The sequence below is a fragment of the Telopea speciosissima genome, chromosome 1, assembly GCF_018873765.1.
Source record: "Telopea speciosissima isolate NSW1024214 ecotype Mountain lineage chromosome 1, Tspe_v1, whole genome shotgun sequence".
Lineage (NCBI taxonomy): Eukaryota > Viridiplantae > Streptophyta > Magnoliopsida > Proteales > Proteaceae > Telopea > Telopea speciosissima.
In genome coordinates, this window is record NC_057916.1 from 68,835,046 (window position 1) to 68,907,134 (window position 72,089).

Below are 72,089 nucleotides of genomic sequence, written 5' to 3' on the forward strand. Positions count from 1 at the left end.
TATCTTGGCCTTCCCACTGAGTTTGGATGATTGGACGACAATCTATCCATTTCTAGTTGTCTTTCTTCTGTTTCCTTTCTACATGTTGCTTATGTAATTGTTAAGGAGGCCCATTTGTTAGCTAATCATGTCTTTGGATTTTTGTTTCTCAAATTTCGTGGCTTCGGCCACCCCTTTTTATGTGCTTTGTTCTCTGCCCGACCAAAACTTCTCTAGAGCTAGTCTCGTTTAATAAGTTTCAGTTCCTAACCAAAAAAAATCCTCTATTTCTTGGGTTAATATCTAGAAATTTTACCAATGAGTGAGATTCATTTGGGATCTTTATCCTCTCAGGAACCTGCCCGATACAGTTCGTACGGTTCCTCTTTTAGGAGAGCAAAAATGACCACCTAATCCCTTGCTCGAACACACTACCTGGGTGGGGTCCACCCCCCCCCCCCCCCCTCTTTCTTATTAGACGCACTAGGGAACTGTACCGGGCAGGAACCTGAGAGGATAATTTTCCATTTGGGATCCTCCATTGTATGGATCCACCCATATTAAAAAGTCACAAAGAAAGAGCCTAGGCACTCCCAGGTACAAGGAACAAAAAAGGATAGATAGCCCCACCTTTGGCAATGCCATCAACAGGGCGACTTCCCCAAAATAAAGCTAACTAAAATGATATCTTGTTATTCCCAAGGTATCCTTTCTAACTTTCTTTAAGACTCTCTGTGGTTATTGGTAAAAGAAAATTATCAAGTAAAATTCTACTCTCTTTTTTTATATGGAAACAACCAAAATCTTACTTTCTTGTGTTGATTTTACTTGGGAATTTCCTTCTACATGGTTTCTACTTGGAAACAAACAAAGAAAACCTATTTCAATCCATCAGACATCCTTCTTCCCCTTACCAACAAAAGAAAACTAATTCCGGACTCCGAAAGGCAATTAAAAGCCTGTTGGGCCCGAATGATATTCATATTTCTTTCTTTCCCTATAAATTTTTGTGATGGGGATTATTAGGGTTATGGGAATTTCTTTGGAAATATAGAGAGGCGTAAGGAAGACAACGTGTAATCCTTTCTCCGTTGTTAGTGAAAACTATTCTCATCTCTCTGTGGATGTAAGCACCTTGCTTAATCACATAAATCCTTTGTATTTTGTGATTGTTTCCCTTTTTTTATTATGTTTACTATATCATTGGGTGAACCTTAGACACTGTTGCGCTATTGCAACATGTTGGTTGCAGGTTCAAAACTTGAAAACAACCTCTCCCACAAAGCAGAGGATAGACTACACACATATGCCTCCCTCCAGACCCTGCATTAGTAGGAGCCTCACGCATTGGGCCGAACGCTTTCTTTTTCTTTCTTTTTTCTTTTTTTTTTTTTTTTTTTTTTTTTTTAAATGTTTTCTAGATCATGAATACGTATCAGTTTTTACACATTGTCCATTAGATCGTCAAAATACAACAAAAGAACATCAGGTGGAACATGGGAATTGGGAAACCCATATACTTGAAATTTTTTTCTTTCACCTACCAATTAAGGAAGAATAAAAAAGTTGTTATTTTACTTATAGAAAAACTATCACTTTCAATAGTTCACAAAGCATGAAATTAAGATGAATAACATATTCATGATGGAGGTTATGAGCCTGAGCAACTGACTAATTGGGGGTTCTTTAAAAATAGGGAGTGTTCCAGTGTGGTTTCTATGCCAGCGTCAGGACCAATGGGAGTATGCATGAAAGCATCAATAGGACAGAATTTCTATCTTACATGAGGAGTATGGCGGTCATTTCGCCTTGTATGTGTCTAGGCATAGGAACCATGCTGCCTTTTGGGTTTCTTTTACCGTTAAAAATATGTAAGAATTCCACTCTAACCCCAATGAAACAGTAGTTTTTCTTGGATGGTGATAAATTTAAAAATAGGGAGAATGTTTTCTGTGTGGGATGGGGCCACGCCCACAACAGGGGCTGGAATAACTGCCATGACCCCCATGTATGGCAGAAATTCCGCCCCCTTTTATGTCACTATGTGCGTTCTCATTGGTTGGCGTGTGCAGCGTGACCACTGCATCCCATCCAAAAAACAACGCTCTTTAAAAATATTATGTGTTAAGTAAGATAATCATGAATAACCAATCAAGCTAATTATCTGTCCGTGAGCATTTTCAATATAGTCCGGTTTCTCTACCCGACACCCCACAAGGTGAGGGCCAATGAAGTGGAATTTCTACCCCATATGACATAAGGGTCAGATGAGTGAAGATCCATTGGCACCCCACGTGGGTAGAGGTGCCACACCACGTGGGTAGAGGATACAGACTCCTTTCAACACACTAAATTTTCCTTTGGCATCGTCTGGTTTAAAGGGAAATAAAAGTGAGTGAATTAAATTCAATCTAAAAAATATATATGTACTAATTATCAAACACGACTGTGTCATTAACTATAATTCATTCTAGATTGTTAAATATGATAATAATTTCAAGGGAAAAATAACACTACTTATAGTCGCGTGGTTCCAACATTCAGACACCAGAAGGCTTGAAACTACTGCCCAACCCCTCCTAAAATAAAAAATTTCATTGTGGTTCCAACATTCAGACACCAGAAGGCTTGAAACTACTGCCCAACCCCTCCTAAAATAAAAAATTTCATTCATGTTGATACCCCTATGCACACTCTTATTGACTAGGGGTGTCAATGGGTCGGGTTGGGTCGGGCCTGCCTAAACCCTGACCCTGACCCTAGAGGCCTTAACCTAAACCCTGACCCTGACCCTGACCCAACCCTAGTAGGGCCAAGAAACCCTCAACCCTGACCCGACCCTGCCAGGGTTTTCCCTAACCCAACCCGACCCGACCCTAATAAGGTCGGGTAGGGTCGGGTTGTCCCTGATTGACCCTGTCCCTGATGATGTGTGGGAGAGTGGAGAGAGAGGGATGAAGTAAAACCCTCAACCTCAACAACCCTTCAAACTTCACTTCAAACCTCTCAAATCTCTCAATCCAATTTCCAAACCAGAAGAAAATCCAAGAAACAAAGTGTACAGACAGAAAAATCAGCTCCATGGAAGTGGGACGGACGGCGGAGCGGCCAGGGAGAGTGGGTGACGGAGTGGTAGACCTACTGGTTGGAGTGAGGATGAAGAGTGATGGGCATCAGGGCGGTGCCGCCAGTCAATAAAGAGATGGTCCTTGCCCAAGTCTCCCACACCGCGCTCGAAGGACACGATGTCTCCTGCATCAAGCTTCTTCTCCTTCACGAACCGGCTCCAGCCTTTAGTCATCACATAGCTCTGGCTGCTGTTCCAGTAGGAATATCGAAAGTGCCATGGTTTGCCGTTGCGATTTTTGAAGCTCAACAGAAGTCCCTTCTCTTTGATGGTGGAGTCCAGTGGAAAGTACTTCTCGGCGTACAAAGGAAAAGAGACGGGGTTTGGGGACGGCGGATGAAGGGAAAGAGAAGGGAAAGAGTTTTAAAATCTAGGGAACGAATTTTTAAATCGAGGGTTTTGAGTGTTTTTTTTTTTATATTTTTTGTTAGGATAAAGAATAATATAATATATATATATATAAATATCTATATATCTATTTATAAACAATTCAGGGTCAGGCAGGGCCGGGCCGGGCTCAACCCAAGGCCTAAACCCAATCCCGACCTGACTCTGCCAGGGTCAAGCTACTCCTAAACCCTAACCTGCCCTTCGGGCTGAAAAATCAGGGTCGGGTCGGCTCAGGGCTCAGGGCTCAGGGCGGGTTCGGACCGAGCGGGCTTTATTGACACCCCTATTATTGACCCCTGCGCTGATACATGGGCTACACAACCAAGCAGCGATCTCTTGCCCTAATTTTAAATAGGGTCCTTCTATACGTCATGACAAAGAATATAGGTAATTATATAATTTCACACCCTATCCACCCAAATCACCCCTCCTCCCCCACCTTCTCACCTCCTTTCCGGTGAATTTCACACTCCAATGTCGCTCCCCAATCACCATGAACTCACTTAGCACCCCATTTTCCCTCCTCCTCAATATTTCCTTAAGCACTCCATCATATAACATCATTAATTCCACGTTGGGGACGCCCATTCCTCAGTAAAGGTAACCATTTCTTGATTTCAGATTTTCAGGCACTCGAATTGGTTCTCTTTCTTTCAATTCTTCTGTATTTTCTCATGGAAGATGCTCTGCCACAGGTTGGGCCAGTCTTTTAAAATCCCAACCCAACCCTGAGTCCCCTTAGATATGACCCAGGCCAGGCCCGGCCCTAACTCAGGGTCAAGAAAATCCAACTCTATCCTGCCTTCAGGGTCGAGCCGAGCTGACCCTGATTGGCCCTAACCATTGGAGGGGGAAGGAAGATGTAGGCGTTTGGCTAGGCTAGGGAGAAGAAAAAGAAGAAAAAAGAACAAAAGAAGAGGAAGAAGATGGAAAGAAAAAGATTCATGGCCAACCCTGACTCATGGCTAGAATTTCATCGGGTTTTAGTCTCTAGAGCTCAAGGTTCAAAATCCAGGTATCGAAGTCGGTATCGGTCAATGCCAAAACCTTTCTGGATGGGGATCAGATCGGTACAAATCGGTAACAATACCCCCAAAATCGTTTTTTTATGGATCGGGTCATGTATCGGCCAAAATTGGTGGATGTTTTGATCTCGGGATTGGATCGACCGATATTATCCAGATCAGATCGATCAATATCGATTGGTGTCAGTCAGATAATATAAAAAAACCTAAAAACTTTGGGAAAATAAAAAAATATTCAATTGGATTGGCCGATCCAAAGAACGATCCAATCAAAACTTATTGTATCGATCTAATCTCGGGATCGGCCTCGACCAATACCGATCCGATCAGGCCAATATCGGCCGATCCGAGATTCAGAACCATGCTAGAGCTAGCTGTGATAGTTGATGGGACAAGTCTCACTGCCAGCGTTGGAAATGGAACTGTTTTATAGCGTCTCTGTTTCCTAGCCCGTAATGACTTCTTAATAATTTTCACCCCAAAATAAAAAATGATTTTTGTCAGATGCCCCTTTGAAAATGCCCATTTGTCCAAATGTCCCCTTGAAACTTTTCTAATCCTAAATTCCCCCCTATTTTCAACAAATTGTAATATTTTAGTCCTATCCGTTAATTTGAGACGTTAAACGTTAGTTTTAGGGTATGTAATGATCAAAATGCCCTTGTGATAAAAACCAACAAAATTAAAAAATAAAGTGACCAAATTGCCCTCATCTTCCCCAAATGGTTTAGGATTTGAAACTGAAAATCTAACCCTAAACGATTGTCCAAACTGCTAGTGTTGATCTCTGCTGAAAATCGAACCCTAAACAATATGTTTGATTTGGAAATCTGAGAGTTTGATTTGGAAAATTAATTTTACTTTTTTCCTTTATATATGTAGTAACCATTGAACGAGAGAGATAGATTGGAATGGAAAATAGACTTTAAAGTTGAGTTTTACCTCACGGCGTATGTACGCTGCCTTCCTCCTCTCTCTCCTAGTTCTATCTTCTTCTTTTATTTCAGTTCCTTTAAACTATACCGTTACTCTGTTTTCTGGGCGATACAAACAGCCTCACATAGTTAGTTAAATCTCCTTTCCTTCTTAGAATTTGGAAGATATATTCCTACCCTAAGGGAATCTGGTTGCAAATTCTGGAATTAAAAGACTATCTAAATTGGAAAATCCAACTCAAGTTTCAGGTCTGGTTCCTTGTTCTTTCATTGGACCAAGTTGTATTTATTCCTTGACTTTTGGTTCTGCTATTGATCTCTACTGAAAATCGAACCCTAAACTTTGTAGCTTTCATTGTTCTTTCTTTCCCTTATTTCACTGCAAACTCATTCTTTCCCTAAAATCCTGCAACAGACAAACCCACAAAGTAATTAAATCTTAAACCCAGAACAAATTTGACTAATGCAACACAGAAATAATGCTAACAGCCTAACAGGCTCAAATTCTGAAATGGTTTGCCATCAATGCAAAGAAGATTGCAAAGGATTTGGGGAAGATGGTTTCTTGAATGATTTTAGGGATTTTTTCGGTTTTCAGTTTCCTAAACTATTTGGGGAAGACGAGCAAAACTGCTGTTGCTCTGCTTATTCAATTTTCCTGCAAGTAGATCATTAGTAGTCAAATCGTTTTCTTCTTCCAGCATCTTTTCCCCTTCAATTTGGGAGTGGTAGACAAAGACTCGAGAGTGAAGACTCTAAGTCAAGTCCACAGTAGAGATTAAAGAAATGCACCATGAAATTTAACTCACTGGATTCATTCCTTAAGTTGCAAGTAAGATTTTTTGATAACAAACTATGACAACGGATTAGACTAAGCAGACGAAGAGGGAAAAAGGGTTGGATTGCAGAAACTCATAAACAATTGCAGCAAGCATTTGGAAATCAATGAAATCACTCAAATATAGATGTAAAGTTTGGATTCAATCCCATCTCTCTTTGATTTTTCGATTTGCAGAAGAAATTTACGATTGGATTGATGGGTGATTAAAGGGTTTGATTTTAGGGTTCATCTTCTCCAAATGGTTTAGGGTTTGAAAATAGATTTTAAGGTTTGGAGAAGATGAGGGCAATTTGGTCACTTTATTTTTTAATTTTTGTTGGTTCTTGTCACAAGGGCATTTTGGTCATTACATACCCTAAAACTAACGTTTAACATCTCAAGTTAACGGACAAGACCAAAATACTATAATTTATTAAAAATAGCGGGGAATTTAGGATTAAAAAAGTTTCAAAGGGGCATTTGGACAAATGGGTATTTTCAGGGGGGCATTTGAAAAAAACCCAAAAAAACAAAAACGACTTCGCAACAGTTAAGTGAGTTCTATATGTTTGAGACTTTTGAGTTCCATTTTCGCAAGAATATGTTTCTGCTGGAAATTCATTTCTGTACGTTGGTCATTGCTGTTTCGACATCTTCTCTGTGGCTTGATGCTATCAGCTACCTCTGCTGCCTTGTTTTGTTTCTGTCTGTTTCTAGTGTTTATTTCCAAATAAGGTTCTAAGAAGTGTTTTCCCTGCAACCAAAGTAGGCAATACCGTCTCCACGTATAATCCATTCTTATGCTTTCGTAATTTTATTCTCAAGCTGTTTCAAGCTTTGTTCTGTCTCTCAAGAATCATACAAAAAATAAAGGAAAAGAATTCTTTGGGCCATGTTTTATTCTAGGCAATGTGCTTTCACAAAGTGGGATAAGGAATGTGTAGTAAAACGGCAGGTATTCTATTATTTTTCCATTTTCAAGGTTTCTATTAGAAATGGAAAATAGTAGAGTAGATAAAATATCATTGTTGTAATTTGTAAAGCTCTTATGGTTCCTGGCTATTTTGCATGTTTTCCTGCAGCAGAAAGTGTCAGTCGTTTAAGTTAGATAGGCTCTCGCATAGAAGCCGGCCTTTGAACAGTGGCCAAAGCTGTGGTCCGTCAACGGATAGTCCACCAGAAGAACCAGACGGGGTGGAGGGAGGAAAAACAAGGGTGGGTGGGATGGGGCGAAGGCGCAGTGAGAAGAGGGGAATGGAACATCTTGACTTAGAAGAAGTCCAGAGAGCTCAACATAGGTCACCGGAGTGGCTCGAAGACGAATCGATGTCGCAAAATCCCTGTATTCAGGGCCAGGACCTCGAAGAACAGCAAGAATCAAATCCTCATCACTCAATGGTTGGTCAATCGCAGCCAGAGTATCCGTAATTGAACGAACGGAGAGGAGATAATCTGTAATCGAATCACTGCCGCGCTGAAGCCTATAGAGTCGATCTTTGAGATCCATGACTCTCGTGCGTGAGGAAGGTGCAAAGACATGAGCTAGAGTGTTCCAGGCATCAAGAGAGGTCTTCGCACCAACAATGTGAGAAATTATTGTCTCGGAAAGGGAGGAGATCACCCAACTAAGAATTAGCTGAACTTGCCGATCCCACAGCACCAATGCATCAAGATCATCAGACGCCGATCGTGGAAATGAGCCATCTACAAACCCTAGAAGGTCATATCCTTGGAGAAGAGGAAGAAACTGAGTCTTCCAGAGTAAATAGTTCGAGGAGTTGAGCTTGAGATGTAATTGTGGCGCAACATTTGGTGAACAAACAATGATTGAAGTACGAGAACCAGTAGCAGAATCAGAGGACGCCATTAGAGACGAAAGCGTGAGAAACCCCAAGATCAAGAAACGGAAGCAGAGGAAACTCGTAAGAAGAAGTGGCGTATGATACCATGTGGAGAATTGCTTAAGTGATTCTCGTATTTCTCATTAAATGAATAAAGGTCCAGTTACATATATATAGAGAGACATACGGTTACACATCTACATCAATCCATATACAAGTGGACTCCAGAATATTCCTATGTAACCGCTGATGAGCTGGCATCACTAATAGGTGGACTAGTATCCAACACTTGGATGGTCCGCTACATTCCGCGGAAGAAGAAGAAGAAGAAGTTTAAAAGAGAGAGAGGCAGGTGATAAGAACTTGTTAATAGGAGGGGTAATTTGGCCATTTTAAAACATTAGGGTAGAAGAAGAGGTAAGAGTTCACTTTTTGGGGGGAATCGAGGGTGAAACTTGTGACGTAAGTTTGAGTAAATAGAGTGGAAGTTCAGGGGAGCGAAAGAATTTTTCCCTCGATAGAATGGCTTTAAAGATCATTTTTTCTTTAAACAACAAAATTGAATTACAGGATCTAACATAAACTGACCAACCTAAAAACCCCCAATATACCACAAGCTAAAGAACCCAAATCCAATCTAATCAGCTGAACCATAACACCCCACATTTATGATCAACAACATTAAGCAACATGCAAAACATTGCAACTGTACTAAGTTGGCAGTGCTCACCAATGGTATTCTTATTCACCATACTGACCACCCACCTTGACGGATCTATGGACAAAGCCAGAGACAAGGCAGAAGCTTTCTGGTGGATCGACAAGCAATCAATCAGGGCATTCCAAAGGCTCCAGGAAGTAAAATGGAAAAACCACGCTTTACACACACATGGTAAAACTCAAGAAGCTATGGCTAATCCACAACCTATGAACCACAGCCAAACAAATACGAGCAGACTTTTCATGGGTGGAGAGAGAAGCTACCAATTTCCTGCCCACTTGCATTCTTATCTTCTTTTACAGCATTTCCCTTCCACAACTGTACAAGATAACCGCAGCAACCCAGACGTCAAGTCTCGTGTTAAATGAGCATTGATGAGTTTGGTCATTGCCATCCCTGGGAAGCATTACATTGCACACATTTCTGCTCATATGTAAACAGCTCTTACATCATTGGGCCCAAAACTAGTAGAACATAATTGACACTTCCGCTGGCGAGTTTCCAGGACTCTCTGGACACAAGGGTTGCAGAAGAGATGGAAGCATTTGGTGATGACAACCTGGGGGGCCAAAAACACCAACAGTAGTGAGATACACAATGAAAAGAAAATACAGACAAAATTGCATCTTTAAGATTACTAATAAAAAGAGAATAGAAAAAACAGTGCGGATGGAGCAAGGGAAGACACAAGAAATCCCCAAAAAGCCGCCAAACACAACAAAATTGCACCTAACAAATCTTAATGAGTGGTGACCTAAAGATGCCAGAATTATCTTTAGCAATATTTTCTAAACCGTAGCACTAGCAGTTTAGGAAACCTTATACTGGGCAATTATGATACAGCAGGCAGTAGAGTGTTTTAACAACACAATGACAATAGAACATTCAAACCACATGGTAGAATTCATATATCTGCCAGACGACAAATTGTCCTTATTTTACTGATTCACACACCTTGTCTATCGCCAAAGCTTGCAAAATGGAAACAGTGCCCCTAAATATATTCTATCATAGGATGCATCCTTTATTGCTAAAGCCAAATATTTAGGACCATCCAATAACATTAAAACTGAATCTATACCTCCTTGGGCCTATCATGACAGATACCACACTTGAGTATTTCCTTATATTCTCCGATTTCCTTCTGAAGCTTTTCCACCACAGATGATCCCTCATTGTGTGCACTAAGACGTGTAGCTTTCCTTGCCACAACATCCAATTCTTCTTCCACTCTTTTCTTGTCAAACCTATAATATAATGATCATATGAGCTTCACAGCATATGTCTGCAAGGAAACCACAAGGGAACCACATCATCAAATTCATACCTCTCTTTCTCTAGTTCTACCTGCAGCTCTGCAATACTGACTCGGCTTCTCTCAACCTTGGATTGTGATTCCTCCAAGGAAATCCTTAACAGCTGAGATTCTTTCCTCACATCTGTGATTCTCTTTTGGGTATTTTCAAAAGCAGCTGAGCTATGCCGCCGATCTTCTGTAAGTTTCTGAACCTGCTCTGAGGACATTTTCAGCTGCAAAGAAAATATGTTAGACAACCAGAGTACACCGACTCATATGTGGAAAAAATGCTCTAAACATCAGGAGAATCAGTCATACCTGATCTTCAATACGCAGAGTCTTCAGGTCATATAAATGCAGTGAAGCATTAGCTTGCAGCAACCTGTTTTCCATGGTTTGCTTTTCCATAAGCAGAGCATCTTGCAGTTGTCTTCCCCTTACACCCTCTAAAACAAGCTGGCCATTCCATGAGAGAAATAAACAAGAAAGTCATTGAATAGCACAAGACCTAAATGAAAAAAGCCCATATCTGAGTGTATATCATGGATATACGCCTGATGAATGATGTTTAATGGAAAAAAGGTGGCTTTTGAAGTCGATCAGATATTGTGTGGAATTATGCAGGCACAATGTGTGGAGAACATTTAGGCTCAAAGAGTGTATTTGGGAAGAAAAAATTGGATACTTACACCAAGATAGAGACAAGTGTTTCACAAATGGGTGTAAAATTTGTTGCAAAGGTTTGAGGACCAGTTACATGTATGTTTTGGGGAGTCAGATCACAACAAGAAGAAGAACAACAACATAGCCTTATCCCAACTAAATGGGGCCAGCTACATGGATCCTTGCTCTCCATACAGCTCTATTCGAAGTCATACAAGATACAAGTCCTAAGTTATGCATGTCTTTCCTCACCACTTCTCCTATGGTTAATTTAGGCCTGCCCCTGGCTTTTTTACATCATTCAATCTGAATCAAATCACTCCTCCGTATTGGAGCATCCCAAGGCCTCCGTTGCACATGGCCATGCCACCTCAAACAACAAGGGAATGTGCCCAAAATTGGACAAGGAGATATGGCTATCATGTGTCACACAGAAGGGGGTGGCAGTGGCAGGCCTGAATTACGTGTCTGAGTTTGAAAGTTAGGTGCATGTTGAATAAATGTCCCATGCCTCTACACATGTCATGTCCTGTGAAAAAAGGTACTTGGGCTACATGAAGTGTTTGGTTTACCAAGGGTGGAATATTAGAACTAGGGTTAGGATATTACAGTGTAACTCTGTAAGATGTCAAATATATACTGACTTGAAAACTAGGGAATTCGAAGAAAAAGCAATACAGCATTGAGACTTTATATTGATTATATCCAAAATATAAACTTAGATTTGAGAGTTTCTGGCGTTTTAAGGCAGATCCAGAGTTTGGGGATTTAAAAGGACAATGAAGAGGTTAAAATAAGCTAGTGGTTAGTTCAGATTGTGGGGTTGGAATATGTTTCAAACAAAGATTGAAACCACTAATACGAAGAAAAAAAAATTTGCTCACTGGATGTGGCTAGATTTCAGGATGGAAGGCAAAGGTTTATTTTGGACTGAGGGATGGCGACATAGTAGTACCTTAACGTTGAGTTTGTAACACAAGAGTACAGTGCAAGGGTTCATAAAGAAACGCAGAGACAATAGAAGGAAGAAGAAGAGTCTAGGTAACCATACTTGGAGTTTAGGGCAATCATGCCTAAAAGAAGCACTCACATTTAAAAAACCAAAGAAAGCTGTGGAAATCTCTTACAATTCATCAAGTTGTGAAATAGCTGAAACCCATAGGATGTATACCAACTGGCAACCTCCTTTTCAGTCTATTCAATAGTAAAAAAGTTTGGTTCAAGAAAGGCAAAACAGTTTGACAGTAATTAATCCCAGTTAGTATAGATTCTATATATTCTCCAAACCAGGTGGCTCTTTGATTGAAACTCCAGCTTGGCCACACGGTTCCCTATATGGCATGTCATGAAGGATGCAAAAGATTAGCATCAAGAGAACAGCTCCCCATACACAGATAACAGTTTATGTGAGCATTAGGCAGTAATCATCCTGTAATTACTACAATGCCTACATTCAAATTAATTAAAAAGTGTCAACCGAATCCCATGGACAAGGAAGAACCCTCAGGAATTTTCTCTGATCAAAATAGAAATGGAATTACTTGTTCAAACCCGAAAAACAGAATTTCAAATCCACAATTCAAAATGAGCATATTTACAGATCTGTGTATTTTGGAAATCCCTGCATTTTCAATTCCACCGATTGAAATTTGACCTTAAGTGTTTCCACCACGTTAACTTAAGGAATAAAGGGCTGTTAACATCAGAGAGTCAAAATAAGGCATGCAGGAAATGTAGCGTTTGGAGCTGTAATACCTCTATTAACTAAAACTAGTCAGACAAAACATATTAGCCAAGAACACCAGAACACATGGTCAAAGATTAACATAATTTCATCCAAAGAGGAATGGACTGCAACAAAGTCATATATGACCACAAAAAAAACACCCTAGAAGGTAGTTTGGTTGATAATGGTACTAATGTAGAATAGCTAGGCTGCAACTAATTCTACAGGAGGATCGCAAACTTGTCAATGAAAAGCAGCATCCACAGGGTATTTGAGGGTTTTTTTCAATCAGCAACTATGAAATCTTCTATTGAATTGATAAATCCCAGCAGTAGTTTGGAACCTCAGATTTGCAAGGAATTGAAATAAAAAACCAGAAGAAAGACAAAAAAGAAAATAGGAGGATAATTGGGATTGAGGCTCTGACTCTCTCCCGAGTCTCTTACCCATGGCCTCTCACTGTATACCACTGCATCTCAAAGCCATCTAAGTCTCACAGAATAAAAGAAAAGGCTAAAGCCAATATTTCATTAATCAAATTCGTGTACAAGCTTGTTACCCCTTACAAACTTATATAGAAGAGTCAAAAACATATTCAAACACTAAAGAGGAAAGGCCTAACCTAATCCTTAACTAATAAGGTAACATAAATTGACTAAGAAGTAAGAAACTGACTCATAACAGGGCTCTAACTAGACCAATGAAGCAAATCCCGTTTTCCTACTTTCTACTCATATTTTAAGGCTCATTAAACTGGCCAACTGCTAAGAAAACATATGGGATCAAAAGCCCAACACCTACATAACCCAACCCAAAGCATATTTTCAATAAAATAAGCCCTTTAGGTGACTTTGTCGGCATCAATTTTCCCCTGCTTGAAAAAAAAAACTCGTCCACGAGTTTGATAGAGATGCTCCATCTAACCAACAAAAACCTGCCACATCATCAGACCAGGATGCCTCCCACAACAATACTGGGCTGGTTTTGGAGCCTTATTCATGCGGCTATGCATGGAACTTTGATCTCCATCAGGTACAGGTTGTAAGATAACTACAAAATTTGCACTGTGGTCTATCTGAGAATTAAAACAAAGGCACTGAAGGAGAGCAAGCTAATATCCCCACAGACCATTGGAACCAGCAAGAGATCTTCAGGGTATTCAGACTGCGATTACCAATGCCTATGGTTCATATCAATGGAACGACCAGAGCTCCTCCAAACGAACAGTTGGACAGCCTGGCAGTGGGGCAGTTAGCAACTTATTTCACGTTAAATGGTTCTCTAGATACACATTGTTGTTTACAGATTTTGACTGAAGACCTCAAACACCACAAACATTCCATTAATGACCGTGCTTCTGTGTTAATGACAGCCTACGTATAAAGGCTGTGCCTGGTATGGATGCTTGGAATACGTTGTGGATTGTAAAAATACTATTTGGTAAACATTCCATTCTCAAATCCTTGGAATGCGGCCAAGAATGCACCCCATTCTGGAATGCGATTTTTTTCCATTCCACACTCTCCAACTCGAGTCTGGAGTCGTCCCTCTCAAACCAAGAAGTGGCAAAGCTCTCGTTCCCCTATCTACTGCTATCATTGAAGAAATTCCACCACATTTGTTCAGAGGACTATGGAAACAGATGAAGATGTTGAAGAAAAGAGAGAGAGGGGAGTCTACTTATATAACAACAATTGGGAATCCACCTTTACAAGAGATCTTGAGCAACCGTTAGATAATCTTTCAACTGAAATCGCATTTTTTAAAGCAACTCAAGATTCCAAAATTAGCTTTCATTCGATGTGCAAATCAAAAATGCCAATGACATCTTTACCGAATACCTAGTTCTTCGGTAGTCCTGACGGCATTGGATTCTTCATGACATCTTTGCTGAGTTCTTCAGTGGTTCTGACAACATGGTGGCAGCTGTTGGATTGTGCATTTGGGGAGAGTTTTAGTAGAAATTCTCACGACGTTTTTGCTAACCAATAAACTTGCAAGATTTGCCCAAGAGTTGTTTGATAAAATGCCGAAGAAAAGGGGAGGGGGTTTATCGCTATCTAAAATCAAGAATACATTAGCCAAAGATGTATCCAAAAAACGTTCCCATTTTTAGTTAAGAATGAATTCTGCATTTCGAGAATGCCAAAACGCATTCTCAGAATGGGAATGCATACCAAACATAGCCTAAATATGTTAACTACTAAATCATAGACACATATACCAATCAGATGTTCAAACTGTTGGGAGGGACAGACAGACCAACCACCAGGCCCAATGATCCAATGTCCAGTCAGGTTTCAAAAATTAATCTATGCTAACTTTATCCCCACAGATTCAGATAGAGATTAAAACTCCAAGTTAAATGTAATCTTATGGAGGCACCAGAAGTTATTTTGATACTATGAATTTCATATTCCCGTTACACTAACTTTATAGCACACTTATTAATCAATCAACCATCTTGAAGGGTCTAAACACACAATGTTCTACCAACACACATACATACTCATTCAAACTACATTATTTTCACCCCATACAAAGCACACACGTAACATATCAACCTTCTAATTTTCACAAGATGAAACCAGCTAATGCTGGCCTAGTCCAAACTAGGGGTGTCAATTACAAGCCCGCACCGGCAGAGCCGACCGAGCCCGACCTATCAAAAACCGAGTCCGACACGGCCGATTAATAAAAGAGTCGGGCTTAGGACCGACCGATTATTAATCGGTCGTTCCCAGTGCAGAGTTGGAGACCGCCGGTCGCCCGACCAACTTGATCAAAACCTGTATGTGAATGTGTTTTGTATATTGGTTTATAATATATTTATTTATTATATATTTAATGATTCAACTGACAGTCACAATTCCCAAAAATATTAAAGTATGACACATTAAAAGTTGTTCCCTGACAAGCCCCATTTTCGTTCCTATCTCCTCTGCAAGCAGATGCCCCAATATCTTTATTTCCCAAATAGCTCTGGTTGCCCTGTGGAAGCTGGTGTCTCCCAAGCTCTGTTCCTCTTGGATGCTCGTGACGCTTTAACTTTTCGACTTCTCCTTCTTCCCTATTCTGCGTCTGTTGCAAGGTTTGAAGAAATTTTAGTTGGAGGCTCTACCGATCCAGTGTTGGGACGAGCTAATCCAGATTTACATGAGTTCAAGAGTCCTCTTTGTTCATGACTTAGTTTCAAGGTTCAAGAGTTCGCTCTGTTATCTGGCGACTGTTGCAAGCTACAAACCCTCCTAGGCATGGGAATGGCGGTCAACATCTGCGCAATGTAGCTCATGGATGCTCTTGAAAACCATATGCGCAGATCAGATTGGATCGATTCAGCCATACTAATTACCAATCTTTTCTGTGTTCTTTGATATTGGATGGCTTTCTTGATCTGTTTTCTGTACTATTAGCCTCTCTGTTCCCTTATTAATCACCGAGAACGATCATCCATGTGAGATTGGGAGATTCAGAGGCATTGGCATCGTGACTTTCTACGATGAACAATCGATGATGGATGCCATTGAACAGACCGATAATGGCCCGATCACCGACCGACCGAAAGCTATCGTGTCCATGCCTCACCTCTCAATGCCCGATCACATAAACAGTCGGGAACGGTGCAAGGTTTTAAAATGGAGGTACCCGATTAAATTCGACCGAAACCGACCGTCACCGACCGGTTGACACCCCTAGTCCAAACATTGGTGCTATTTTAATATCTATGGACTATAGGTTTGTAGATTTTTAGGTTTTATTTGCAATGGGCTGAATTATAAGGCCCAAAAATGGAGATCTAAAGGGGTGTACAAAAATAAATATGTAACTAGTAATGGAGTCCATTAGGTAATGTAGTTAACTTTAGTTTAGTCACTAAAGAAGTAAAGAGTCCCATCAATACTTCTAATTAGTCAAGTATTTTAAAGTCCTTGTTTTAGTTAGTCTAGCTACCTAAGAGTATTAGATTTAGGAAACTTTCTTTTATTTTCTTATAAATATGTAACCCCCCCTCCCCCATGATAATGGTTAATGGAATAGGAATAGGAATATAGAATTTAGACTTGAATAGTGTAGCCAAGAAAACTTCCTCTACTCTCTCTTCTCCCCTATCCCTCTCTTCTCTCTCTTCTTTTTCTTCAGTTACTGTTCACAGTGCCATTCACATGTACTGTTCACAATCCCCCATCTCTTCTCTTTCTTCTCTTTCTTTCCCCAATGCAGGTTACTGAAATCAATAAATCAGCAAGCCTTTTCAACCTTATTTCATCAGGAAAACAGTTCAGATCTGGGCCTGTGGAGCAGACAATCCAATCTTTGATTCCTAAATCTGGGATCTAAATTGGCAGGCTGCATCACCAGCACATGTGCCCAAAGGCAAGAACAACTAAACACTGCCAGACTAAGAGAATAGAAGTTGCTGACACACATCTAGAAACAAAAATTCCTCCCTGAATTGAAAGAGATGTTATCACCTTGATGTTGTAATCATCTCTCTCTGTGATCTGTTGTAGCAAGTGTTGGTTTTGAGTTTGCATATCTTCATACGCCTGACCAATAGACTGCAAAGAATCCAAACTTACAGTTCATTTCTCTCCAAAGTTCAAAACAGACATACCAAACATTCAAAAAAGAGAAATGAGAACTAACCTCTATCTCTGATAGATATGCTTCACCTTCCTCATGCTTAGATTTCAGTATCTCCGTAAGTTTACATATATCCCTGATTGAGCAAATACAAAAAAACAGTTATTCAATTGTAGACATATTTATAGTTATCTTGTCAAAGCGAGCTACTGAAAAATGTAGTGCTTGATGTGGAACCTATAATATTTACTACATACAAGTCAAGAGAAGATGAAAAAAACCAACCTTCCAGAAGCTTCCAACTTCTGCCTCAGGTCAGCAATCTCAGCTTCTGCTGCAGCCAGCCTCTGTTGAGATATGGCTTCAGCTTCATTTGCTGCTTTGACACGCAGTTCCAAACCGTGTTCATCAAGAGAAGATTTAAGACTTTGAACACGTGCCCATGCCTTGTACTCTAGATCCCTAGCCTCTAAGATATCCCTGCATTTAAATACAAATACAGAATAATGGCATCAAGTAGAACAAGAAATCAACCAAATACGTCACAATCCTTAAGCAGCATATCTCAAGCAAATCTGCAGGAAGAATTGGCAACCCTTAGCACAGTATTCAGCATTGCCAATGGCGTATTAATACAACAGATTCATAACCAGAATTCTTTCCAAAACTACAGGACCAAAACAATGGTAAAGATTGCTCCATTGTGACCAAGTGTGTCACGGGTTTAAGTCTGGAAACAGCCTCTCTGCGAAAGCAGGGGTAAGGCTGCGTACATTATGACCCTCCCCAAACCCCGCAGTTGCGGGAGCCTTGTGCACTGGGTACACCCCTACTTCAGGACCAAAACATGTTTATGAGTATGACGTGTCCTAAAAAAATAAGTAAAAATAAACTATCTAGTTTCTTACGAAGTGGTAGAGTATAATGCACATCGTTTAATTATCTCTAATTTAGCTACAGAATTCCATAGTTTCCTCTTCTTTAGAAGGAAAGAATTTTTCCCCTTCTTGCAAAATAAGAAAGGACACAGGTTCCAGACCAGAGAAAATTATCTCATATAGATAAGTCAGCTAAAAGGTTTATTTTATTGAAAATAAGCTTTGGGTTGGGTCATATATGTATTGGGACTTTGAACCCATGGGTTTATTTTGAAATTGGTCACTTTAATGAGCCTGAAATAGGGGTAGGAAAACGGGATTTACTTCAATAGTTTAGTTATAGTCCTGTTTTGAGTCTGTTTTGTTTCTTATTTAGTTTCCTAGTTAATTTAGGTTACCTTATTAGTTTAGGATTAGGTTAGGCCTTTCCTTTTTAGTGTCTAAGTCTATTTTTTAGTCTTCTATATAAGTTTGTAAGGGAGGCCAACATCGTACACGAATTTGATTAATGAAATATTGGATTTAGCTTTTGTGAAAATCCCGAGATAGGATGGGTGAGATGCCCAACCCCACCTTTCCCCATTCCCTTCCCCCATCCCCTTCCAGTGGTTCTTGATTCCAAATCCTAATTTCAATCAAATTAAGTTCAAGAATGCTACAAGCTGCTGGGACTTCTTTCAACTGATTGTCACATCGATTTCTTGAAGATTACCACATCAAGATCATTGCTGCTTCAAAAGGTTACAAATTTGTGGGTTTATATTTATTACTTCTCTTGTGGTTACCAATTTTAGACCCCATTGTTCTGGTATTATTGGATTGATTTTTTGGTGGGAAATGTTCTTCAGTTTAGATAATGAAACCATTCCATTACTACCAGCCCAAAGAAATACGACCTCTCTGAGATATATTGTTCATGTCTCTTTCTCCTAAGACTCTGGAGGTTTTCTATTTGATCCTGCCTGGAATTAGACCTATCCTGGTTCTAGTCTTACATTACATTCGACCAGAAAGCAGGAAGAGCAACTGCTCGGCAGGAAGAAAACAAAGACATGGATTACAGTTCAATAGGAGTCTTGTGTAGGAAAATCCAAGGAACTGCAGAATTTAAATTGAGAGAGAGAGAGAGAGAGAGTCACAAATTTATTCTAACCTGGAATCAGTGGATTCACGTCTATACATTTCTAGAATTAACTTTAGCTCCTGATCACTCTCCTTCAAATCATGGACCTGAAGAATCCACAGAAGTTAGTCAAAAACTTGAAAAAGAAATTAGCACAACACTTGCAAAACAACATTAAAAGAACCAAAGTGAGACTGCAACTATGATCAGACATTCAGCAGGAATTTGACGCATGAAATAAGCGTGAAGAAGAAAATACAACTGAAGGATAAACTAACTAATGGGCAGTACTCAATTGAAAATGAAAGGAGATAATTAAAGTTGCACGCAAAAAGATTCCAAGGAATGATCAAGCAGATAATTGGATGGAAAACTAATTTAAAAGTTTTTAAGAAAGAATAAGGAATGCCATAGCAACTATGCATTAAATATATGTCATCTCAAACCATATCAACCGTACTCTTATTTGAACTTGAGTTGCATCATTCATTTCAAGTAACCAAGATTGCCTCCTAAAACCAATCACTGATATCTAGCATTGAAAATACTCACACATGCACGCATCCACACACGAACACACACAACCCAAGGAGAGGAAGGAAAACCTAAGAGTTTGTCACTAGCGTCAGAATGTCTTACTTTTCACATAAGTCTTATGGACCCTAGACAGTGAAGCAGTGTTTCAGAAGACTATCAGACTCCGACTTGTTGGAACGTTCGCACCATGGTATTTTTTCTCCGAACAACCCTATTAGAAAGCAGAATATTTAGTTTGATTCCCTTCAGATAGTTTGACAGGTCAGTCGGACCGCTCCAACCACCGGTCATTGATGCAGTCCTTCAACCTTAATTCCCAAGTCAAGACTCAAGGTCAATTAGGCAGCTGTAAGGCCCAGGTCTAAGAGAGATTACTAGTGAAACTTGGAACTGCTATATAAGTCTCAGAACTTTATAACAGAAAATAGCTGCAACAGTGAATAACAGTGTTTTGATGGAGTATACCAGAAGACGAAAACCAGGATTCAGCTTTGCAACAATTGAAGGAAATCGGAGTAGCAAGCAATCAGAATAAGAAAAATTATGAGCCATTAAAGAGAAGACAGATCGGATTATGATAACAGAACGTAGGATGAACTTAAATCTCAGATCTGAATTCAGGACGTCTAAGTACTGAAACAGAATAGTACAGTACTATTTTCAGAAACAAACCACATGCAGTTTATCTATTAATACAATATCACATAAATTTACCTGTTTCAGAGAAAATCTTGACAGTACAGAACCTTTATTCCAGTTCTTGCAGCAGTCCAACAGGTATTAGAAAACAGAAGATCGCAAGGGGAATTAGAAGAGGGATAAGGGACGATGGATTTCGGGGGGAGGGGGAACAGAAGGAAGAAGAGAAGGAGAAGTCTGCCAGCAATAGTGCCCCATGTATGAAGAAAAACAGAGAGATCACCGGTGAAAGAAAAGTAATTAAAAAAAAAAAAAGAAATGTGGACAGAGGTCACGATCTCACTTTTCAAACAAACAACAACAACAACTCAGCCTTGTCCCAACTAAATGGGGTCGGCTAAATGGATCCTTAAAAAGACAAAATATTAATATTAATAGTGACACGAAAAGAACACAACAGCAACAAAAGCCTTATCCCAACTAAATGGGATCAGGTAAATGGATCCTAGTCCTCCAATCAGCTCTATTCGAGATCATACTTGAAACAAGACCTATGCTATGCATGTCTTTCCTCACCACTTCTCCTAGGATCATTTTAGGACCCGCCTCATGATGTGCCGCCACTCCCACCCCCACCTTATGGAGTTGGCTGTTATGATGATTATGAAGCTGAAAGAGCAGCAAAGCTGGACGCTCTTGATTTTTACGGAGATAATAATCCAGAACAGTGCCTTGACCGGATTCACAGTTTGGAGAACATTTTCAATGGTACAGTTTGACTGAGACCAAGAAAGTATTATTTGCAAAGGCTAAACTGAAAGGCACAGCTCGAGTTTGGTGGATCAACCAACAACAGAATCGGACCCAAGGCATGGTTTAGTTACTACTTACTACATGGGCTGAAATGCATGAAGTCATGAACAAAAGATTCTTGCCTACCGACTACAAGCAGCGCATGCACCTCAGGTTTGCACAGTTGAAACAGGACAACCTAACAGTTGAGGAGTTTGTTGCCAAATTCTATTAGTACGACACTCGATCTGATTGGAGTGGGATGAAGAAGTATTGGTGGCACAGTTCCGCAATGGTTTGCATCCTCCAATCAGTGTTGCACTCACATTCATTCAACTGCCTACAATAGAAGATGCAATATAGGTTGCATATCAGGTAGAAGAAAATCAGAAACGACCTAACACTCGAAGGAATTTTCCAGGCACTTTTCCTAGGGGTAGCAGTTACAATCAGCAACAGTCTTTCCCCCAAGAAAAGTCATTCAGTAAACCACAGGCTATTAATTCATCTATGGCATCTTCATAGCCTAATCGGCTATATTCTCCACCTCAACGTGATTCTGACAGGGGATCTTCACGACCTACCCGAACATATTCTACGCCTCAATGTAGTTTTGACAACTCTTCTATAATGCCAAAGGCTGCCATTCAGTGATTTACATGCAAAGGATAAGAACATGTCACTATTCAGTATCCCAACCGTTTGGTGGTTTATATTGATAAAGATTCTTTTATCCCTTATGTTCGAGAAGAACAACTTTGTGTTGAGATAGTTGATTTACCACCAAAGCATGCACCAGGTAAAGTCAATGGAAATGATAGTGATGAGGAGTGACATCCTTGTTATGTTCTCCATTCTTTTCTGACCACTCACAAAGTCACTGAGGATGAAGATTGATGCCGCAGCAGTATCTTTCAGACCCGTGTCAAGTGCAATTATCAGTTATGTAGTCTAGGGATTGATGGAGGTAATTGCATTAATATCTTCTCTGAAGAAGTTGTTCGTAAGTTGGGATTGCATACAGAGCCACATCCAACTCCATACAAAGTTGCATGGGTGAACAACACTAATCTCAAGGTTACAAATATGTGTTTACTAAACTATCCTATTGGTGGATTCATGTATACAGAACAGTGTGATGTCCTGCCTCTAAAAGTATGTAAATTCTTCTTGGCCAATCGTGGTTGTTTAACAAGAAGGCACAACATTTTGGGTATGCGAATACGTACTCCTTTAAGCACGGCTACAAAACCATGAAGTTTCTTCCCGATAAGGATTTTCCTGACTCAAGAAAGTAGCAGGTTCGCTCCTCCTCCAGTGTGTTGCATCAGATGGCCTCCTTGGACCTTTTCCAAACTAGACGGAGTCGAATTCTTTTCATAGGAGAATTGACACAGTATCACTTGGCTGATTGGACCAGGATGATAAGATTTGGAAACCCAAAGCCAAACAGAACTGGTCCAACAAGGGTTGGAATTAGTTATTTTAGTAAGGTTATTTATTCAAGTCTTTTATTTGTTTGAGGTTGAGTACGTAGGAGCATAGTTGTCACGGCGTCACGGCGATCCAAGTCGGTGGAGGGGTGTCACATCGATATATCGACATGTCGCCCACCATGGCGTTGCCATGGCGAGCATGTCGACCATGTTTTGTTTTTTATAGATGTATACTCAAGCCATGTTTTATTTTTTCTCTATTGTTTCTCAAGTTTTAAGAAGAAATTTCAGAAATCGAAGAAGAAATCGAAGAGGGAAAGAAGAAATCGAAAGAAATTGAAGAGGGAAAGAAGAAATCGAAGAGGGAAGAAGAAATCGAAGAGGGAAAGAGAGACAGGAAGAAGAAATCAAAGAGGGACGCCATGGCGTAGGTCGCCATGCAACCCTCTCCAGCGCCAGGACGCCATGGCGACGCCATGACAACTATGCATAGGAGTAGAGTTAGAGTCAGTTTCAAAGTTTGATTAAAAGTCTTGATATTTTCCGTTTAAATACTTGCATGTAACCCAACAATAGGAGTGAAGTGAATTGAATAGAAGTTTGTCTACTCAGTGAGAGTGTGATTGCGATCTCTTTCCCCTTCCCCTGCAACTATTCTCTTCTCCTATCCGGCCTTCCACAACTTTGCTATTAAATTAATGTTGCCTTGACTGACGCTGATTTTTAAATGTGTACTAGCCTGTAGAATGTAAATAGTTTTTACATGCTTCCATACATAATGAAATTCTCTTGATGATCCACAGGAAAAGATAAAAGGGATGTCCCAAAACCGTAGTATTGCCAATGCCAGCTAAAGGCAAGTGAGTCAGAAAGGAGCTGCAGACAAGGATTTCTAGATATATGCAACAAATATGGTCTACATCATTTCAAAAGGCAAACATTATTGTAAAGAATCCCAGAACTTGTAACCAGTGCCTGGCAAAGAGAAGAGAGAAGCTAGAAAGAGATGGAGAAGAAGAGGGAACAATGGAAGAAAAGGGTTGTCCAATAGAATATCACTTCTACCAAACCAGCCAACATATATTTATATTAAGCCAAAACAGAATTACAAAAAGAATATAACTCTTACCTAATTAAGTCTAAAGCCTAAAACAAGAAACTTACTTAGACTAGGAAACTAACAATTAAAGACATAAACTAATAAAGGAAACCACGATAGGGGGACTCCCCTTATTGTGTTACATATCTCTTAACACTCCCCCTCAAGCTGGAGTATACACATATCAGAAGAAAGCTCTAGCTTGGACCAACAAGAACAAATATGAAAGGCAGCACCAGTCTTGAACGCATGTAGTCCTAGACACCAGTGAGCTCAAAGTAGCACTTCCAATCAATAAATCCATCAACAATAGCAACCCAAACAAATTCAATCAGCAACATGTCAACACCAAAAGCTCTTCCCAAGGAAGTCAACAAAATGCAGCACCCAACGGCTACATCAAACGTCCTTTCCAATGAAGGCAACAAAATGCAAATAGTAACCTATTCAAACAAAGACAGATAAAAGTACAACTCCAATGGCTACACAAAATCCCATAAAAAGTGCAGCTCCAGTGATTACACAAAATCCCATAAAAGAGCAGCTCCAGTGACTACACAAAAGCCCATAAAAGTGCAGCTCCAATGGCTACACAAAATCCCATAAAAGTGCAGCTCCAGTGACTACACAAAAGCCCATAAAAGTGCAGCTCCAATGGCTACACAAAAGCCCTTCTCAAGGAAGGCAATCCAACAACAATCATACTCACTCGAATCCCAAACAACAAAAAAAGTCTCAAATAAACTTGCTTGCAGTAGACATCTTCAATCTCCCCCTCACGTGTAGCATTACACATGAACAAATAATTCAAAGAATATTCCACCAATACATGGCAACAATAAATACCATCCCATAACAAATAAGATCCCAATAATCTTCAATCAAGAGCAGCCACATATAATCGCCAAAAAAGAAGCACCGCTCATGATAGCAAATAAAATCCCAAACCAATGCGATCCGGGGTCCACCAAAGCAAGATAATGGCAAATTTGTACTTAATCCATCAATCCCAATGAAATCCCATTCTTAAAACCCAACTATTGATCTACCCAAGAGAGGTAAAACATAAGTACACGGAAGTGGTTGCAATCTGGTAATTAATTAGAATTTTCAAGTGGCTCTTGGATAGATAAATAGGGGAATGGCAGAATGGTAAATAACTCAAAATTGAAAACAGGAATGGCATATCTGTAATTTAAATGAAATCTAATTACAAATACCACCCAACGCAAAAGGGTAATCTTGGAATGAAAAGTAAAATAAGGACATGAGGGACTTGGTGCTAATGAAAGGGGTATAAATGGAAAACTGAAATAAAGGACAAAGGAATATGGAAAGCAATCAAAGCACTTATCGTATTCTACCAACTTGTAGAGGAAGTCTCCTTCCTCACAAAACCATCTGGAGCGAGAACCAGGGAGATTGAGACCTTCACGCAACGAGACGGCAAATCGCAAATTGCAAGAGATCAGCAACCATAATCAACACAATGGTGACTATCTCCAACGAGTGCAAATCGATACCCAGATCAGCAAACAAAAATGCAGGAGCAGTCATCAACTACATCGACCAAACCTTCGAACCAGCAAATATCAGAAACCATAACAATGGTAGCAATAATCGAAGACAGAAGAGGTTTCAGCAACAGAAAAGCTCCAACAGCAATCGACTAGGGTTTGACAACCAAGAAAACCAGCAGTATATAAATCTTCTTCATCTTCTTTGATTGATCGATCGAAACACCAATCACCAAGGAATTTATTAACAGCAAACACACATGCCAAAAGGGGTTACCATCTTCAGTAACCTACCAAGAACAGCAACTTTCTTGAACCAGGAAATCACCAGCAATCGATTGCATCAAATAGCAGCAAAGGTAACCAACTAAGCAAATAAATCTTCGAGAACCATCAAGAACACTGGTTACCAAATAAACACCTTCAACAATGACCAAAAATAACGGCAAATAAATAAAACAACAACATACGACCGACAGTAGCACGCCAAGAGGAATCGATTCAGGTATAATCAAGGGAAACAGCGGCCACTCATCATCAAACATATCGACACAGCAGGTTTTCAATTAACACCATCAATAAACTTCGATCAACATGGATTAATCAGCAACATCAGCATACGAAACCCTAGTTCTTCTTCTTCTATGAACTAGGGTTCCCTTCTTCAAACTGGAAACCCTAGACGACTCTCAAAATGGCAATCACGAAGAGAACCAGGTATTGGTTACTGCTTTGATACCATGTAAAGAATCCCAGAACCTGTAACTAGTGCCTGGCAAAGAGAAGAGAGAAGACAGAAAGAGATGGAGAAGAAGAGAGAACAATGGGAGAAAAGGGCTGTACAATAGAATATCACTTCTACCAAACCAGCCAACATCTATTTATATTAAGCCAAAACGGAATTACAAAAAGAATATAACTCTTACCTAATTAAGCCTAAAGCCTAAAACAAGAAACTTACTTAGACTACGAAACTAACAATTAAAATCATAAACTAATAAAGGAAACCACAATAAGGAGAATCCCCTTATCGTGTTACATATCTCTTAACAATTATTAAAAACAGACATCCAAGCAATTCTCCCAACTGTAACTCAGGTACTTAATCCCAAGGTTCGAGAACTCGCGAGATCTCGCCGAGTTTCTCGGTTTTGGGCAAAACCGAGTCGAGTTCCTAGTCGGTACAAAAAACTACAATTTTTCGACCGAGATCTCGCCGAGATCTCGAGATCTCGGTGATATCTCGAAGGTGAAAATCATGGTTTTTTTAGTACAAAAAAACCAATATCTCGCAGAGATCTCGGCGAGATCTCGGTTGGGCCCAAAGATGCTACTTAGTTGTATTTAGCTCAATTTTCACCCAAAACCATTTCCAACATAAGAGAGAGCAAGAAAAGTTCTTAGGCTCTAAACCAAGGGGAAAAACCTCTCCTTCAAATTTCTTCTTCTTTCTTTCGATTGTTGGATGGAATGCAACTGTTTGGAGTTAGATTGAAGTGCCAAAGTGAAGATTCAAGTGCCAATTTGGAGCATCATCACCTATTTGCAAGATTTCAAAGGTGTTTTCTATTTCTTCCCCAAATCTATTTTTTCCAAAAAAAAATTTTGTAATCCTTGTTAGATTCATGTGGTTTTAATATATGTTGAACATCTTTGCCCGATCTATCACTTCATGGAGTCGGATTTTTTTTTCAGTTAATAAATTATTTATTATAATTTCTGAAAAAATAAATGATTTATTTGAAAAAAGAAAATGAAAAAAATAGGATGAATAGTGATTGTTTGAAAATGATTTGAATATATGTTAAACTACTTGGGATGCTCTACAGCCCCATGGATTAATTTTTTATTTTCACCCATTAAAAAAATTATTTTATTTTTCAGATTTAATAAATATATTATAAAAATTAAAAATATATATATAATATTAAGGAAAAATACTTATTGCTTATGGAAAATTATGTACAACATATGTACATAATATTCAACTTCAAATGGTGTCAAATTCATCATTACATTATATTTTTCTTATACTTTAAGGTATAAATAGTTTTAAAAAAAATTCAAAATATTATTTTTAATTAACAAATAAATACTTGGGTTAGGGGATAAATAAGATATAGTTATTTCATAGTTCTAGTAGCTTGACATTACGTTTAAGAGTTATGAATAGCATACTTTAAGTCTTGAATACCTTACTTTAAGTGATCCATGGTTATTAATACATGCTTTTTTATGTAACAGTGTCAAACATAAGACATTTTGTATTCAATGTCTGATATAGCATGGCAACATGGAGTTCCCATGTCCGCAGACAAAAAGAAGTCCAAATGCAATTATTGTGGGAAGTTGCTATCTGGAGGAGCCACCAGGTTAAAGCAACACTTGTCTGGTACAGGCAAGGATGTTTCATCATGCCCAAATGTTCCTATCCAAGTGAAAGTGGCAATGACACAACATTTGAAAGGAGGAAGATTAAAAAAATCTGAGAGGGAAAGAATGCAACAAGAGTTTAATGAGGCAATACTAGAGAGGGCTGGTGCAGAGGTTTGTGGCGAAGATGATACTGACATTGGGCCTCCACCTGGTGAGTTTCAATCAAAGGCTGAATGGAGAATTTACCAGCAGACTTTGGCTGAGAGTAGACAAAGTTTTCATTTTGATAATATAAGAGCATATGAGCAAGCAAGAGGAGCTGGTGGATCTGGCTCAGCTGCACCAGTGCAAGAAGATGAGAGGAGAAGAAGCACTGGGACAAGAAATATACCACGACCCCAAACCCGACCACGAGTACAAGGTCCAGAACCCATTTTTGAGCAGGATCCCACCACTTTTAGGCAACAAGATGCCTACCAGCCAACCATCCCACAAGTATTTGGTGGTAAACAAGAGAAAGCACGAAAAGCCTTCAGCAAATTCATGCTTTACCATGGCATTCCAGCCAATGTAGCACAAGGAGCACCGGTTCTGATTATAGTGCCTATGGTCAGTATGGGCAGTCAGCAGCTGAGTATGACAGTCAAAGCTCTAGGTCAGGTGTTGGGCATACATTCCTAGTCCCAAACCAGTCATACATGCCTCAAACTCAATATGACAGTAGCAGTGGATCTTACACCTCATACCAACAGCCTCCCATGTACCCTAAGATAGGGAGATTGGTATATGTTGATCAGAAGACTTATATGGAAGCTGTGTCACACTATTTGCAACACTATAGCAATTCCATGACATGGGAATTATATGTGGATCGATATAGGGATGAATTTCTTGTTCAATCTCATTTTATGTAACAAATTAAGTGAACATTGATGTAATGTACATTTTATTTGAATGTTTTGATTGATGTGTGCTAATTAGAATGTTTTGATTGCTAATTTGCTATGTTTTACTAAATTATATATAGATTATGTTGTTTTAGACTTTTAGTACGACTCGTCGCCTACCAACCTATGGTCCAAAGTGAAACTCATATTTGGACTTGTTTTTTGGCAAATCTGGGCATGCCATTGTGTTTAAATGGCCTGAAATAGGCTGGATACCAAGTTTCAGACCCAAAATATGTGTACAACCCACCGAGTTGGGGGTCCGAGTCCAAAAAAAAAAAATTGCACCAACTCGCCGAGATCTCGGCGAGATCTCGGCTCGACTCGGTTTCTGGCCTAGCCGAGATGCCACCGAGACCCGAGTTCTCGAACCTTGCTTAATCCCTAGTAAAAGTAAATAATATAAATATACTTCAGAGGAGGACATACCACAGCCTGCAATTTCTCAATCTCAGCATTTTGGTCAGCAGATCGACGAGACAAACTTTCCAACTCATTTACCTGCTCAGAAGGATACACATTTAGTGCCTAAACCACCAAGCAGAATATGTTTGTCTCAATAACAGGGGTACAAACCTTCCTATCAAGAATATTGGACAAAAATTGAACTTCCGCTCTCAGCAAATGAACCTCCGAAGCAGCCTCTTTATATTTATTTAGTTGGCTTTGCATGATACCCATGTCCTTGGGAAGTGAAGAAACCAAGGTTTTAAATTCAGCAATGATTTCTTTCCTTCCTGAAATACAGTAGAAGTTTCAGGGTTGTGATATGAAACAACATAGCAGAAGAGGGGGGAGAAGGTTCTCAACAATGTGTTAAGGTAGTACACCTCAGAATTTTATACCTGGTTCTCCTGAAACTTCTTTCAGCCTAGCCTCCAAAAGATTTCTTTCATCAACTCGTTTTTGCATCTCCTTCTCTAGCTCACCCATTCTAGAATCAGTAATTGTAGAAGCCCTTCGAAAAACATCAGCTAAATCAACTTTCATGTTCACTTCTTTTTCCCTCCAGGTGAAATTATCTTTCTCAACCTAAAGTTTCAGGTTTAAAGAAGTTAGTCAGCAATACCAAACAGATATGCCATCAAATGAAAGACTAACACAAGCATAAACGAAAAAAACTACCGACCAGTTACCACCTGTAGTTTCTCAAATAAGGACTGATACCGGATCACTTCTGCTTTTGATTTTTCAAGCCGATCTCTTACCACCAAATAGGCATTGGAAGAGCAGATTTGCTTCACATCCTTCAAACTATTCTGCTAATCAATGTACCCAATGAAGACGACAATGAAGAACCATATTGACAGGAGACACTTAAATCACAGAAAAAAATTGAAGACATTGACACTTGGGAATAGGTTATATTTACTGACCTGCAAATGAGACAACTGCTTCAGAATTTCTATCCTTTCTTTGTAAAGATTCTTGAGTTCTACCAATCGAGATGAAGCCAAGTCCTGTCCAGATGTTCAAACCAAGATATAAACCTGCCACATTCTAGCCTAGTTAATCCAAAGTGCACCTTCAAAAAGAAGGCATTGAAAAATTACCAACAACTCCTTGAGTATAGACTCCATATCTTGCAGATCTCTCTGCTTATCTCTGATCTTATCTCCAGCAGCATGTCTACCACCCACATTTAAGACAGGAAAGAATGCACTTTGTGCTGCATCCCTTTGGGCTTTCAGGGTTGCCAGTTTAGAGTTGCTCTCTCCCAACTCTGCAAAAGTACACTCCAACTCTCCTACAAAACACCAACAGCGATGCAAGCATCAAACTTTGTACCATGATCACCACCAGTATAATGTCATTATTTCTTGATCAATAACCTTGTGTATCATTGCAACTGTTCAGATTGGGTGCTATCGTTGATACTACCACTGTTTAACAACTGGATCTCAGCAGATGTCAAGAAATATAAGTATATAACTATCTTTTCATCGTTCAGACAGTAGAACCTCCCCAGATTGGTATCATATATGGTTTCATGGAAATAATATAAAAATTGTAAGTGATGATAATTGTCTCACTAAGGGAAGCCACCAGGAAGTAGGAAAGGAAATAGGTTAACTCAAGGACACAGACGCTTGCCTAGTAAATGCCTAGATGGGGATCCTTCACATGCCACAACAAGTCAATTGGGTTTACTATTGAGTTTTTATCCACATATCATAGTTTATTGAAAAAATGTAATTTAAATTTATTACTTTAGTTCATTCATTATTAGAGGTTGCAGCTATTCTACTATATGATAAATTTTATTAGAGTGTTAGTATCCCAGGGGAGTACAGCTATTTAATGGCAACTTTCAGTCGGAAAAACAACTACTACTCAGCCTCATCCCAACTAATGGGATTGGCTACATGGGTCCTTTCCCTCCAATCAGCTCTATTTAAGGTCATACTTGATACAAGGCCTAAGCAATGCATGTCTTTCCTCATCACTTCTCCTAACGTCATTTTAGGTCTGCCCTTGGCTCTTTTAGTTCCTTCAATCTAAATCAAATCACTCCTCTGTACTGGAGCACCAAAAGGCCTCCGTTGAACATGGCCATGCCACCTCAAAGGACTTTCTCGTAGCTTATCATGTATTAGGGCTACTCCCAAATCAGCTATAAGATGATCATTCCTTACTTTATCCTTCCTAGTTTTGCCACTCATCCATCTCAACTACACTGAGTTAATCTATTTGATGCTTCTTAACTGCCCAACATTCCGCACCATAAATCATAATCGGTTGTATGATTGTCCTATAAAATTTCCCATTAAGTTTTAAAGGAATACGCCGATCACACAATACTCCGGACGCACCTCTCCATTTCATCCATCCTATTTTAATTGTATGAGAAACATCATCCTCTATATCGCCTTCTTTATTTATGATTGAGCCAAGATACCTAAAATAATCACTTTGCGGAATCTTCCTCTCATCAATTTTCACTACCTCATTATCTGTCCTAGTGTAACCAAAGTTATACATCATATACTCTGTCTTTGTTCTACTTATCTTATTAGCTTTTGCTTCTAAGGTTGATCTCCATAACTCCAGCTTAGCATTTATACCTGTTTATGTCTCATCCACCAAAACAATATCATCAAAAAAAAGCACACACCAAGGAACCTCATCTTAAATTGTAGTTGGGAATTCACTACCTTGGCCCCCACAATTCGTACACTTGTCACCGCACCATCATACATATCTTTAATTAGGTCCACATATTTACTTGAAACACTTCTCTTCTCTAGTACTTGCCAGACTAACTCTCTAAGGACTCTGTCATAAGCTTTTTCTAGGTCAATAAAGACCATATGGAGATCCTTCTTGCAATCTCTAAATCTTTCCATGAGTCTCGTAAGTAAATAGCTTTTGTCATGGATTTTCCTGGCATAAAACCAAATTGGTTCTCTGTAATAGTAGTTTCATGTCTCAACTTGGTTTCAATAACAGTCTCCCATAATTTCATAGTATGACTCATTAATTTATCCCTTTATAGTTATTGCAGCTCTAAATATCACCTTTATTTTTGTGAATCGAAACCACGATGATTCTCCATTCATCTAGCATTTTCCTGGTGCTAATAATCTTATTAAACAGCTTGGTTAACCAAGATAACCACAGATTCCTAAGCTCTTCCACACTTCTATTGGGACCTCGCCTAGGCCTTGTGCCTTACCTACTTTTATCCTCCTTAAAGGTTCTTTTACTTCAGACACCCTAATTTTCGTATATATCTAAAACAAGTGGTGTCTTGATGGATAATGCAATCTTCCAAGACACTATTACTTGATGTGTCTTCATTTAGTAGGCTGCAAAAATAACCTTCCCATCTCTGTTTTCATCCCTTATTAGTACTTTACCATCTTCACTTTTAATACATCTAACAGGTCGAGATCTCAACTCTTCCTTTCCCTCCCTTCCTTTGTGCTCTGGTTGTTATAAAGATCTTCATATACTGCCAGTCGGAACAGTTGAGCTTAATAAATTCGGAGATACTGACTTGTGCATGTGAATGAAACCAAGGTGTTTTCACATGATTACTTTTAGAGTGTAATAATTGCCATAAGCCAACATGCTGGCGCCTAATTCTTCCTCTTCCCTCCTACTTTAGGCTCTCTTTAGCATAGTTTATATTTATATTTATGACCTATTTATGAACATGGTACAAAATTTCACGATATATCGCCAAAATTCCGGTAAATTTCGGTAATTTCGACACTACCGAGATGAGATGGGCTTCCGAAATGAAAAAAGTTCAAATTTCATAGAAATTTCGGTATATTTCGTAGAAATATTGTGTATTGAGCAGTAAATTTCGGTACATTTCGGTATATTTCAGTAAATTTCGTAGAAATACTTTGTGTATTGAGTATTGAACTATTGACTATTATGAAGTTTATGAATTATGACTTACGCACTTATGACTTTATGAGTTTATACTTTAAAATTTAAACTAAAGGCTACATTTGACTTTATTTTGGCTTCATTACTTTGTTTAAATTTCTTATTATGTCTTTTAGTACTTAAACAATATGTATTTAACTATTTTATACATCAGGGTCCGACTGTATACAGTCAATCAAGGGTGCAAACCCAAAACACCACTTTGAGTTCATTTTTTTTGCAATATGAAGGTTTAAATGTGTTTATTTAGCTTAAATAAGGGTGTACATGAAGTATCAGGCCTTAATATGGCCAAAAACCCATCGAGATGGAGTGCCGAAATATGGCAGAAAAAATACCATATTTCGGCAAAATTTCGATATATTTTGGATATCTCGATAGGCCCAAGATACCGATATAACGCAAGATATTGAACTGTGTTTATGAATAATCAATTATGATAATAGGTTATGAGCTATAAACAATAATCGTTTGGTTACTGCAAGTCTACTAGACATAATAGATTATATAATGAAAAATAGGTTTGGTATACTTAAGTGAAGAACATATTATGTATTATATTATTCATAATTAATATATTTTTTTTTCTTTATATTATAACATATAGTAGTATATATTATATTATAAGATACTATATTATATAGTACATAATATATCATATATCATATATATAATATAATAAATATTATTTAAATAATATTATATTATATATATAATATGATATATTTATATAATATAATATTATATAAGATGATATATGTTAAGAGAAGGGTGGGAGTGGGGTGGTTTGAGGTATCGGTATTGTATCACCCGTATCGAGCGATACGTAACAGTTTTAATAGTTGCCTATCCCGATACCATACTGATACCGTATTGGTAACGCAGTACGGACAGAGGGTAAAACAGTCAAAAATCATGTTTTTTAAGGGAAATCAGGGACAAATTTGTCCAATACGGTATTGTATCGGTTTTGCAGGTGACCGATGCCCGATCCGATACCACGCACTAAAACCATAGGGGGAAGAGAGAGAGAGAGAGAGAGAGAGAGAGAGAGACAAAAGAGAGTTTTGTTCTAATTTTCCATTAATTTTACCATTTTACCCCCACTTAGGTAGCAATTCTGCACATGTTCATTATGGGTACCCGCATAAACAAATATTAACAGTTTATGGTGATAAATCATAAACAACTCTTGAGCTGTTAATGACTTTATGCTTATATTGATTTATTTTAATGAGAAATAGGGGTCATAAACCATACCAAAGACATCTATTTATGTTTATGTGTTAGGTAAACATAAATTTAAACTATACCAAAGAGAGCCTTAATTTTCCATATTCACTACAAGTCCATTATTGCATTTATGTTTAAAACTAAAATTCATCAATTTTCTACCTAATGCACCCAAAAAAACATGTCATCCCCACCCAACTCTAATTTCTAATAACCACCCTAGCAATGGCCATTAGTAAGCCCAATTTCTTCCAACCATAGTCCGGGGATTTCCATCTGCATTGGTTGAAAGTTGAAACTCAGATCCAACCCAGGTAGCCAGCCTTTTTCAACCCTTTCTTCATCCATTCAAGACCTTATTAACTCAAGTGTACCAAAAATCCTAGAAACCTATATCATATCCTCGGCCTTCTATCAAGGAAATTTCAACTTTTTAATTGGTTTCTCCATCAAAAGTATTAAAAAAAATCCGGTGATTAAATATATCTCACCATACTATACTAACCAACAAAAAGTCAACCCTAAAGCCAAACTTCAATAGCCAAATCCTAGTTTCCATATTCTCACCTGCTCCAAACCCACAATTCTCTGACACAAATTTTACCATAAAAGTTTTCTCTTTTTCATCTCAAACAAAGCTGTCAAGACATCGCCTTATGTGCCGGCACCCAGACATGAGGAATACTGAGGAGAAATGATGCAATTGCATGTGCATGGCTGGACCAGTAAGAACCGACCAGGAAACCCAAACCGAGTCGAACTAGAACTAAACCAGGTTTTTGGTCCAGTAGGGTTGGTAGAGTTATCTTGTAATTTGTATTTATTTTACTTTGGGGATTAATTAGGTAAGAGAGTTTGTTTCAGTTACCTTCTTTGAGTAAACTTGAGTTTTTTAAAAGTCTATATATATTGTAGCTATCGATTAGATATGCAGATTGAAGATTGAATGAAATTTGAGTTTGAGTTTACCTCCAGCTGTGGAGCTGCATGACTGTTCTGTTCTTCCTTCTTCCCTCCCTCATCCTCCCTGGTTCCGTTACTCTTCCCTATCAGGTAGTTCTTATCTTAGTTCTTCTTCCGCTTATTCTTTTCCTTCAGTTCTGTTATATTTATCTTCTTTTCCATCTTGTTTATTCTTTTCTTTTTCCTTTTCCCTGCTCTGTTCTAACAGTATTGGCAGTCCCAAACTTTGGGATCGAACTCTCTGGGGCCCCACCAGTTTGTGCTGTAATTTGAGGTTTATTTCCCTACTCTAGGGTGACTCATGTTGCCAAGTCTGAGACCAAAAGGCTGCCTGAACTGGAAGTTCCATATCGAACTTCAGGTCTGACTCTTCCCCTTCCACTAGATTTGATTTCAGATCTATAAATTTGATTTCTTAGTTGATTTCTGGGATTAACATTAGTTGGATTCAAGAGGATTCTTGGTTGTGATTCATACCTAGAAATTTCAGCCTAATTGGATCTCTTTTGACTGCACTCTATCAATCGAAACTTGCAGAGGTCCTGCTGATTACTGTTCCTGTTAGGTTGAAGAAGATAAATTTTTCTTATTTACAAATGAGGCTGGGATTTTTGTTAATTTCATAAAACCCCTCCCCCTTTCATAGTTGTTTACATTTTACACCTCTTCTCTGAAATTCCAGATAAGTCCCTCCACTTTAAATTTATTTACAGTTTTATCCCAGATTCTGTTTACCTTTATTTCAAGAGCCCCGAACTTCGATATATTACAGAATTGCCATTACTTTATTATAATTGAATTTTATCATTTGGGTGGGGCCATAGAAACCCAAGGGGAGAGAGGGGAAAGGGAAAGAAAAATTAGAAAAAAGAACGGAAAAATAAGAAGAATTGGAGAATGCACCATAGTTATCAAGGCGTCGCCTAGCGTCCAGGCGGAAATATGGGAGCAAGGCGGTGGAGCGCCTTATGGCATGTAAGAAAGGCGACCGCCTTGGTCACCACGGCGTCTCCTAGGCGACCAAGGCGACGCCTTAGGAAGCCTTGTGACCAAGGCGGCCGCTTTTTGTTGTTAAATTTATTTTATGTATTTACTTTTTTATTCTCTTTCCAAACTTATTATTTGAAAGTGTATATGGAGTATCTACACTGAGATACATTGGATCAATACTATAAAAACCCCATTTATTTATTTTTAATGTTTTATTCTATTTACTAACTTTTCATTGGCTAGTGTATGTATTATCTAAACTGAGATACATGTTATCAAGGGTATAAAAGACTTTTTCTTCTTCTTTTTCAACTAAAGTCCAAAACTGAAACCCTCGACTTTTCATATTCGTTATTTGGGTTTGGGAGAAAAAACCTGCGGTGAAGGAACAACTCCAAGTCTCCATCAATTCCGGCATTGGTCTTCTCCTGCCAGCCGCTTTGATTCCGACGAAGCTTTCCTCCGACTACCACGTTTCCAGCAAGGTAAGTAACCTTCTACTCTTCTTCTTCTTCTCTTCAATTTTTCTTATTCTGCTGCTGCGCCTCCATGTCCCATTGTCCCCTCGATTTTTCCTTTTTTTTTCTTATGCTGTTGCTGCTGCTGCTCCTCCTCCAGCCTCCACCCCCATCGGCGATTCCTACCTTAGGGCCTACTGCCTAGACCTACTGATAATCGATTTTTTTTCTGTTTCTTCTCATCCTCCTCCTCCTCCTTCTTTACAATTTTTTTTCTTCCCTCTCCTTCCTTGTGATGCACTATGTTCTTTTCTTTCTTCTCTTTTTTATTTTTCCATCCTCATTTCTTTTGCCTATAATAAATTGAATGATATATCCTCATCCTGAGACAATGTGGACCTATGAATACATATCATAGACGTCATTTTGTTATTTTGTCGAAATCATGATATGATAGTGTGGCTTCTCCACCCCCACCAGCAATTCTTATGTTGTTGTTCCTACCTTAGGGCCTACTGCCTAGGCACTCATTTTGGCATCATAGAGGTAAGTATTAGCAACCCTTTATTCTTTATATTTAATAATTTATAATGTTGTTCCACATTTATACGCTATATTTCTATGATAACATGATGAACTTAGTTTGTTAATTTGTTTTTTTTTATGAATATCTTGCATTGGCTTGAATCATTAATATTTATTTAGCAAAGTAGAATTATATAATTTTTAATATGCTATTTGTACCAAATAAAATGGTTATATAAGAAAAAGAATACTAGAACGCCTTGTGGCCGCCCTATCGCCAAGGCGCTTAGGAAAGCCCTCAAACGCCGTGGTCGCCTTGCCGCCTTGATAACTATGGAATGCACCTAGAAATGAAGTCAGCATAAGGAATGGGGCATTTTTACTTAAAACATGGTGCTCGCCTTGGGCACCTTGGCTCGCATAGGCATCACCTGGGTGCCAATGCGCCTGGCAACTGCCATGTCTCACCTCAATGACATGACAAGTTGACAATCAGCTCAACACATCAGCCACTAATCTTTGGAACTTTTAAGTGCTAGATTCAACAAAATCTAGGTCTACACAAAGTTACAACTCCACTCTATAATTAAAGTACTTAATCTACCCTTCTCCCAAATAAACGGGGTCAGCTACACTTACACGAATCCTGTTTCACCCATAGTTGTCTAGGCGTCTAGGCAAACCAATGCGTTGGTGGGGGCCTGGATGTAAGGCAACAGCAACCAGGAGCCTAGGCAACCAAGGAGCCTGAACTCCTAAGCATCACCTAGCCTAGGCGATGCCTTGACAACTATGGTTTCACCTTTCAACTTTATTTAAAGTCATATTTGTTGTTAACCCAACAGCTCAAGTCTAGAGACCTACTACGTGATGAAAATGTCACACTAATGTGCATATAGAAGTTTTCAACAAAGATAAAAGGCACTGTCAAATGACAACTATCTAACCATGGTTCAAGAAACTTCATTTTAATGCATAATTGATCTCGAACCAATAAAGCCAACGTGAGATCAATCGCAACAGGATCGCATCAAGCGACAAATCAGTATTGATAGGAATTTTCTCACACTTTTTTTCTTTTGTTTCCTTTTTCTTTTACTTTTCATATGAAAGAAGAATTAAAAAGGATCCTACAAAAGAAGTACACAATACAAACTTGTTGATTAACCGCAATAGGGGTGGAGCTGCATTACAGAGTCCAAGGAACAACATGTCAACATCACCACTGACCCAAAGAGGCAAAAGCAAGTTTCTTCATAACTCAAATTATAGGAGGTTGAATGATGTAGTTCTCGATTGGTAGGAAACCAACTAGAAACCAAATAACCAGGATCTGATCTGATAGGTAGTTCAGTTAGGCAAAAATAGGTGAAAGTGTAAAATTAGGATTAGCGTTGAATGGTAGGGTTAGGGTACGTTGATGTAGGGGAGTCTTCCAGTGAAGGTCCTGAGATGATTTGATGGAGTTAGGTATGTAAACTTGAATGGACAGTAGATTAGGTTTAGGGTTTCTGGGTTTTTGAAAGGGGAATAACGTAGGAATCTAGGGTTTAGGATGGTCACCTAGGGCTGATACCTGAATCGAGTTTCCCTTATGATGAGAGGGAAGCTTGAACCAAGAAAACAGGATTTTGATGGCTGGTTTGGACTGAGCAGAGTTTAATTATGGTGGTGATGTTCAGAGATGGAGGAGGAGCTAGGGTTTGGTTCAGAGGATTAGAAGAAGAATGGTTTAGGTTGGGGATGATGCACTTACTTCTTGTATGAATTGCTCTTCATACTTCCAGCGAAATTCCAGCAACTGAATGTGAATCTTCAAGAGATCAGCTAGGGCAGAATTGAAGCTTGAATGAAACTTGAATGGAGATCGATGGAATGGGGTTGGGAAGGCTATCTCAGCCTGGGTAGCTCACCCATACAGCCTATCTCAGAACCGTAATGTTGCAAAACAGCAATATCTTTATTTCATAAATCGCCGGGGGGCTCAACTGGAGATCTTACATATTTATAGCCTTATGGCTGAAAGAAAACAGACTCAAACTATGACTCAAAACAGAACTAGGACTGCTAACTAGGATTCAAACTTGCACTAGGAATCTTAATTAGGATTACAACTCAATAAAAGACTAATTAAAAGATCAAATAAAAATCTAATTAAAACCCTAACTTCAACCCACTATTTAGTGCTGGTGTAGTGAATCCCTACACCTGCGGCTGTTTTGGACAACCAAGTTACACCATTGAATCCCCCTCTCCCTTTAATTATAATATCTACGAGAATACGTTCTAATTCCATAATAAGAGGTCTCAGCCATCTCATCTCGATTTCGTCAAGTTTCGAGACGAGATGGGTTCCGATACTGAATGTCGGAAAACTTGGCAAGATTTCACATCGAAGTTTCATCTTGGCAAAACTGTTACAAACCACATATAAAAGGTGCATTATTTCGGTCGAAATCTCAACCAGTCTCGATGCTCTTGGTGAGTTTCGACACTGCCTTCCCAAAAACTCTCCATTTGCTCAATTTTTTTTATCAAATACAAACCAATCTTGCTAGCATTCATTACATTTCTTGCTAAACAACAACATTTGGCTCTTGATTTGCTGCACAACATCATCATTTGGAGGAGATTGCAACTTGAAGGTGATGCACTATTTAATGTAATAATTTGATGTCTTTTCATTCCTAATGCTTATTTAGGTTTTTTTACTTGAATTATGTGTTCTAGTACCAAAGATTGTACGAGATAGGCCATATCACTGTATATATACAGCATAGACTACCAACCATAGGTCCAGAGTCAAACTACCATTTTGAGTGAGTACTTTAAAAATTAAAGGGTTCTATTAGGTTATAGGGGGCATAAAATGGCTGGACAGCAACTTTCATGGCCTAATTAGGTCATATGGCCACTGAAACCAGGGACCAGAAAAAAAAATACACCAACTCGGCCGAGATTAAGGATCTTGGCCATCTCGTCTCAGTTTCGGGCCTGACCGAAGCCAGGTCCGAAACCGAGACCTCGAACCTTGCTAATTCCACAATGCAGGTTTTATTTAGTAACCTGATAACAATAAAAACTGAAATAACAACTAAACTAAGGCCACACACGTCTACAAATTTAATGAAATCCTAAAATAGGAGTAACCAATAAATATCCCTAAGCTACCCCACCATAACTCTTCCATGAAAGAGCATATCATAAACTTCATTAAATCTTGTCAAATCTGTTTTTAACTAGGCCCACATGTGCTGTCCTCATATAATAAAACATCTACATACGTGATAATTCCCTAAAACAGCTCCCACTGTTATGACAGATCCTAAAAGATAGGATCCATATAACCTCCATATCACAAGCCATATCTTCTCCATATTGAACCCCACAGGGACTGATTTTAAGGAGCTCTAATTCCTCCATACCCAGGAAGTAACAGATGGAAATTTTAGTTTCCTAAAATATAGGAAACTTGTAGGACATAACATCCCTGGAAAAGAAGCTGTGAGATGCCAACTAGGTCCCACAAACCCTGACTTTGAGGAATCCCACACGCAGGTTCAGTTTTAGTCAAAGAACTGGTTTTTTGGGTCAATAATGAACCAAACCAACCAAGTCACAGGAAATCTGCATCAGCTTTCCACATAAATAAACTTCTTTCAGGGACGACACCTTGGGTACTTCTCTAAACAAGTGGGCACATTCAATTTGGGAGGTGTTTCCCATCTGTAGTTCCAACAAATGAGTTCAGAACTAAAACTTCCATAAAGTTTTAACCACAAGTTCCTTCCTGAAAAATCCTCAATTGTATTGGCATAGGTACTCAGCTGCCAGAAAAAAATAAAATCAAGTGCATAGTACCATCAAGCTCTAAGAACATGGATATCTTCTCATTTCTGCTTAAAACAGAATTTTAAATACAAACGGAGTTTCATTTTTTTATTACATAAATCGTGGACATGGTTATGGTTGAAAAAGAGCAATACCTGTGAGACGTCTGAGTTCAGCTTTATTCTTTGCATTGGTGCCTCGAAAGCACCGCACTTCACTAGCCAATTTCCTGTGCTTCAAGTGAAGATCACCTAGAGCCACTCTTAAGTTCTTAACCTCTGACTGTAAGTCATTAGATATCTTGTGTCTGCAGTGCTCTGGAGAATAACAAAAGAGTGCAGCCAAAACTTAGAGTGGAGACAAGAAGGGACTACTATTTGAGTAAACTACGTTCTTACAGACTCTTACCATCTTCAGGAAACGCCTCCAGAAGTGGACCAGAAAGTCCATCTTTATAATGCCACAGGTCATTAATGCCAGCTACTATATTTCGTAAGATGTTTGTAGTCTTCACGCAAGATATTTGTTTATCATCTTCAAAATGATTGAGGGAGCCATTTGGTGAACAACTATTTGTTGCACCTGTCTCCAGAAGTCTTTCCATAAAAGCATCCTCAGCAGGAGATGATGCACCACCTGCCACATAAGTTAAAACAGCTTTGTAACTTTAGATCTAACACCACATAAAAAACCAATTGTAGAAAATCTCACATAGAAATGACCAGCTATGATGAATAAAACTATCACACTTGGAATTTTAAAAAAAAAACCAGAAAATGCAAGGTAACTGGAACCTATGATGGAAAACCACAATAATTTATTTAAAAAAATCAACTCACTAGTCACTACGACACCTAGAGTACAGAACAAATAAAGAACTGCACCCCTTCTAGAGTACATCACAAACAGAGTATAAAAATCGTTAAAATAATAATATTAGGGCAAAAGGCTCCTTCACGTCCGTCAAGAGAACCTTCCATTCACAGTCACCTGTTTTGTTTGTGACATAATCAGATTGGTCCCAATTTTTGTGGACAGGTGGACCACTAGATCCCCTGTAGGCATGTCAAATTTCAGCCCAAACAGAGTTTGCCATGGCAACATAGAGCTTTAATAATCCGAGACTATGGGAGAGTACACAATAGTGGTCAGAGTACCATACGCATCCTTGAACATACATGGGGATGCATGCCAATACACTAGGGAAGTGTGGTTGAATCTGAGTCTGAAATTTGACAGGTTTCTTATTCAGATCGTCCCTTGTCTATCCAACAGTCAGAATTGCCACATCATCCTCCCACATGGCAGAATTAGGTGTCCCATGGAGAGAAGCCTCTTTATATTGGACTGTGCAAAGGCAAAATTGCCATAATAATAATAATAAAACAAGTCAATAAAAAAAGAAAAGAAAATGCAACCTAGAGTTCAGAAAACCTTTTTTTTAAGTTCACAAAAATACCTAATTAGCTTGCTGAGTGATCCCCCAAAAGACATTGTTACTGATGGCCCACTATTTATTATCAAAACATGCAAAATAAAACTATTTTTTAAACTACTGTGAACCTCAAAACTTATATTGATAAATAGTTTTCAGAATCAACAGGTCACCTTCAACCTTGGTACAGACTACAGAGAAAGAGAAGGCCACAATACTTGGTTAAAACCCACTCACACTGACATGGATCAGCCTGAATTGTTCTTTCAAACACAGTAGAGGAGACAGATTTGAAGATTTTGATTTGGTTTTGAAGAAAATCAAGGACTAAAACTATTTACGTCAATAACAATTGCAGGCTCAAAAAAAATCACTCCAATATTTTAGGCAAATATTCTTGACCAGAAACTTTGCGAGTTCAAACGACATTACAGAGTAAAAATAGAGTGAAAAAATTGATTCTCAGTCAAATTCATAACCAATTGGAGGCTCTATTTCTGAGTTACAGAAATTGTGAAAAAAGCAACTAGCAGTGTTTAATTAAGAAGTACTACTCCAGCCAGGTTGAAAACAATAAACCATATTTATAGAGAACAATGAAACCTGAAAAAAGAGTACAAGAAGAGAATGATTTACTATTCCCCTTGAACAGCTACGACATGCCAATCAAACTTTGGAACTTGGAAGAGATTCATTCTAACTCTTCCAACCATAAATCATATTCCACTCTATTCCATTAATCCTGTTTACACTGCTTAAATAGGTCATGATTTATAAGGGACCAAGCACTTGTTACCAATTTCATTCTATAATACTCCAACAATAACTAGGAAAGACCCACTATTATTTAGAACTCCTAAACATAATATACAACCCATACAACCATACTTGTTCCTTTATTCTACTTAAAACTAAATGTTGGACCTAGAAGGTTCCATTTATATGTTATTTGTTTTGGATATGAAAACCATTGTGTGATGTATGTCTGGGTGTACTAACATGTGTGATAATGTGTTAAGTGATTGATGATAGCCAGGTTGTTGAAGAAGTACAGTTGAAGAAAAAACAAAGCATGTTGATTGAATGAAGAACTGGTGAGGACGGTCTTCCACGACTTGAAAAATCAAGGAGGTGAAAGTAACATCAAGTTGAAGAAACTTTCAAGGAACAAGATTAGGATTTGATTTTTATTGGCATATCTTTGTGATCTTAATGTAGTTGATCAACAAGATTTAAAAAGCCCAAGATAGTGACATCAAAAAGGGCCTAAATGGAAAAACCAAGAAACTAGGTGATTTTACTTAGAGATTTGTCCTCAGGCAATTAACCACAGTTTTCCGTGAACAGAGACTGACGACTGAGCTTAAATGGCAAACCAAAAATATTTTGTCATAACTCACGGACAACCAAACCATAAAAGTTCTATGTACGCGGGCGACATCACGGACTTTTGTGTAATCTTCCATAAATGTCCAAGAGTTAATGAGAATAAGTCTTCTCAAACGGACAATCCCGCGGTCTTCTGTGACCAGCTTCCATCCAAGTACTAGAGTGATAGTTTTGAGTCCCTACAGCCACGGTCTTCTGTGATGGTCCAAGTTCTCAATCTGAAAAAGTGGTTTGAGTTGTGTAAAGGCTTGATTCTTGCATAGGAAAAGAATCCGATAGTGGAGAAATCCTTGGTCCGTGATCAAGGTAGTGGGCGTAGGACAATTTTCTCTCTCTCTCTCTCTCTCTCTCTCTCTCTCTGACTTGATTCTTGCATAGGAAAAGAATCAGATAGTAGAAAAATACTTGGTCCGTGATCAAGGTAATGGATGTAGGACAATTGGTTTGAATCTCTCTCTCAATTAGTTTAAGTTACTGTTTTGTCTTATACAAAAAGAAAAAGTTGTACCCCAATTGAACCCACTCTTGGGTGTTGCCATTCGATCCTAGACTATAGACAAACCCAAGACCCACCCCATGTAGAGGCCCATCACTTAAAACCTGGACCACTATAAGAATAGGTCCATGACCCAATTATTACAAAATAAAAGCCCCAAACCACAAAATTAAACAATACAAGGGCCTTAACTGCATCAAAAGTAGTCGAGCATAACCACGTATCAAAAGCAAAACATGGGTACCCAGATGCATAAGGTGACCTGCAATGTTTGGCATCCCAATGATCATTGTTCCCTTGGCAAAACTTAGACAACTATGAATGTAAGGTAAATATAATACATAAAGGAAAATACTAAGGCTCTGGTATCTTGCACCATGATTATTCCAAGTCGTCCTGGACACGCAAGCTAATCAAAATCCAATGATGAAAAAGGAAAACCTGACCCGTCCGAGGGACCAGCTTAGAGTTTACAACAATAAAAAACTCAGCCTTATCCCAGCTTAGAGTTTACTTAAATGATATTAGGCATAAATAAGTGTCTATCCTGGTTTCTAGCATAACTGTTCATCCTACTTTCCCACTAAGTTAATCTCCTATTTGGATTGTGATTATTCACAATCTGATAGTGCCATTGTGTTTAAATGGCCCAAATTAGGCTGTATGCCAACTTTCATAACCAAACTAGGTCAAAAACCACCAAAACCAACAACCGAGTTCAAAAAAAAAAGATGTACCAACTCGCTGAGATCTCGGTCCAACTCGGTTTTTTGGCAGGGGGAAACCAGTACCGAAACCGAGTTCTTGAACCATGGCCTTGACTAGGGATGGAGTACATATGCTAACAGAGCCCGGAATTGCGAATATAGGGCACCACACAAGCAAGAAGAAGGTACATGTATCAGTAGCAGGAGCAGGTAAGAGGTTCTGTTAAATTCAACAGTAAGTATACACTATAGTACTATACAGAAGCGTTGTTCCAGGGCAAGCAGTACAAGTTCCCAACCTATCTTATTCAACTTGGACATGAGGAATTCCAACTCAAGTATCAGTTCAAAACAGAACTGTGAACATTACAATTTACAGCTATATGAGAAAGCTCAGAGAAAGTCAGCTGGAAACAAATTCAGAGTTTTATTTTGTACAGGTAGAGGAGAGTCATTTGATACAGGTAGGTCCTGCATAATCACAGCCGTCATATCCGATATGAGAAGCCTGCAAGAAAATACAACCTATGCAAATATTTACAGGATAGTGTGCATTTCTCACCTGAAGAATAGCTTGCATCCTTTCTGCTGCCAACTGAGCTACTCGTCCGAATAGAACAGGATTCTAAGTCATCAACCAGCTGTTACAATGAAACATAATCAATTTTCCATCAATCGCACACACTTTGAGATCAGACTTCTAAAAGATTACTGGAAATGCTAGGTACCTGTTCCCACGACCTATTAACCACTTGTAGTGTGTCATCATAATCACATTGTTTCTCCTTTTGTTGACAGAATTTATTCTCAAGGGCAGAATATTCAACCTTCTGAGCTTCTAGCTGCTGAACAAGCTTTTGATTTTGATATTGCAGTACAGCAGTGTCAAGCTACAAGGAAAGAAAATTAGAAGTAAATAAGCCAAGTCCACAACCACACACACACACACACCACAAAAAAAAACCAAAAAGTTGATGACCAAGAGTCTAAAGTCATGAGATCCCAATCTTGTTAACTCAACTGAATCTATCAAGAACACACACATCTAAAGAGAAAAACACAAATATAGCAGAACCACAGAGAGAAAGAGAAAGAATAACTACATTTCCAAATGCAAGCCCCTACGAAAAACTTCAACTACCAAAAGCCACGTAAACCTTGTCCATTAGACCTTAAAAACACCCTCAAACTAAGCAAAGCACACAAATATGGAGATTGTACAAATATTTGAAAGAAACAGGGTAACAGGCAATTTGTTCAGCCACACCACTTACACGCACATATAGTGAAATCCAAAGTAAAACAATAACCAAATGAAGAGAAAGTCCCTACCGTACAACCCGTAACTAAATCGACTATGCCTCCTTTATAGATCATCTATTTCGTTGATGTTCAACATCTTTTAGTATTCGATCCCCATCAAGCAAGCTAGAGTGGAAAAGGATTGATAAATTTTCTAGCAAAGTTAGCCAAACAGGAAGTTGCAGGGTTTTATAAGATCAATAGGCCCTCCCTTCCACAAATTTAGCTTTTACCTCTTTTAATTGCAGGTCGTATTGTGGTCTGTTAGTATAATGGGAATAGTACTGCATCGTGTGCATTCCGTTTTTCCAATAAATTGTAAGACCTTTTCATTGAAAAGAAAGTACAGCATTCCTCACCTCTTGATTCATCGTGCATTTCCTTATTGATATGTAAAGAATAAATTTCAAGTCCGGTTGATGTCCATTGGGCCATGCCTAGAGAATTTAATGAGGTTTTATTGTGCAAGAAAATTACAGGAGACTGTCATACAGAGAAACGAAAGAGATTTTAATGATTATGATCAACCCGTGCATACGATGGCATAAGATACAAGGGATTTAGTGATCCATTAGGCCTCTAATTGTAGAAGAATATACAGGAGTACTGATTACAGACATATCTGATTGCTGCAGGAATCAATATTTGCAATGTCAAGAGATTATTCATTTTTGGCCCACGCTCTTTAAGGGGAAAACTGTTTTGCACTGCCCCTGTTTAGGAAGGGCTTCCTAAATGATTCACTATTTTGAGCCATGTAGATAGATGACGTGGCAATTCTAACCGTTGGACAGAGAGGATATGGTCTGAATGGACCCACTAGAGCACCACCAAGGAGATCCACCTTGGTTATGATTCCTGAATCCACAGCCCACTTGAGTCCACAAAATAAATCTCACAAGAGAGTTCTTTGTCTTCAAAATCTGGTGTTCCAGAGAACAGCCCATGGTTTCATTATATAGAGGGGAGGCATTAAAAGCCCTTGGGATACATCAACTTACATTAAATAGACTTTTGGATTTTCAACACCTAGAAACTAAAACCAAGACATAGGGAACTACAACCAAGAAAGTGACTTAGAAAAACTAAAAGACTTTTAATGACTAATAACTAATACCAAGGAGCATGAACAATCTCATAACTCCACTTAGGAAACCGAAAAGACAAATAGTAAGAGTAAATACTAGCCTAGGAAAATGAAAAGGCAGAACCACTGGGTTTAATTCACCCAGGCCAGCATAGGTGTCGACCTATGGGCTGGGCCTTTTAGGCCTGGTCCTGCTGGTCCTGTGGGCACAAATCTGGCCTTGGGCTGGGCCTGGTAGGCTAGGCCTGGCAGGCTGGCTGAATGCCCGGCATCAGTAGGGCTATCAAGGTTGCGAGGTTCTGAAAAAGGGTAGCAGAATGTACGTTTCAGTCACACAAAAATGCCATAGTAGATAATATAAAACTAAAAAGGCATTGGAAAATGTTGAGACAGGCAACATTGATCTGAGACTTGCACTACAATACCACTAGGTCAATAGATAATTGGCAGAAGCAAAATATACGAGAGGATTTCTCACAAAATCAAGGTAAGAATCCTAAGCTCCACTTTCTATGTATATCACGAATGAGTTAGAGCTCCTTATAGCTTTGGAGAAGCATTATAGGAATCAATTACCAAGGGGCTAACTGAAGTAAGCATATTAATTCAGCACCAGGTAACTACATCTTCTGTTTACATTTTTTTCCCTCCCTTTTCCCAGCCAGGAATCAGGAGAAAAGGGATTGGGATTCACATTTTAGGTAGTTATTTGTGTATTTTGGAGTATCTAGAATGTGAAGGGTGTTGCAGGCAAAAATGGCTGGGTTACCAGGTCGCAGATGAGTACTCTCTTCTAGAGATTTAAATGGATAGTTGAAAATCCGGATTCGATTCGATACATATTCATATCCGTATATTCGGATAATCAGATACCAGATACAAATTCATGACACCCGGATGATGATCAGATACAAATTTGGATATTGATGTATCCACTTCGATAATATCCACTCCGATTATAAGATAATATTATCTATAATTATTTAAAAACTTAGGCTTTATAGGTATTATATATTGTATGTTTATATTCTCATCAAATAGAAATAATTGTGCATTATTTTGATACTATTTTTATTTATATTTATAGATAAAAATGTATAATCAAATATCATCGGATTAGTATTCGGATATCCGACTCCTTGGTAGATACGAATTTGGATACTCAATTGAAATGTCCATCGGATATCGGATTAAATTTGAACAGCGGATATGTTAATCGGATACAAATACAGATATTGGTGTCTCTGCTTTGAACCTACTCCCTTCCCTGTTGGGGTGTTCAGCTCTTTTATCTCTTGTCCTCTGCAAGCCATGATGTGCTTGTTATCTTCTAATTTTCTCTCACCAATTGAAGAGAAGCAGGTATTAGGGAAGTTGCCAACAAGCACAGCTGGAAAGGAAGTTGACTAGTTGTAGCTACATCTCGGATCCAATCCAGCATTCAGCTTGGGGGGGCTTGTGGTTGTAAATAATAGATGCTTCCCTATCAAAAAATAATAATAAATAATAATGAAGATATTAGGATTTAAACAATTGGTAATGTAGTTCTAGATTGGTAGGAGACCAACTAGAAGCCAGTAAACCAGAATCTGCTATGAGCACTAAATCGGCTAGGCTAAAATAGGTGTTTTTTGGAGAAATTAGGGTTAGAGTTTGATGTGTGGGTTATGTCAAGTTGATGTAGGGGAGTCTATTAGTGAAGGTCCTGAGATGTTTTGATGGAGGGAAGTATGTAAACTTGAATGGGCAGCATGTTAGGGTTAGGTTTTATGGGTTTTTGAAAAGAGGAATATGGGGGATTCTACATTCTAGAGTTTAGGATGGTCAGTTTGGGTTAGGGTTTTGATCGAACACTCCTTAGGGTGAGAGAGTGATTCGGTCCAAGTATGGGCAGATTCTGATGGTTGGTTAGGTATATGGAGGTTTTTGGATTTTGGGGGAATGATTTGAGATGGGATGAACTGGGGTTTTAATGGTTGAAATAGGCAGCAAAGGAGATCGAGTTCTCCTTATGGGCAGGGGATGATATGGTCAAAGTTTGGGGTTTCGTGGATGGCTGGTTAGGTCTGATCGGGTTTTGATGCTGGAAAAGTGAAATTAAGAAAGGGGGATTGTTAGGGTTGGGATGTGGGAGGATTAGAAGAAGAATTGTGGGGATGGGTGACACTTCTAACTCACTGTTGTTGCAGAGAAATCCTGGCAACAGCTTGTTGGAAGTTAAAAACTTGAATAAAAACTGAATCATGAACTAGAACTTGAATGTAGAGCTTCAAAAGAACCACCCAGGCTTCCCACTACAAGGTGTCAATCGGATCAAACATCGATTCCTTCAAACAATCTACCCAGGCTTCACACCGCAAGGTGTCGATTGGATCAAACACCAATCCCACCAGCCTTGATCAAACACATGACAAAAATCTTCAATGGAGAAGAAAAGCAACAAAAAGCTTTTCATTAATATCAAAATTCGTGTACAATACTTGCCCCCCCCCCCCTTACAACCTTATATAAGAGACTCAAAAATAGACTCCTACACTAAATAGGAAAGGCCTAACTCAATCCTTAACCTATTAGGTAACTTAAACTGACTAGGAAACTGAAATAGAATCAAAACAGAGTCCTAATCCAGCCCAATGAAACACTTAAAAGAAAAACTACTAAAATCACTTAAATTGAACAACTGGTTCAACCAGTTTTGGACTGTTAAAACTATTAAAATCACTTAAATTGAACAACTGGTTCAAACCAGTTTTTGACTTGTTCAATTTAAAAACTAAGAAATGAAAATAAACCAAGTATAGAGACCAATCCCGTATGCAACCTAATTACCCATACTTTAGGTCCATAAAAGTGACCTATTACATTGAAAACCCATGGGATCAAATGCCCAACATATACATAACCTAACTCAAGGCTTATTTCCAATAAAATAAACCCTCTAGGTAACTTATCTGCATCAATTGGAGTACAGACAAAGAAGTTATGTGAGAGGGAAGCTGTGGGCTAAGATGGAAAGATAGAAGATTCTAAAAATCTATATACCAAATTTTTCCTCATATGTCAACCATGAAGTCAAAAATGAATGTTAGTACTCTAATCACTACACCTACATTCCACAGTAGATATCTTGATTTAGAAATATTCTGCAGCATAAAATATTCAGGGAACCCGTGACCGAACTCCAGAAAGTAACAATTTATCTTGAAATTTCTCATGTTCATGGGTAGAGCTCACATCCCCCTTCCAAACTCTGATTGGATCAAAAATGAGTATTTGAAACATATCCAAGCAAAAATAGAAACACAAAATGCCAGAAAGCAAGCGCAAATGGATAGATAGTTATCTTGAATTAGAAATATTCTGCAGCATAAAATATTCAGGGAACCCGTGATCAAACTCCAGAAAGTAACAATTTATCTTGAAATTTCTCATGTTCATGGGTAGAGCTCACATCCCCCTTCCAAACTCTGATTGGATCAAAAATTAGTATTTGAAACATATCCAAGCAAAAATAGAAACACAAAATGCCAGAAAGCAAGCGCAAATGGATAGATAGTTCTAGTGTTCTACTAAGAATGAACACTAACAAGTGACCCAATATTATATAATACTTGCCCTAAAAATGACTCCTAGCTGATCTCTGCCCATATATTTATATATATCCAACATGTTAGTGGCAAGGAAATGTATGCATTGGAATCATTCTATCTGCAGAAACTTCTTTTTTGTCAATATGATAGCAGCTGCTTTTCAAATCACCTTTATAATTGTCCAAGATAGAGTCCCATTCAATTAACAGCGTTGCAAAGTTTCCAAATCTTTTATAAATGGAAGGGAAAATATTTCCAAATTGGATATTCTAATAACAAGGAGAGTAACAAGGGAGGCCACAGAAAATAACATCACTAGCACTCCTGGAAATACAAGAAAGATATTTTGCTTATTTTAGGAAATAATAATGCAAATTCAGAAAATTATCAGGATTCAAAAATAGCAAAGAAAAATGAATCAAGATTAATTCATGATTTTAACCCTTAAATATGTGAAATAATTGCAAACCCCAGCGACTCAGCAGGCACTATAAGAGATGATCCCTAATTCATATCCAAAACTGCATCTCCTATGCTTCTTATGCCTAGTATGTGGTGAATCTGCTTATTAACCTCAGTTTTGGGGGCATACAAGCAACATCCCTAAAGCTATAGCTAATTAAGAAAAATCCCATAAGGTGTTTGACGTCAATTTGTAGTATGAAATTAGTACACATTTACGAAACATACTAAAACTCGTACCATGTACAGCCTGCAATAATAATAACAACATTCAATCAAGACCTAATTAGGAGGGAGGGAGGGGGCCCAAATAACCACTTCTGGTACAATAAAAAAAATTATTATGCTTCCCTTTACAAGCAGACCAACAAATCTTCACAGGATAAGCACTCAATCCAACATGCATGCGGTAGAAGCATCCAAAGCTTACAATTGGAAAGTATAAAACAACATGGTTCCGCCAAACTTATCAATCTATTGGTATTTCTAACATCATAACGAAAACAGTAAGACAAAATTAACATTCTGCCCCTGAAAATTGAGAAAGCAAAATTGGCTAAAAAGGCCATAAATCAAAGTCTAAATTTAAAAAAAAAAATTCAACCTTTCAGATGAATTCATCGTAAATGAGATTAACGAAAGTATAACAATCTTTCAGATAATCTAATGAACTCCGATCAGCAAAAGCATAATAGTTCCATGAGGGCAGACAACCCAATCCATCCCGTCAAACCAATACCATGATGACAATAACACCATAAAAGCAGATAATTCGCTTGAATGTTCATGAAGTGTACAGATTAGAGATATAAGACAAAAGGAAGAAAAGAAGTACCTTTTTATCTTCCGAATATGGCAAAAAAGGTTGCTTCTTGGCAGCAGCGGCCGTGGGTGATACCGAACTCAAGTGTCGGCGCTTCCGGTCTGGCTCACCGGTGCTCCCCATGAAAATAGAGAAACCCTAGCACAACTCCTTCGTACTTTGCTCACATCAGAGCATACAAAAGCAAATCACTCCTTTGAATAGCATAAACATTCCTAGATAAAACCTCGTTCCTTTATCCAAATGACTAATTTCCCTGGAATCCCTAATTCATATACAAAGCTCCAAAAGCAGTAACTAATAGACCGGGGGGGGGGGGGGGGTGGAGGAAGAAAGAAAGAAAAGCTAGGGCTAATGAGAATATATTTCGAAGTAGATAATTGTTTTTGTTCTGTGGAGAACCCTATCTATGCAGATTCAAATTGCAGGACCAATAAGCAAGAACAAGTTCTTTTTACTGGGCGTAACTGATAGCAGGATAGAAGAAAAAAAGAAGAAAATGGCCTCTCTCTCTCTCTCTCTCTCTCTCTCTCTCGCTCTCGCGCTCGCTCTTTCTCAATGCAGTCTTTTTCTACAGCTCTTCAAATAGAAGAGAGAAAATGCTGGAATGCCTCGTTATGCACAACTCACAAGTACAGGTTGTCAATTTGGGAAATGTAAAGGGCATGGTGGGTAATTTTGTAATTCCTTGAAAATGGGTTTTTTGTTTTTTTTTTATGAAATCATTGAAAATGGAGTTACTTCTCATTCCGTGCCGTTTCAAATTTTTTGTCGCTTGTTCTGTTCACGTTATTTCTCATTCCGTGCCTTTTCCTTACCATTAATCTGTCGCATATGCGGTTTGCCCTTCTCTTAACTCATTCGTCCAATTGTACCAAAAAAAAGAGGAAAAATTATATGATTAGATATTTTTGGGTTTTCATTTACAAAACTGTCCACTTTATGTTTGAGTTAACAAAAATAAATAAAAACAAATTTAGTTTTATAACACTAGACAAAACAGTGACTTTCCTTCTTTCTTCAAGAGTTCCTCTTTGAAAAAATCTCCTTTTTTTTTTTTCTATTAATGGAGATAGCAGAGAATGGCGGTGCTGGGACAAGGGTAGGGATGTAGGGAACAGAGGATGCCTGGGCTAGAAGGCAATGACAGGGGTAAAATTATCTAAAAAAGTAAGTGTGGGAGGGAGAGATACTATTTTGTCCAGTTTTGTAAACCTGAATTTGTTTTTGTCTATTTTTGTTAACTCAAACATAGGGTGGACAGTTTTGTAAATGAAAACCCAAAAGTAACTAATCATGTCATTTTTCCAAAAAAAAAAACTCTTTCTACCAAACCAACAACAATTCAGGCTTATCTACATGGATCCTTTCAAGACAAAGTAAGAAAAATGAAGAATAAAAATGTAGCAATAAGATAAGAAAAGTAAAAAATGGAAAATGAAACCCTATATTATAAAAAATGATATTACATACTGGAATTGATCTAAGCACTATATTATGTAAATTTCGAATATTATGGAGAACTCGATTTTTTTATTCTATACATTGAGATGACCTAACATGTAATAAGTGGTGACATTTAAAATCGTTGGCTAAGATATCTGATCGTCTGATTCATATGTAACGGTTGATCTCTCTTGGCAATATACGCTGATTGGATGGACATAAACTTCTAGGCAGTGTCACCAAGTTGATATTCAACATTGATAGTTACGTGATGGATAGTGGCTTGCAAGTGTAAAGATATAACAAAATGTAAGAAAGCAAGAGAGAATGCCAACGTAGCACACGTTTGGAGAAAGACACTTTATGGTGGAAATTTATCCTCTCAAGTGAGGTCCACTAAATCCAACCATCTACCCAGCACTTAAGAGAATAAAAAGATACCATTGCCCATTTTAAAGGTTGGATTATTACGTGTGATGCACTGGGCAGTGCACCGCACTTGAGATGATGAAAATACTTTTATGGTTGGAGTAGAACTCACGACCAACACGTCCCATTTGATTTTTTTATTTTTTTATTTTTTTATTTTTTTATTTTTTTATATTTTTATTTGTAAATAACACTTCCCCGTTGATAATACTTCCGATTTTTTATTTCTTTTTTTTTCTATATATTTATTCAGTGCCTATGGAACATGTGGGTAGTGATGTAAATAACTCTATTAATCACGAAGTGGAGAAAACTAAACTGTTGTACAAGAGCCTGATTTTGAATGTATTTGATGATTTCCTTCGAATCTGACTCTACTAAAATGAATGCATCACCAATAGAGATAGCTTACAGCATGCTACTGCGTACAGCAAGTGCTTCACTGTTAAGGATGCTACAAAATGAGAGAGACTTCAAATTTCGCGAGGAGAGCTCTGTCACACTCCAAACCATCCCCTAGGCGGGTCGGACGGGTGACCCGAATGTCAAACCACATTCGTCAAATCTCCAGGATCCAGAAGCAAATACTACTCGACAGACACATACCGCATTTACAATATAATATTAGATGCAGAGTGCGATGGAAGCTAAAGTGTTATATTTACATAATGAGCTACCATAAGTACATTGTTCAACAGTAGCTCACAACCCATAGTACTTCATAACATGCTTACATACATGGCCCTTTCATAGCTCTACATCAAGATATAAAATATACAAAAGCTTCATCTGTAAGCTATACAAAAGAAAAGTGTCATCCGACTATCCACAAAAAGAATGTTCTATGAACATAAAAAAAGAAGACAGCCGCCAACAGATCACCTCCTCCAGCCTAACCCTGTGCATCCGCATCAGAGGGATCACCTCCGTCGGGGTTCACATCAGAATGACCATGATCACCATCACCAAATTGTTCGAAATGATCCTCCCATTCAGGGAGATATCCACCTGCAAAATCATCTAAAAGAAACAATCCACGAGGGATGAGCTCCACCGAGCCCAACAAATGAATAATAAATCATACAAGCAGGTACAATCATCATCATCATCATCATCAATCTACATGCTAAGTTCAATTTTATTACTCTAGTCCACCTAGCAGCACAACTAAGTCACTAGGTATATGCTACTTGCAATGACTCGGGCGACAACCTCAGTCGCTTCTCTTTCGTTCTTTGGTTGCCACCTCAATCATTGCTGGTGGAACCCGCGCTGGGCAGTGTGCCAACTCCTCCCTTGGCAGATCCCCAAATAACCATGACAACCTGACCCAGCTTCTGCTTTCCTCGGCATTCAGGAGGCCATGATCACCCAACACATGCACCCCTGTTGGTAAGGGCTGTAACATAAGGGTATGTTCACCTAACCCAATGATCTACATGGAAAGTATGAATTGAGTGGTGTCAACAGTATCCCATTCTATGGGCTACAACAAACCTCATTTTCAAGTATGAAATGTGTTGTGCTCCCGCAGCCAATACTACGGCTCACCATACCTTTCATTTCTAAGCCGTCTATTATGGCATCTAATCTAACAGTTCACATGGCATGTATTTGAATCATCAATTATTTTATCAACATGTTCATAACCACAGTCCACAGTTACATCTGTAAGTCCAATATCCAAAAGCAAATAAATAATAATATAACACAGCTATCAATAATGAGAAGTAATCTTGTTATCTTCGAAGTGTTCATAAGGTTACACCTACAGGGATGATTCATATCCACTCACCTTGACTATACTCTGCTTGTTTCGAAGACTGCCGATCCACAAGAGTGCTCGGACACGAGTCATTGGGTAAACAATCAAAGCCTAAGTAAATAAATTAGAAAAATCATATTAATACACACCAAATTACCCTAGGAGATGTCACACCCTGGAACCACCCCCTAGGAGGATCCGATGGTTGACCCTAATATCTGAAGTATTCAAACACCTCTAGGATCCAGATGCAGTAAATATAAGTCACAAGCAAATAAAGGTTAAAATATAAACAAGCTTACATTGTCAGAGTGCGCTCAAGTTGTAATATTTACAAAAGGTTCTAATTACCTTGTCCACATACTAGTCCCTACATTTAGGTTACATTTTTATACACATTTTCCCAAAAGGATAAAACAACCTACCTAGTATTTGCAATGGATTTTCATCCATCAAAAGAATGTAAGGAAATAACAAACAGAAACAGAAAAGGTTGTCTACATCACTAGTCCCAATTCTCCCGGGACACCCTAATCACCCTGATCGTCCTGATAATAGGGGTCACACCCCTCTCTGTCCATATCAACATACACACCATTACTATAATCCTCTGTCTCGAAGTTATCCTCCCCGCCACCATAACATCCACCTGTAGGATTATCTAAAAAGAGGAAATTATACAGGGGTGAGCTCCACTGAGCCCAGCAAGTAAAGGATAGACCACACACACATAAGCATGTTCACACATCAAATAAGAATCCTATATGCATGGGTTCAATTTTAATCTTAATTACATCTAACAAACAACGCCTAAGTCTCTAGGTTAATGCTACGCCAACAACTCGGGAAACAATCTCAGTTCCTTCTCATTTTCCCGAGACGTACCTCAATTGTTGTATGGAGCCCACACCGATCGTTGGTATTATATACCTCCCCATGGATAGACCCCAATAATCATAGCCTAGACCCCATCCCGGTATGTACTCCTTAGAACAAGGAGTTATGATCATCCAACACCTGAACCCCTGCTGGTAAGGGTTGTAGCATCAAGGAATGACATTCTTAGCCATATGCAGTCTAAATGGCATAGTACAAAGTGTATAGTGCTCCCGCATCCCATACTACAATACATCATACCTCTCATTTCCAAGCCGACTACGACATCTATTCTAACACAAAGATTCACATTGTATATCATACCACATCACATCGTTCACGTTCATAAGTCATAAATAATGAATTCAAAAAATATCACAAACAAAACAGGAATTTAAATATGCATATGATTTTTAACAAATAGTACTAAGAATGAATTTTATACTACCAAAAGAAATCAAAGCTTACCCCCACTTACCTTGTTATGATTGTAATTGCGAAGTTGGTTATTATTTGAGTCGGTTGCCGGTAGGATTCGACGATCGAAGGGCTAAGTCCTATGATTATTTAATCACACACAGTGTTAGAAGGTGACTAAGTACTTGTGGGGCCCTAGGGTTGCTTTAGGGTTGTTGGGTAAGGTCTAAGACTCATACGCAAGTTTGACAGTAACTCAGGATGATGAAGTAGTCGATCAGGTCATCATCCTGCTATAGCAGTAGGTAACATGATTGAGACTGCATTCTCTGGTGGATGAACTAATCGACCAGAACTCCCACCAGAGATTTGGAAGCAACATAACAAGGTCAAAAATCAGGATTTTGATGGGGTTTTTGGTTGGATCTCACCCAATTGATCATGGGATGATGTTCACATGATCATCACCATGAATTGAAACCATATAATGATCAATTTACATGAAAAATTGAGGGTTTTGAAGGTGGGTACAGTCATATGTGTAATTCTTTGATTTTAATTGGTATAACAGCCACATATGGCTGAATCAATAATCTATTACTTCAATTCCAATAGTAGGTATGTGAATTTGATAGCAAATAGGCCAACATAGGGCTAGGGTTTAGGTCTCGGACATGCATGGAGGCTTTGGGGTTCAAAGGTTATAATTTCCTAACCATTTTGCATTTAAACATGGATGATATTGGATAATTCATGGTTTTAATCATGAATACAAAGCTTAGGAACAGAATTAGATGGTAGGATTTTGAATTAAGATTAGGATTACCTTGAAGATATGAACAAGAGATGGATTCAACTTGATTCCATCAACAAGGCTAAGCCATTAAAAAGAAATTCTGATTTCAAAAAAGGTTTAGCATGAGATAATGATTTAAGATGATCAGAGGGTGATGATCTTTACCTTAGAGTATTGATTGATCAAGATATCAGCCTTCCTTCTTCTTCTTCTTTTCCTTTATCTTCTTTCTTTGTTTCAGTCGGTTAGGTTTGTAGAGAAATGAATAGAAACTAGAGTTTTGTTTATATAGTTAATTAATGGATTATTATAATAGTTTGTTGGTTAGTGGGTTAAATTGTAAGAATTGATGTTTAAAGCCACACAAATATGTGGACTGATTCGTGGGCCCCGCATATTTATATTGTTGGGAAAACATTCTAACTAGATAATTGGGAAGTGGATCCCGAAACGCCTAGATGCCCAGATCCCGGCTCGAAACGTGGTGCTTGTGGTGTAAGATTCGCAAGAGTTATGGTATTAAAATTGCACCTTCCTTCACAAGACGTCTTTTGAGGGATTGACAAGCGCTTCGATCCTAACAACTTCATCACTATGACTTTCTTCTTTTTCACTTTCCTTATCTCAATCATCATCACTTAAGCCTATCCAATCTTCCTCACTATCACTGGAAGGCTCATATTTATGCAAAACTGGTTCAGTCAAACATGCAATACTCTTGCTAGCTGTCTTTACAACCTCAAATTTCCTCTTCAATCCGCTACTAGTTACAATAATTCTGCTAGTAGCTCTTCCACTGGCAGTACCAATACTCTTAGACCTTGCAGCAGTAGCAGTAACATAGCAGTAGCACTACCAGTAGCACTTGTTGAAGCCCTGCATACACCACCACCCCTTCTAACTAGGTGTTTTGCCCTGCTAGGCCCACTAGTCTCACTTCTTTGAACAAAACCATCAGTTATGGAACCAAATTCTAGAGGCTGTTCACTTTGCATTCTTGTTTCATTGTCTCTAAACATAGAGTATTGGGGAACCCATTGATTGTATAAATTTAAGTGTCAGACTTACGATCTTCAAGACATATACAAATAGTTTTTATGACCTTAATCTCATTGAAACCAAATAATTGGTAGAGACTAGTATCATCTGTCACCTTCGTATCAACATTGCTCAGGAGTACAAATTTGACTTTGAATGATACATTATGACCTACAGGGACATGGTCGAGGCTTGAATTGTAGATGTCATAAATCATGTCCAAGTAGCCATACTTGTCTGGGTCAACATATTTAGTTCCACTTTCCAACATCAGCGGTATTCAATAGCACGCAACATACTCATCTCTAGACAATTGAAAAAGCCAATCATGATTAGATGACAAAAAATAGGAAAAAAAAAACACAAATAATAAAGGTGACAAAATTTGCAGAGGCAACCAATATAGTCAACGTTGTTGATTTACAGGTCCAAAATCATAAAACTCCATCCCAATCAATTTGTTTAGATATCCAATTGAAAAACTTGTAAATTAAAACTAACTTGGTACACTTTCAATACTCCAAGTCATTTAACAGCTGGCCAAATATCAGACAATGGGCGAAATTCTAGGTATGTTTTTTACTTACTCTATATTACTAATCTAAGAACAAGAAAAAATTATCACATCTCCATGTGTGAGGGAAGCCTTCCATAATAGTCTATAGTGGCTAAAAAAATGAATCCTAGAGAAAGCTCAAGCACACAAAAAGAACCAACGTTGCTATGATGATAAAAAATTACAAGGTCATTGCCCAGTAATATTGAACATACTTAATACATTACTTATTATTCTAATTTCTTCAATATAACATTACGAGGACTCTAACATCACGAACTTGTTTTTTTGTTGGTAATCCTTCTAAGGTTCTAGAAGGAGGGAAGAAGAAGTTACCAGATTCGTTATAGGTTGAATGAGCTCAAAGTAATTGCAGAGGCAATGTAATTGTAGAGGTTGAATTAGTTCAGTATGTCTTCCACGTAACAGAAAACCCCATTTTCGTCAGACAATTATGAAAGCATACCTAACCTTGACATAAACTTAGTATTTTTCTTCAATATAACATCATAACTTTGATTTTTATAAGGTAATCCTTCTAAGGTTTTAGAAGGGAGAAGGTACCATATTCGTTCTAGGGTTTCAAAAAAATGAATTTTAAAGAAGAAAATGGCCACGGCTAGGTTAAGCACTCGACTTGGGTTGGGATTTTGTGGTGAAGAAGAAGAAGAAGAGGTAAATTACATCTCCTGTGGGTTGCGATTTGGGTTGCGATATGTAGGAGATTTCTCTTATGGCAATGGCAGTCAACAAGCTCAAATGGAGTTCACTTCATTATCTTGCTAGTAGGTCGCTGGAGAGAGGTTTAGAAGGAGGTCGTCGCCCGAGAAAGAGGTTTATAGGAAGGAGGTCGTCGGAGAGAGAGGTTCAAAGGGAAATTGCCGGAAAGAGAGATTTAGTAAAAGGTGAAACCGTAAACTAATCTCTCCATAAGGGTATTCTTTTGTTTCAATAAAGGGAAAGAACATAAGTTCATCTCTCCATAAGGCTATTTTGCCATAAAGAAATAACACCCATCTGACGTCATCACTTAACAGACGAGGGCTACTTGTACGAATTTTTAAAATGCAAGGAAGGTTTCTAGTTAAGTATTGAACCTTAGGATGGGGTTGCAATTGGGCCATAATCTAGGGTAGGGCTAAGGGTCTTTTGGTATCATTTTTCATTTTTTCATGTGTTTGATATCATTTTTTAAACTTGTTTTTATTTAAATAAATGAAAACACCCCCAAAATCATCAGGCATAACTTTCCCAAATCTCTTCAATTTGTTTCAATCAAAACGTTTAAAAACTGCAGAAACATGGGTTTCCTTGTTTCTCAAAATGGTGTTTTTTCCCCGACTTGTTTCACTGGCACATAAAAATAGACCACAGAACCCAAACACAATATTCCATTTTTTTGTGCCAATAGCACAGAAAAACACCAAAAACATGAAACAGAAGCGTTACCAAATGCGACCTAATAATTAACTATGGATTATGGCCAAAAACATTTTTCTTTCATTTTTTCGCTCAAGTTTAACGAGCACCTGCTCATAAGCAGAAGAAGTGAGGGTAAAATAGACCCCTTCTGTTTACCAAAAATAAAAATAAAAATAGACCCGTTCTTCTTCTTCTTTGGTGACGATGTAGTACTCTGCGAGCTTAGGTTGGGTGGGGGAGGGAGGTGGGTGGGTCGACGTGGCTGATGCCATTGATTGCGTAGAGGAGCTTGCCGTTGACCATGGAGTTAGTGTTGGCAAGCTTGATGGTGCGGGTGATGTTGATTTTGACGTAGTGGTATGAGCCCTGTGGGTTAGGGCAGGTAGCACATGTTTTTCCTTCTACTTTCGAATTTCTCTGTTACAAACGACAAGCCTAAGACCTAAAGCCTACCTTGTTGTTGCACTTCCTTAGGTTTGTAATCCTTTGTGACCACCTATTTCTTGTTGTTCCAACATTCCGACGAAGCCGCCACTCAGGTATGGCCGTGCAACCCCGCCCTCTCTCTCTCTTGGTCTATACTCGCTGTTTTTTGTTCGTCTGACGCTAATTATGTGGAAGTGTAGCCCGGTACACATGTACCAATCAGAAACTTGTCTTTATGTTTTGTGTTTTAGATTGTTAACAAAATTAGGAAAAGTATCGTTTGGATTTTGTGAGAACCTAAATTGTCAAGTTCAACATTATTTTGCTTGGAACATTCTTCTTCACTGTCTTCAAATTTTCATTGTTTAGCACTTTGAATTGAGTTCAATGTCCCCAAGTGTTTCCCTCATTGCCACCATGCGTTCACACATGGACATAGATCCATGTGTATAGATATAAAGGGACTTTGCAGGCCTCCGAAGGCACCAATAGCCATGTGCATGGCGAGTGTTGGATAGTAGAAGAAGATGGGTGATGGGGGAATTTCTTCACCTACCACTAAAAGTTGTTTATGCATAACTACTTTCCAAACAATTTCTCATTCTATACTCTAATATGTCCAATAATTACCAAAAGTTTTTTATTTTTTATTATGAGCATATTACATGCACCCCTTGGTGTTTAAAACAATAACAAAACACCTCCCTAGTTTTATCTTTTATATATAACCCCCTGATGGCTCACGGTGTTAGTGAGCTGTTAGTTTTAAAAGTAAAAAGACCATTTTACCCTTTTATTTTAGTGACTTATTTTTACCATTTTACCCTTATTCCCATTCATCTCTTATAAATGTGAAAACCCCTAAATTGAGTTAGGGTTGATGTGGCTGATGCCATTGATGGCGTAGCGGAGCTTGTCGTTGACCATGGAGACAGTGTTGGCAAGCTTGATGGTGCGGGGGATGTTGATTTTGCCGTAGTGGTATGAGCCCAATGGGTTGGGGCGATCGACACATGTTTTTCCTTCTTCTTTTGAATTTCTCTGTTACAGACGACAAGTCTAAGACCTAAAGCCTACCTTGTCATTGCACTTCCTTGGGTTTGTAATCCTCTGCGACCACCTATTTCTTGTTGTTCTAACATTCCGATGAAGCAGCCACTCAGGTATGGCCGTGCAACCCTGCCCTCTCTCTCTCTCTCTCTCTCTTGGTTTGTACTCGCTATTTTCTGTTCGTTTGACGCTAATTATGTGAAAGAGTAGCCCGGTACGCATGCACCAATTGGAAACGTGTCTTTATGTTTTGTGTTTTAGATTGTTAACAAAATTGGGAAAAGTATCGCTTGGATTTTGTGAGAACCTAAATTGTCAAGTTCAACATTGTTTTGCTTGGAACATTCTTCTTCACTTTCTTCAGATTTTCATTGTTTAGCACTTCGAAGTGAGATCAATGTCCGCAAGTGTTTCCCTCACTGCGTTCACACATGGACATAGATCCTTGTGTATAGACATAAAGGGACTTTGCAGGCCTCCGAAGGCACCAACAGTCATGTGCATGGCGAGTGTTGGATAGTAGAAGAAGATGGGTGATGAGGGAATTTTTTCACCTACCACTAAAAATTGTTTATGCATAACTACTTTCCAAACGATTTCTCATTTTATACTCTAGTATGTCCAATAATTACCAAAAGTTTTTATTTTTTATTAAGAGCAAATTACATGCACCCCCTTGTGTTTGAAACAACAACAAAACACCCCCTAGTTTCACCTTTTACGTATAAACCCCTCATGGCGCATGGTGTTAGTGAGCTGTTAGTTTTTAATGTAAAAAGACCATTTTACCCTTTTACTTTAGTGACTTATTTTAAGTACCAATGTACCCTTATTCCCATTATTCTCCTCCAAACGTGAAATTTCACCCCTAAATCGAGTTAAGGTTTTGTTACACAGAAGTTCTGGCGAAGTTGTAGAAGCTGCTGCCCTTCTCCGGCGGAGTTCCCGTAGCCCAACCACCCTCCAACGAAGTTATTGAGCATGCAATGAAGCGTTTCATGGAAAAAAGAAAGATAGAGAAACAAACCCATTAGATTCAAAACTCATAAAGAAAACAATAGTTGCATAATCTTATTAAAATAAACAAAGAAAGACTTAAAAGCTAAGACGATTGATTGCCTCTTGATTTACCATAGAACAATTGTATCACCGTTGAAATAGAAGATCAAATTCATAGGAAAGCTTCATCACAATAACACCAAAGGCACAGACGAGAGAGAGAGAGAGAGAGAGAGAGAGAGAGAGAGAGAGAGAGAGAGAGGAAAATGGAAAAAAAACCTTCAATGGTTTAGAATTTTTCTTAAAAGACATGAAAAGAAAAACTAGGGATCATTTCATAATAGCTCTTTCTACTGGAATTTAAGGAGAGACTGAACAGAAAAACTTTAGAATCAAGACCCATTTTGCCTAAAAATTTCTTTCCTTTCTATTTAGTTCTTAAAAAATTAGGGAGATAGTAGTTTCCTAGTTGATTTCAGTTTTCGATTTGAAGAAGGCCACCGGCCTCGCACCACACTCATAATCCGTGAGAAAACTCAAACTCAATTTTATTCCATTATCAAATTTAGAAAATTCTTTTTCTTATGCTTTCCCCTTCTCTCTCTCATTATTCTGTTTTCTCCCCTTTTCTCTTACATTCTGTTATTCCTTTTCTTTCTATTAGTTTTTCAGAAATTACTTTCCGTGTTTTGTTTCTAGTGGTATCAACAGTCCAAATAGGTTTGTTCGATTCCTACCAAATCCCTTTCTTTCATCCTTAAATTTTGTGTATACATTCTTTACATAACGGGGATCCAATTTGGGCAATGATGTATAGCAGCAGCAGCACTGATGATGATAAAGATACTTCTCAATGTCGGAGAAGAAAAGGATACGGTTTGGACTATGATTATGTTCAGGTAAAATTATCTATGGCAAAAATTAAAGGGTAATATAGTTATTTTGAAATCGATTTAAACTTAACGATAATGACTTATTTGTAAGCTTCCCAATTACTCAGGGATGTACGTAAAAGATAAGTGAAACTAGGGGGTGTTTTGTTATTGTTGGGTGCATGTAATTTGCTCTTTAAAAAATCTTCTTAAGTTTGCGTATATAAATTTGGGGTGTAACGACACCAAACAACAGTCTCTACTGTAGAGTTTAGCAGTAACCTTTCTTTTGGCTTTTAAGGGTTTTGGGCCTCTGAATCTCGCGCTGACAAGAAGGTAATTCGTTGTTCTCTTATTTCTCGATATTTATTGATCCCATCCGTTTTGGTTTTTCTTTCTTTATGGATTCTCTGCAAACTAATCCTCCTTCAACTTTCGACACCCTACCTCCTCAAGCTGCACTTCCATCGTCTTCAGAAATCTTTGCGCAGAATCCACACATGTATTCAGAAACCCTAGCTTATCCAGCTCAGAATCCATCTTCTTTGCAGAGTAATGCTTCCTATGATCATGATGAAGGTCTGCCTGCACCGCCCGAAACCCTAGATTCGTTTGATCAAAATCCTCCGCCTCCTCCACAAACCCTTTCCTCGAACGATCAATATCCGCCACCACCTCCAGAAAACTTTGCAGACGATGAGAACCATGTGCCCCCTTGTGAAACCCTACCTTCGAATAATCAAAATCACAGTTTTTCTTTGGAAACCCAGAATCCAACTCCTTTGCAACAAAATCCGGAGAATGGAGCTTCAGCGGCCGCAGAAAGATGTTCGGCGGATCCGAACACTGATGGAAACATTGATCAGATCCTGAAAGTACCAAAACTAGAGATTCAGATGCCTTTGTTGTCCGATAGCGGCATTAACAACACTAATAGCGGCACCGACAAGGACTGTTCTGGAGGAGAAGAAGAGACCAGTAGTAGACGCAGGCGCCGCAGTAGGTGGGATCCTCCGTCGGAGTCTGACAACCACAATAGTGATTCCGGTAGCGGCACTCGTAAGAGGAAGTCGAGATGGGCCGCAGAGGAACCGAAGCCTATTCTCCAACTGCCTGATTTCATGAAGGAACTCACAGGAGGTATTGACCTTGACCCTGAAGTCCAGCGTTTGAATGCCAGGCTTATGGAAATAAATCGTTTGTTACAGTCTGCTCAGTCTGGTGCGCTCTTAGATGATCGCCCTGAAGGTGCTCGTTCCCCTTCTCCTGAACCCATTTACGATAACTTGGGTCATCGTATAAATACGCGAGAATACCGAGCCCGTGAAAAACTTACCCAAGAGAGGCGGGAAATTATCTCTCAAATAATCAAAAGAAATCCTGCTTTCAAACCCCCACCAGATTACCGGCCTCCCAAACTTCAGAAGAAGCTTTACATTCCCATGAAAGAGTATCCGGGTTACAATTTTATAGGGCTTATCATCGGACCAAGGGGAAACACACAGAAGAGAATGGAGAAGGAGACGGGTGCGAAGATTGTTATTCGGGGTAAAGGATCGATTAAAGAAGGAAGGTTACAACAGAAGCGTGACTTGAAACCCGATCCCTCTGAGAATGAGGATTTGCATGTTTTGGTGGAAGCCGAAACACAGGAAGGACTTGAGGCTGCTGCATCGATGGTAGAGAAACTATTGCAGCCCGTTGATGAAGGACTCAATGAGCATAAGCGACAACAGCTTAGGGAACTTGCTGCTTTGAATGGAACTATCAGAGATGATGAGTATTGTAGGTTGTGTGGTGAGCCTGGTCACCGTCAGTATGCCTGTCCTGCTCGTACTTCAACATTCAAGAGTGATGTACTTTGTAAAATATGTGGTGATGGAGGTCACCCCACCATAGATTGTCCCATGAAAGGAACAACTGGCAAAAAAATGGACGATGAGTATCAGAATTTCTTGGCAGAACTAGGAGGGTCTGCCCCTGATTCACTGACTAAGCAAAACTTGTCAGTGCCGCTTCTTGGTTCAAACAGCTCAGGAAGCAATCCTCCTTGGAGTAGTGGCAACAATGCTGGAGGTATTGGGAACACATCTCATCCAGGGTTGGGTTCGAATGCAGTCAAGAAGGAATATGATGATACGAACTTGTATATTGGTTACCTGCCACCAAATTTTGATGATGATGCCCTTATCCGATTGTTTTCACCTTTTGGTGATATTGATCAGGCTAAGGTTATTAAAGATCGGGCAACTGGATTAAGCAAAGGTTATGGTTTTGTTAAGTACTTTGATGTTTCTCAGGCCAATCAGGCTATAACTAGTATGAATGGTTACCGGCTGGAGGGAAGAGTAATAGCCGTAAGAGTTGCAGGCAAGCCACCTCAGCCTGCTGTACCTCCAGGGCCTCCAGCTCCACCAATACCAACGTACCCTGGCTCAGGTCAGGCGACTGGTGGATATCCATCTCAACAATATACACCAGGTGGGCCTCTTGGAAATGTTCCACCACCTGGAAGTTACATGGGTGCCCCTGTTCCATGGGGGCCACCTGTTCCTCCTCCTTATGCTCCTTATGCCCCACCTCCTCCTGGCTCAAGTATGTATACCCCTGTTCAAGGTCAATCTACACCTTATGGTTCACAATATCCTCCTCCACCTCCTCTACCAACTGGCCCCCCTGGTGCCCCATCTCAGAGCATTCCTTCTAGTGAAGCACAACAGAGTTTCCCTCCTGGAGTGCAGTCTCAAAATAGTTCATCTGTGCAATCTGTACCTAACAATGTGTATGGGAACTCAGTAGCTGGAATTGCATCGAATGTTCAACTTACATATCCTCCATCTTTAGGTTATCCATCCTATTATGGTGCTGTTCCGCCACCTGTGCCTCATTCAGCAGGGGACCATTCTCAGAATTTGGGAAGTGTGCCTTGGGCTTCAAAGCCAGTGCCACCGCCTGTTAGTTCTGCAGAACAGACACCTTATGGCACTGACTCGGAATATGAGAAGTTCATGGCGGAGATGAAATGACATGGCTTGGTTTCCAATTTCCCCTCTCCAGGTTGAAAAGTAAGTATGCCACATTCTTTTGCTTCCCACTATCCCCTTAATTAAGTTGGGTAGCTGTTAACAATGATGAGTTATTCAAGAATCTTGAACTATAGATGTTAGTGTAAATAGATTTATCTTTACTAAAATATGTACTGATACTCTTAGGACAAATTGACATCTAGCGTTGCTCTAGTGGAAACATTTTTGGTTAGTTATTATTTTGTATTGTGGTATTTGAACTCTTTGATCTATTTATGTAGCAGTCATTCTCGTCTAAAGATTAATGGGGAGACAAGCATAATGCTGACCAGAAATATTATTTTTTTCCCCCCACCGAATTGTTCCATTTTAACATGTACTTTGTTATTCTATTATTTTTTCTATCATTCATTAACTTCTCTTTTTCTGGTCATGATTGTACTTTTTTTGACAGGCTTGAGGTTTCTTGGAGGTCTTGTGAACCTGTTTTCTGACCTGTTGCTATGACTTCAACTTGTTGGAAGTTTGGGACTCATATCTTTAACCTTGATGTGCTGTTATGCTATGCAGAGACATGATAGTGTATCTTATTGGTGTAGCTGTGTGGAGAGCTTCTCAATAGCATATATTGGCTCAGGACCACATCACCTTGTGGATGGATATTGTTGCCTCTTAAACGTTTAAATGCTAAATATTTTTCATTCATAATTTTGTTTGTGAGTTTATTTTAAGAGTTTTACTGATGGTTTTACGCTTTTATATATTATCACATGAGATGACTCATTCTCATACTTGGGTTGGTTGCTATTTCGTTTAGTGTCTTAACTTTTTTTTCCATGATAACACTCTTGTCCATTGTAAGTCTCTTATTACTATCCTGGTAAGAACGCATCTGAAGCTGTGTTATTCACGCCTCTTCATCCAGTGTGGAAGCTTCATGTCTAAGTATACTTGTGCGATTTTTGGGTATGTGCAAGGTGTTTTTCATAGACTTTGGTTTTGTGCTAATATTTGCACTTTCTAGCCTAATGTGCCTTTCCAGTGCTTTATATGGCAGGTCAGGGGATACATTAGCTGTATTGAAATTGGTGACTCTTGGCATCAAGTTCCATTGTTGCTTGATTATACTATTTATTCTGTTTACTTGGCTTTTTGTTTAGTTCCTAGTGCTCATGGGTTGCTTTTTAGAAATTCACAGCACTTGGGCTTTCTGCTAACTAATAGCGCCCCCCTAAATATATCAAAGTCAACCCTGTATTGGTTAGCATCTACTGGTCAACTAGGTGAACCAATGAAAGTTTGATATTGAAGTGTCTATTCCAATCATTTTCAAACTTTTCCTCACCCTCCTAAAAAGAAATTTCTGATTTCTGTTTGAAAGTGCTTCCAATGACTTGCTTGACATTCAATAACCTTTGTTGGGATGTTTAAGAAACCTAATTTGCTTGGTCGGTGAGGTGGACCAATAAAAGTCTGACTCAATCTGGTAGCTCTCGAAAAGGATGAAGTTGATAGCATCATTAGTTGTTCTCACCATCCATTTTTAACATTCCATCACTTCTTTTTTCTCCCGTTCTCTCTATGTTTTGGTTTGGAAGTGCTTCGAATGACATATGAAATGCAATCTCACTAGTTGAGGTTTTTTGAAAACTAAAGAATATTTTGTGAAAAGAACTGGAATAATTTTGAGGTATTGGAAGCGATTTCTATGATTACTGTGGTTTGTGATGTTTTATAGATTCTTGCTATTCCCTGTGGATTTTATTTTAAGGACCTAACTTTAATTATTGAGCAGTTCTAATGGCTTTGTAGAGTTTCTGTTCTATGTGTCCTTGTGGCATGTGAAATATTCTCAGAGGTTCTCTTGGTGGCTGGGAGAATTTTTGTTACAGTTGGTACATTTCAGTGTATGACTAAAACTAACTGATCTTCTGACAATCTCTTTGTTTTAAGGAATTACCATCTGATGACTTCTCTTTGATGGATGCGTCCTTTGGTAGATACTTTGGATGTCATCCATGGATTATCTTTTCCATATTTTTGTTTTTTTTATTTTATTTTATAATTTTCATGCTTAACCATACTGTTGTAGAAATTCAGAGCAGGCTGGCTAGTTTTTATTAGTTTGCATATAAAAGTTCAACTCAAATTTGCAGCTGCCAGCTGGACAGTTTGTTTTGCCCTTGAAGCCTCCTTGGGCTTTTTGGGTAGCTGTGCGTTGTGCTAGGTATCAATGGAAGTTAACTGTATCCAACAACTTTGTAGAATATATGATTCAAATGGTGTTCTCTTATTTTGAAAGGAAAACAACTGATATAACTCTTCTGGTTATTTGTTTCCTGAGATGGTTAATGTAGGAGTAATGATCATGATTGTTTTTTGTTGAATCTTGACTGCATATGATCTGAAACATTCTGGGAGGGCCAATCTTCGGTGGGGGTTTTTTAAGTCTCTGCATCCAGACCAAATTTGTTTACTATTGAACTTTGTGCAATTCACTGTACTGGGTTGCTGCAAGTGTTTAGGTTTTACCTCACAATTTTCAAGTTTCTTATTTTGAAAGTGGAAGAGAAACCTTGATTTCTTTTTAGTAATTATATTTTGTTTTCTGCCAAAAAGACCTAACTGGCAGTTTGTCATGATCCCCTTCCCACTTCTTTTGATGCCTTCAAATTGTTTGAGGATGTTTCGACCTCCGGTAGAGGAGAGAAAAGCAAAATCTAATAACAATGCTGGAACCATTTTCTCTGACATTCCAAACTGTGGATTCTGTTTTTGGAAGGAATAGATATTTTCTCAAGCATCCTCCCCCCCCCCCCCCCAAAAAAAAAAAGGAATATTTTCTGTGGAGTATCAAATACAGATCTCACAATGTGATTTCCCTTAAAGAGTGCTCAAGTAGATACGTCTTGCCACTTTTTTTTGTGTCCTAAATGGTTAAACTAGTTGTGTTTTTCCTTAAATATGACATCGTGGAATTTCTTGCTGTATTGATCTGCTTGCATGTTGTTAGACTGTTTACTTCTTGCCGTTTCCTAACAGTGTCTTGTTTTTAATATTTAGTTGCGGAAGTCTCTGACCTATTGGATGTTGCCAGGTGGAGTCTTATTCAGTTTTGATGTTTTCATTTTACTGTGATTTAGAATATCTTGTTCTCAAGGCAATGCCTTCTTCTAGAGTTCATATAGAAAATATTCTTCTTTCTTCCTCTCTCTCTGACTTTATCACATCCTGCATGGCAGTAGCTTTTAAATCTGTTAATTAGAGTTTTTGTTTTGCCTAGAACCACAGTTATTACAAGGTATTCCATAAGTGATCATTAGATATGTTAGTCCACTTCCTTTCTGGTATTCATTTAGTTCCTGTAATAAGCTTTGAACCCCTGTAGAGGCTTTACACTGAACTTTGTGTTTCCGTTTGTATTCTTGGGTAAGAACAACTCTGATATGCCATCCGACTTGGTCTTCTTCTATTACTGAGATAATTCTTGGTTTCTCTGAGTTGTCTTGATTAAATAGGACGCCCTTATCTGCTTCGGCAGAACAAGCTATGTGGATAAAAAATAGACTCTATTACCTTAGCATGCTTAAGAGTAAGTAGATTTCTAATAGGGCAGGGATCATAGTTGTCAAGGAGACCCAAGGTTGTGGAGGGGTGCCTAAGCGCATAGGCGACAAGGCTCCCAAGTGTTATTTTTATTTCCCCTATTTTCTAACATTATTTAATATGCTACAATACATACCTTATATCATAAAAAATCAACATTAAGCCACATCAGTAGGAAAACCAGGTTTTTACTCAGCCGAGTCACCCGATTCGAGTTAAAATTTTTGGAAACCTGGTCAAGAGTCACGTAGACTCGGCCAGGGTGAAAAAATGACGTGACTTGGTAATGAATCATCCGAGTCTAAGTAAGACTCGGTTTTTTTTACCCGAGTCAGTGTTAACTGGGTGAGTCTTGTCAATTTTAAAATACATAAATGACCACTTAAGTAGATGACTATTGAGTGAATACATCAATAAACGTAATAAATAACCACTAATAAATGTAACTAAAATTTAAACATACATGTAAAACAGTGAAGACCAAACAAATACTCCTCGGGTCCCTTGACTCCCTTCTCCACAACCCTTCAACTTCCCATTGCAACTTTGCATCTTTCAAAGTTCATAAGCACTTGAGCACAATGAAACGCCTCTCTCACTCACTCAACTATCAACTTGTCATGTAGCAACTGTAATACCATAAATGTCAATGAATGAAAATAAGCCATTTCTCTTACCAAAATAAATTTTTAAAAAAAAAAAGCCATCTCTCTCTCTCTCTCTCTCTCTCTCTCACAGTATCAATTTGGAAACTTAAGGTACAGTCTTGCTTGTTTTGATGCATTTGCTTTGAGTTTGTGGGTGGGACAACTATTTATTGTATTTAATAAAAAATGACTCGATCTGACCTGGTTTGACCAGGCCTAGTCACCAGGTTTTCTAAAAGGTGAGTCGAGTAAAAAAACCTGGTTAGCTCTTGGAAGTTTGAAACAATCAAAACATACATTTGGTTTATATTATTCTTGGAATTGATCATTGTCTTGGTATACCTAGTCTCACATTTGGTTTATACTGTTCTTAGCAAATATGATCTTATCTATAAGTAATAATTAAATTGCTCTCGATTTAGAGAAATGATTATGTTCTATGAGATGTTTGACTCGTTAAACTGCTATCGATCTTATCTATAATATTCTCTTTTCCATTAAAAAAATGATTTTATTTTACATGAGATTTTTTGTATAGGTAGAGCTCAAAATGAGCTTTCTAACAAATCCA

At 38.6% G+C, this 72,089-nt stretch overlaps 2 protein-coding genes across 3 annotated transcripts; one reads left to right on the forward strand and one right to left on the reverse strand.

Annotated features, from left to right (window-relative positions):
* Positions 1-8,633: 8,633 nt before the first annotated feature.
* Positions 8,634-52,461, reverse strand: LOC122668433 (E3 ubiquitin-protein ligase BRE1-like 1). 2 transcript variants are annotated; one of them, XM_043865003.1, is made up of 19 exons: positions 52,160-52,461; positions 45,612-45,773; positions 45,446-45,524; positions 41,265-41,492; positions 41,012-41,173; positions 30,006-30,199; positions 29,829-29,912; positions 29,592-29,711; positions 29,298-29,484; positions 29,029-29,189; positions 28,882-28,953; positions 19,140-19,216; positions 17,394-17,588; positions 17,172-17,244; positions 16,997-17,083; positions 10,454-10,591; positions 10,166-10,368; positions 9,920-10,085; positions 8,634-9,397 (listed from the first exon to the last, which is right to left on the reverse strand). In XM_043865003.1, the coding sequence occupies exons 1-19, from the start codon at positions 52,268-52,270 to the stop codon at positions 9,266-9,268; spliced, it is 2,631 nt and encodes an 876-aa protein (XP_043720938.1). In that variant the 5' UTR covers positions 52,271-52,461; the 3' UTR covers positions 8,634-9,265. The 2 variants fall into 2 exon arrangements, with proteins under 2 accessions (XP_043720938.1, XP_043720935.1); XM_043865000.1 differs by having other exon boundaries at positions 29,592-29,714.
* A 12,163-nt stretch (positions 52,462-64,624) lies between these two features.
* LOC122644224 (splicing factor-like protein 1) lies at positions 64,625-68,103 on the forward strand. The gene is made up of 2 exons (XM_043837845.1): positions 64,625-67,304; positions 67,720-68,103. The coding sequence occupies exon 1, from the start codon at positions 64,641-64,643 to the stop codon at positions 67,263-67,265; it is 2,625 nt and encodes an 874-aa protein (XP_043693780.1). The 5' UTR covers positions 64,625-64,640; the 3' UTR covers positions 67,266-67,304; positions 67,720-68,103.
* The last annotated feature ends 3,986 nt before the right edge of the window (positions 68,104-72,089 follow it).

Bases quoted from the DNA above. Each gene is read 5' to 3' on its own strand.
- LOC122644224 (XM_043837845.1), top strand. From the start codon at position 64,641: ATGGATTCTCTGCAAACTAATCCTCCTTCAACTTTCGACACCCTACCT.
- LOC122668433 (XM_043865000.1), bottom strand. From the start codon at position 52,270: ATGGGGAGCACCGGTGAGCCAGACCGGAAGCGCCGACACTTGAGTTCG. The intron at 41,174-41,264 runs GTAAGAGTCTGT...GTTATTCTCCAG, and splicing joins GGAGGCGTTTCCTGAAGATG to AGCACTGCAGACACAAGATA. The intron at 10,086-10,165 runs GTATGAATTTGA...ATTATATTATAG, and splicing joins GTAGAACTAGAGAAAGAGAG to GTTTGACAAGAAAAGAGTGG.